This window comes from Phodopus roborovskii, unplaced genomic scaffold (assembly GCF_943737965.1).
Source record: "Phodopus roborovskii unplaced genomic scaffold, PHOROB, whole genome shotgun sequence".
Classification (NCBI taxonomy): Eukaryota; Metazoa; Chordata; class Mammalia; order Rodentia; family Cricetidae; genus Phodopus; species Phodopus roborovskii.
In genome coordinates this window covers 10,663,994-10,736,082 of record NW_026126571.1, presented here as the reverse complement: position 1 = coordinate 10,736,082, position 72,089 = coordinate 10,663,994, and the positions used below count along the sequence as shown (strand labels likewise).

Here is a 72,089-nt window from a genome sequence, read left to right as displayed (position 1 = left end):
TATTTATTTATGTGTACGCATGTCTGTGGAGGGCAATAATGTGCATGTGGGTACAGTTGTCTAGGGATGCCATAAGAGGGTATTAGATCCCTAGAGTTACAGTGGCCAGACATGGGTGCTGGGAACTAAACTCAGGACCTCTTACAATTAAGTGCCCTTAATTGCTGAGCCAGCTTTAACCATGCAGGCACCTGTTTTAGATGACTGTCCCGAGGCCCAGAAATAAGCTACCCAGCTTTTCTCTTCAGTCATTTCTTCATACAAAATACACAAGTCTCTGACTAGCTCAGGTACCAACCAGGCCCAAATCCTAGGTCTTGGATCGGTCTACCCTAACATCTACCCCATCTATGACCTGTTGGATTGTGTGGAGGATGAGAGCTACAGGATCTTCATGACTACGGGTGACAGCAGGTCTCTGAGAAGAATTTCACTAGGGGTCCAGAGGCCGGAGACCTTGAACCAGACCAATGACTCATTGCAGTGAAAATTTGTGGGTGGAGCTGATTGGGTAAAAGGGTATATATGCTATGTGACACACCACAGCTCCCAGTGCCGCGAAGACAGAGGAACAAGCCGGCCTCAAACTCACAAAGATCAGCCTGCCTCTGCCTCCCGAATGCGGGGACTAAAGGTGTGCGCCACCACTGCCCAGCATTAGAGAGGGTTCTTTTGGTGGAGGGGATGCAAGGGTGAGGGGCAAATATGGAGGGGCTGGGAGGTAAGTGGGATTGGAGTACATGATATGAAATTTCCAAAGAATCAATAAAGAATTATGTTATAAAAAAAATACAAGTCTCCATTTTATAGTCAGAAACAAGAATTTCTGATGGATTTTCCACCAAATGGAAGATTACATTCAGCTACTTAGGAAAAGTCTACTTAATTTTACCCCCCCCCCCCCCCGCCATGGCTATTGATGTTAGGAACCAGATTGGCAATTTTCACTGACTGTATTAGTTAGGGTTACTTTGATGTGAGGAGACACCGCCACCAAGGCAGGTTATAGAGAAAACTTTTATTTGGGGGCCTGTGTGCAGCTTTAAAGGGAGCATGGTGACAGGCAAGCAGGCTAAACCGTGGTCAAGAGCTTTCATCCTGATCTGAAAGTTCCAGGCAGAGACAGAAAGCAACTGGGGATGATGTGGGCTTTTACAACCTCAATGCCCACCCCTGCCCAAGTGACACACCTCCTCCAACAAGGCCACGCCTCCTAAAACATTTCCGCTAACCGGGAGCCACGCCTTCAAGGGCCATTCCCATTCAAAGCACCTCACTGACCATGCTACTGGTGACGCCTCCCGAGCTAGTTTTCCCTTGGCACATGAGTGGTGCATGTACGATCTCATGACTCGCTTCACATTAACCCTCTAAGACAGAATGGCTTTAGCAGTATCGCCCTACCTGGAGGTTGATCTATTATTTTTCCCCGAAGAAAAATCTTTTGGGCTTAACTTTTTCTGTTGATTTTCTATTTTTTTTTTTAAATGAGTGCATTTTTGCTTTGATTGTTACCTCCTGCCTTGCTTTAAGTGTAGTCTCCTCCTAGTGCTGTAAGATAGCACCTGACATCACTGACTTCGGAGCCTTTCTTCAGCTCTAAACTGAGTGTTGGCTTTTTAAATTACCCTTGGGCGCTGCTGCTGGGATCACACCCCAGACATTTTGATGATTGTGTTTTCATTCTCTTCCAGTTCAAAAATACTTTGCAATCTCCACTTTGCTTTCTTCTTGACTCATTATTTTGTTCCTGGGTATTTGGGGTCTTTCGAGCAATTTTTTTTTGGGGGGCGGGGTCAGGCAATGGTATGAGACATACTTTGTATGATTTGAGTTCATTTTACTTTATTAACACTTGCTTTATGGGCCAGAATAAGCTATATTTTGACAAATGTTACCATGGACACTTGGAAGAATACATAGTCTCATACTGTTACATGGAGGCATATGTGGCAATCAATGAGGCTGGTTGACTGAGGTGCCAGCTGCGGAATTCTCTGACTACAACTGCAACTTCCAAAGTGGGTACATACATCCTTGAAGGTATACACAATATTTACTGGGTGTGTACAATATATAATTTACTAAAATAACATAAGTATTCATATACCTTAAGATTAAAAAAATCCTTACGTTTAGTAATGCTTACACACTGATAATGTCATTTACACTTTTGGTTGGTTTATCATCTGTCTACATTATAACATTCAGGTCAGCTTCCAAAATGGCTGGCACTGAGAGTGTTTTAGATTTTGCATTGTACGGGTCGGATTTGTGTCCATGGGACAAAATATCTGAGAATAATTAGTTGAGAAGGAAGAAAGCTTTTTGGCTTATGGTTTCTAAGAAATTAGTCTATGGTTTCTTGACCCCATGGCTCTGGACCTGTGGCATCACAGTAGATCATAGCCAAGCATGTGGCAGAGGTTATTGTCCTTGAGATAGCCATGGAGCGAAGAAAAAAACAGGAAGTAGTTACGGTCCCAATAAGCCTCTCAGAGGTACATTTCCAAGCCATGGAGGTAATTTCACATCCAAACCGTAGCAGGTTCTCAAATTTTGGAATATTTAGATGTTTATTTATCTTGGAGATGAAACTCAGATCTAAACACAAGGTTCATTGATAGCTCATACACCTTCTAAACACGAGCTGAAGGTAATTTTATATCTTCATGATTTTGTGTTTGAAACAGTTTGTGTGTTGTATCTTCAGGAGCTGATCCACACGTCCTCCTGGGGTGGAGATGATGAAGAAACGGTGTGGCGTGCTACTGTCTCGAACACAGTCACACAGGGATGTGGAATCTTGTACTTGAAGTATCACTCACGTTAGTGCTTTAAACATTCTGGACTTGGAACATTGGGGATTTTCAGATTAGTGATGCTCAACTTCTCCCACAGTGTGTGTGTACTACAGGATTCATGAACAGGGTGGATTTTATTTTTAGAAGGACATAGCTGGGCATAGTGGTACATGTCTATAATCCTAGCACTTGGGACAGAGAGGCAGGAGGACCAAGAGTTCAAGGTCACCCCCAGCCACACAGTAAGTCTGAGGCACTTAAGACCCTATCTCCAAAACTGAACAAGGGCCTATAAATGACAGATCTTATACACTTAGTCTTGGGGTCAGGTGACACCATGCAACTTTTAGCCCAACAAGGAGGTTCACAAGCATAGTCTTTGTCTGAAGAATCCTCGAAATAATTTCCAAATCTCAGGAAAACTCTATCTGGGAATCATTAAGTTCTAGATGTAACAATCCGATAATAATTGCCAATTTTCTTTTGAGTCGGTAATGATATATTTTTTTCCAAGGATCTTTTATTTTGGTTAACTTCTTAGCTAAATTTTTTGTACAGTTCCTTCTCCCCATCACACTTTTTTTTTTTAACCTTCTGCATATATCCAAACATCATCACAAATCCAGACCAAGGAGGCTCTGATGAGCTTGATCCATGCTACATGTACGCAGCTGTAGTTCTTGTCCTCATTTAAAATTCAAATGTCTACGAGCCATCTGCTATTTAGTTAAAATTAGCTTACCTTTCTTCAAATGAATGTCCTTAGTGCCTTTTCATCAAATGTAAAAATTCTGCCGGGGGGTGGGGCATACATTTTTGTTAAAGTACTCGCTTAAGACAAAATGAGACTTGGCTTTTCTGAAAGTGGAGGACGTAGATTAATTTATGTAGCTCATCAATTGACTTTCATTAGTGTCATTTATGGGATGAAAACTTGCCAGCAATTTTGTTGGAAGGAAAGCTATTAAAATGATAAACAAAATAATATGGTGGATAAAAGCGGATTAGAACTGATATGTTGTGGTTTACTTTTTTGACTATTTTATTTTATATGCATGATTGTTTTTTGCCTGTAAACACGTGTATGTACCACATGTATGCCTGGTGCCCACAGAAGTCAGAAGGGGACATCAGATCTCCTAGAACTAGAGTTACATATGGTTGGGACCAGCAAGGAGGTGCTGGGAACTGAACTCACAACCTCTGCGAGGGCAGTAAGTGCTCTTAACTTCTGAGCTGTGTCTTCAGCCCAAAAACTGTTATTTTAGAACTAAACCTAAAGAAGGAAAGAAATCTCCTCATTGAAGCCTGTGGTTGTGTTTTTGCTGGTCCAACAAACACTTTAAACTAAAAGTAAGGCGATTTCTTCTTTTTATTTTTGCTTTTTTGAGACAAGGTCTCTCTACATAGCCCTGCTGTCCTGGAGCTCACTATGTAGACCAGGCTGGCCTGGAAGTCATAGAGATCCACCTCTGTCTCTGGAATGCTGAGCTTAAACAAAGAAGATTATTTACACACTTAGGAAGGTAAAAATCCTCTGCAAACGTCCATTTCTTTTCCACAAATAGTTTTTTCTTTTTTTTTTTTTCCCCTATGAAGTTCTAGAACTCATAGCGGCAGATCAGTAAAACTCCTCCTTGTGTGTAAGATTAGTTCACATCTTCCCCTGCTCTGTGTCACCTCCTCAGGATGAGTGGACGATTTGATGAATCTTCCCACAGTCCGTCTCTTGTGTTTTCCGTGCACATGTCAAACAGAAACATCCAGAACCTCTTAGCTTCAAACCCAGAAAGGTCCTGATGGACATACATCAAGACTTCCTTTGAATGGGCAGCAGTGGTGGCTGTGCCTTTCACCCCAGCGTTTAGGAGGAAGAGGCAGTTGGAGCTCTGTGAGTTTGAGGGTAGACTGGTCTATGTAGTGAGTTCCAGACCAGCCAAGGACACACAGGGAGACCCTGTCTCAAAAACAAACAAAAACCCTTTGTTCCGGCAATATTACTTTTTGTAAAAATTCTGTTTCATATAAATCTAAGAACCTTGCCACTTGACCCTGGAGTTCAGACTTGGGCTTTTGGCTCTGGGCAGGTGCCTTTACCCACTGAGTCATTTCACCAGCTCCTCATTCAAATTGTAAATGCTGATATCATCTGGCTGTCATCACCGTGCACCACCTCATTTCCTAGATGATGAGAAGGGGAGGAAATGGAATCCAGTATTCAACTGGATTGTTTCCTTGATGAAAAGGATAAAATGTTTGCTATTACTTAAAAATGTTGAAAAACTAGAAATTATCTTTGTGATCCATGGTAAGAGGCTCCAACAATCCAAACTTACTTGGTTGTAAACGCTTCAAAGGCAATCCATGCCACTGACTACATTGTTGCCTCCGAAGACTGAGTTTCTTTCCTCATGCCTTAAGATGGCTTTCTATTCAGCCACCTCTCCATCACTACACACCGTCCTCATGTTCTGCTTTCAACTTCAGAAATCCATTCTACCTGCTCCCTCCCTCTCATACCTGCACAACCTCTAGTTCTTTATGTGGACGTGTTCATATTTCTGTCACTTAAATAAGGAAACAAAATATTGATCTTGTGTGTGTGGGTGGGTGGTGGGATGCGGTGTCCTCATCGGGCAGAGGCCTCAGACACCCTGGAGCTACAGTTATAGGCATATGTGATTCATCTATCCTGGGTTCCAGAAACCAAACTCAGGTTCTCTGCAAGAGCAGCATGTGTGCTCTTAATCGTTGAGCTCTCTCTCCAATCCTTTACTGACAAGTCTTAAAAGCAAAGTCTGATACCTTGCTTCCATTCCCACACCTCTGCAAAGTTGCTTACTTCCCCATCCTGAAATTTTCTCTCCTTGAAGGCCCCCAATGTCCCTGTGTCCCTCTGAGACCTCTTTTCCTTTGTTCTTCTTTGTCTCTCCTTCTCATTAACCCCTCCTCAGCGGGACTCTAACTAATCTTAACCACTTCCTAGGCATTTCCAGCCATATGCCAACAAACTCCCAACTCTCTGCCTCAGTCAGCACCACTTTCCAGAACTCAAGAACTAAGTATCCCGTGGCTGAATAGACTTCTCTACCTGGATTGAGAATTTCCAAGGTGACTCTGTTACCTTTTCTATGATGCTACCTCCTGCTCTCCACTCCTATGCCTTGTGTTCGGCAGTCTATCAGCTTAGCTACCTACATAGCATCTGTCTGGACCAGGAGTTCCCGGGACTCAGAGTTACCCCTTTGTCATCTGTGTTATCACAGAAGTCTTTTACCTAGAAATTTGCCTCTAGACTTCTCAAACCATCTGAGGCAGAGCGAAGGACCCAACCCTCCTTAAGAGTATCTGGGTAGTTGTTAAACCCTGTTAAGTATAATTTTACAGTAGATCTTTGTTATAAACACCCTTAGTGGCTTTCCCTAACCCCCTTTAAAAAAGATTTATTTACTTTTATGTGTATGAGTGTTTTGCTTGCCTGGCTCATACCCGGTGCCCATGGAAGTCAGAAGAGGGCATCAGGTCCCTTGGAACTGGCATCACAGATGGTTGTAAGCCACCATTTGGGTACTGGTAACCAAACCCAGCTCCTCTGCAAAAACAGTCAATGCTTGTAACTGCCAAGCCATCTCTCTAGCCCGCTCTCCTACTTTCTAAGAGATGAAGGCTGTCAGGCATGGCAGTTCGGCCAGTTGAATTGCAGCTCTCAACCCCTTCCCCCATGCCCTGCCACAGCGGCTGCTGCCCTGACCTGTGCAGGTCTAGAGGCCTACTCAGGACCGCCACTGTGGTCTTCATGGTTCCCACGCCTGATGGTGCTGTGAGCAACATTACTACGGCTCTTTACAGTCTAGCCAGCCAAACAACACAAGCGCAGCTTCAGCAAAAGGAGAAGCCAATGAAGTGGTCACTCCCGTCCATTCCATTAGTCCTCATTATTACAGCCACGGCTTTTCTAGACATCTTGCTGCTCAGGAAGATTCTGGTGCGGCCACAGACACCAGAGGAGACTCCAATCAGGCGTGAATGTCCTGAAGCGTGTTCGCTCCTGTCACGGCTGCCACCCCAATGACATTTTCAGGGTGCTTCACTTCAGCCATGCCGGTTTCAGATCATTCTTAGCAGACCCCACCCAGAACCACGTGCAGATACAATCCTCACTCTGATTGGGTGCCTGCCCATGGCAGTTAGTGCGCATACTTGCGATGATTATACAGGCAGCTCTGGCTGCGTGTGCTGCCACACTACGTGCTACAGCTCAGGTCTCAGTAAACCCTGGGCTATTGTTTTTTGTTGTTGTTGTTGTTTGTTTGTTTTACTATTTCTGTCTTTACTATAGTGTGATGCTTACCTGTAATTGTCAACTTGACACAAGTTAGAGTCACCTAGGGGTGGGGGTGGGGGACACAAGAGTCTCAATAGGAACTCTCTGCATTGTGTTGGCCCGAAGGCATGTCTGTGAGAGGGTGTGTTAATGATGTTAACTGATGATGTGAGACAATGTATCCCACAGTGGACAGAGCAGTTCCATGCATAGAGAGTTCTGAACTGTAAGAATGGAAGAACTAAGCTGAGCACAAGCAAGGCAGCAATCGAGAGTGGATGCATGCATACATTTCTCTCTGCTCTTGATTATGTATGTGACGTGACCAGTTGTTTCAAACTCCCAAGACTGTGATGTTCTCCCAGGGAGGGACTGCAATGTTGAATTGCAAGCGGAGTAAACCGTTACTCCCCTAAGATGCTCTTTGTTGGGCTATTCAATGGCAGTAACTGAAGTGACACTAAGACACGTGGATACAGCAGTCTGAACTGGCAACATGAAGAGTAGACATCTTCTGGGGTTGCCAGGCAGTAGCAGCCAGAGTGAAGCCGAAGAATTACAGAGATCAGCCGTGAGTGGAGATTGTAAAGAACCGTGGTGGCAAAGGTCTTCCGAAGGACCGCAGTGACCCGAGGCTACAGAATCCCTGGCCGCTGAAAGAGCTCCCGGGTCTCCCTCTGACTTGGGAAGCCTCCAAGGTCCATTAACAGAGCTGGGAACAGCAGACACTGGATGCTGGGCTGAACTCAAGGCCTAGAACTGTATGCCTCTGGCTTAAAGACCCAGAGAGATGGTGTTCAGGTCAGGGCCTTCCTGTTAAAATTAGACCCAGTGGCTAGAGAGATGGGAGGTTCAATTCCCAGCACCCATGCCACCTGTAACCCCAATTCCAGGGAAATCAACACCCTCCTTTGGCATGTATGTGCAGCTGCACAGACACGATGCATTTAAACACACACAAGTACACACACACACACACACACACAATGAAGTTAAATACAGACAGGTAATTAGCATGATCTCTGTGCAGGAATGACATGTAAATCTGTGAGATGTCCTGTATTAAAAAAAAAAAAAAAAAAAAAAAAAAAATCCCTGACAAGCTTGTCAAAGGCAGACAAGCCAGCGGCACAAGGCTATCTCAAGTGCAAACATTAAATTGGGACTACAGCTTATCGAACATTAAGCATATTTTTATCCTCAGCAGACCTGACTGGACCTTCTCAAGTCTGATATTGAGATGACTCTTCTTTTCCAATCACTCTGGTTCCCTTCCCTTTCCTAAGTCAGCAACATACAACTTAATGTCTTTTTAATTCAGAAATTTTAATGAAAAACTTCATGCCATTTTTTGCATGATAACCACTTATCACTTTGTTCAAATACAAATATTCCACATGCTTTCAAAATACATTTCCTCTTATAATTTTGAAAAAATTATAAAAGCCCAGAGCTGTAAAGCTCCAGCATGCAAAGCTCATAACAGCTAACACGAGGAAGTTGCAGTCTGCTTATTCATGAATAATATCTGAATAGAACAGCAATGGAATCCTTGGCCAATTAATGACACACCCATTCTGTTTCTTGTAACTCATGCTATTCCATTAATTTCATAAGTTCCTCCTCTTGATCAGTGACTCCTCCTTAGTGACTCCTCCTCTGTCCGGGACATAAACTCTAACTTCTTCAGCATGGCTCCTAATGCCTTTCCCCACCTAGTCCCTGCTCATCACTCAATCTCCTCTACCTCTTCCTCAGCAGTACTTGAAAATAATGAAACATCTCTAAGGTACCAGTAGCACATTTGTTCAGATGAGCTTTAAAACATTGCTTAATAGCATCAAAAATACAGAGTACCCAAATCCCCACCGTGAATAAGTAAGTAAATGATGGTATAGTCATTTAGTGGAACAATAGTTATAAAGGGAGAGAGAATATGCAACAGCAACACAGGTGGATTTAACAAATGTAATGATGAGCAAAAGAAGGCAGGCTCATATTTCCAATTCCATGACATCTAAGACTAGACAAAATTATTTGATAGTGAATAGTAACTGGCTACATATGGCCCAGTGGGATTCCTAGAAAAGTACATAAGAGAAGTTCTGTGGAGCTAGGGATGTTCTGGTCTCTGTCACTGTGTCCATCTCTGTCTCTGTCTGTCTGTCTGTCCTCTGTAAGCGCCAGGGTCAAGATTTTCAGCATAAAATAGGGAGGACAAAGGTTCTGCTCACAGAGTGCCCAGACCGCGCAGTGAGCCCGTCTCTAAACCAAAAACTAACAAAATGATCTGGAGTCCATTTTGTTTATTTGTTTGTTTGTTTTGTCTCTCTATTTCCTGACAACACCATGCTGGTTTTCTCAGCCAGCTGTATTGTCTTCTAAAAATCTCTTTCCTTCTTTCCATCCACTTTCCTTCTAATCCCCAAGAGCCCTCGGTTTAGCCTTTTCAGATTTGTCTGATGATAGAGACGCTCATTGCTCTAGTTTGTCTCATGCCTCCTGCTGCCAAATGCATTCTTTGTAAGACAAATCTGACCGATTGCCTGATGGGAAAATGGATCTCCATTTCTCCTCTAGGTTGTAGACAGAGGAACCCCTTCCCTGTCTTTCTATCCTTGACAGCCAGGGCTCTGTGCACTGCAAAGTTGGTAACATTTTGGAAGCCTCAGGAAGATGGGAAGAGGCTGATGTTGCAGTCCAGCTGTACCTGGAGGTCTGGTACAATTCCTTGCTATTCAAAAATGTGCTCTGCAAACCAGCACCACCCTAGAACTACAGAGTCGGGCTCTACATCTTAGCAATACCCTTGTGCGGTTCCCTTTGAGACCTGGGACTATTGGAAGGGATATCTCTCACACGCAACGTTACACACTTCCAGTCATACGTGTCATCTAGTAGGAGTGGCAGCTGCCTGCAAAGGCCATGTCGCTCATGCAGCTACACATTAGAGTCCCCTTCCTCTCCATTGTCCATCTTGTTTCTCATTCCTTTGTCTCCCTGCCAGCACACCACCCAGTGAAACCGAGGGTTTTGCCAGCTCTGGTAAGTGGAGACTGGAGCGAATGTGGCTTATTTTGAAATTCAAACAATTGAAAACTTGTTTTTTTCACTTCAGCGTTGCAGAGAAAAATTCTTCTACCTCCCCTGGAGGTTTTATATCAGTCTGATGTTTACATTGCACAATGGCTTCCTGCGATTGAGAACCCGAGGGGCAACCCGAGGGGCACAGCACTCAAGGCTCCCCATGTCCCAATGCCTCTCCAGTCCCGCTGACCACTGAACCCTTGAACTCCTGCCCGGACTGCCCTCAGCGGTGGAGTTGTAAGCTGATAAACCCTGTCCTCCTCGAATGGCTGTTGGCCATGATGTTTTATCACAACAAGAGAAAACGAACTATGACAGACCCAACTACTCCAAACGGCTAAGCCTGGATATTAATTTATTCTACGCATGCAGAACTTTCTGAACTTTATATGTGTCTCCCTTTGCTTTCTATTGTTGTGATACACACCGTAACCAAAAGCAACTTATGGAGGAAAGGTTTATTTCAGATTACAGCACGGAGAGGAGCCGGGACCAAAGCTAGGAACCTACAGGCAGTAACTGAAGCAGAGGCCAGGCAGGAATGGTGCCGACTGACTTGCTCCTCCTGGCTTGCTCAACCTGCTCTCTTATACAACCCATGGCCACCTGCCCAGGGATGGTACCAACCATAGTGGGCTGGGCTCTTCTCCATCAACCATTAATCAAGAAAATTGCCAATCTGAAGGAGACATTTTCTCAGTTGAGAGTCCCTCCTCCCAGATACATGCAGGCTTGTGTCAAGTTGACAGAAACCAGCCAGCACAACAGATGTTTGACAGGCAGTGCATTCATTCCCCTTCCTAGTGGGAATAGTCTCACCTGGATTCGTTCTCCGCTCTTCTGTGATTTCCATCCTGTGGCTGCACCCTTGACGGGATATTTTTCTATCCTTATCACTAATTCTATACTTCCATCAGTAATTCCCAGTCTTCTACGCTCATTGCAAATATCTCTCTCTGAAGCATTTCTAATGTAGTTAAAGAATACCTTTGTAATTGATCATTTAACAGCTTTTTAAAAAATGTCTCACTCTCCTTTGGCATAGCATAGTCCAGATAGAAGGGAGAAGCAAGGGAAAAATGCTCTTAAATATAAGCAAGCAATATAACGACGTAACATGTTTGGAGGCAGGAAAACAATGCTGTGGTTAAGGGCACTTCCCTAAGCAAGCATGAGGACACAAGTCCAAATCCCCAGTATCCACACAAAAAGCAAGGCATGGCTGAAGATGCCTGTAACCCTAGCACTGGGGATGGAGACAAGCAGATTCTGAGAGCCTGGTCAGCCAGCCTAACCAAAAAGGCAAGCTTCCAATTCAGTGAGAGACTCTGAAAGGGTAAAGACACCTGATGTCTACATGCAGGGGAATGGACCTATGTACCCTTATACGCACATGTATGCACCACCCACACATCACACACACAATACACACACACACACACACACACACACACACACACACACTAGTTTTTTATGGATAACAGAATAAAAAAATTCAAGAGAAGAAGGATTTGTTTGGGTCCACATCCAGCCTCTGGTAGGCTGGGTCCATGTTTCTGGCCCCATGAGCTGAATTTATATTTTCCAACATGCTGTGTCATTTTATAGTAACCCAGACTGAGCCCGTCTACTGGATTTCTAATTGTTTTCCATCTCTGCATTACAAGTGGCTCACAAGTGATGGCTTCATCACCATGGACACATGCCGATGGCCCGCATTACTCAGAGCTTTGGGAAACAAAGCATGCATCTGGGTCTGCTTTGCTTTCTCTATTTCCTGCTCTATTAGCTGGCGCAGGGTGTGCTGATAACAACAGCAATTGGCATATCACACAGATCGCATTCTCTTACTAATCAATAACCAATTCCTGTGATGAAAACGTTTGCTCCCTATGTAGCAGGGAGCATGCCTTCAAAACCTGTGGCCCACAGTGAAAGCATCCAATGGCCAGCAGGGAAGAAGAGGCCCTCCAGTGAGGCCATGTTCAGGTAAGAGGCCCGATTGTTTTAGCTATTATTACACATTCACCCCTGGTCTAGTCCATGTGGCCGAAGAGATGGAACAACATCACTGACTAAACCTAGGTCCTGGCTCATCTTCTAAGCAAGAACCAGGTTATCAATAGAAGGATCTGTGGAGACACAGGCATCCGAATAGACAAAAACACCAATTAAGTACATGAATCAAACATCACATTATATCTCACAAAATATGTTTAATTATCATGTCAATTAAATAAGTATTTGTGACATTTCCTGTCCTAAGCTCCCAGTCCCAAACTGACTCAGAGACTGGATATGAATATAAATGCTCAACCAATAGCTCAGACTTATTACTAACTAGCTCTTACACTTTAAGTTAACCCATATTCCTCATTTTTTTTTTTTTTTTTTGGTGGTACCTTCATTAACATGGCACGTTCATCTCCTGCTCCCTCGGTATCTATCTGGTGACTCGTGACTCCACCCTTCTCCTTCCCATCATCCTTAGTTTGGTGGCCCCACCTGTATTTCCTGCCTGGCTACTGTCCAATCAGCTTTTTATTAAGACTAGCAAATCTTTACAGTGTACAAGAGGATTCCACAGCATTTATGTGCAATATGTATGCGTGTAAATATACATACATGCTTACATATGTGGTGTCTAGAGGTTGCTGTTGGTTATCTTTATCACTCTCAAAATGTAGCCTTGACTGGCCTGAAACCTACTATGTGGGTCCAGGTTGGTCCTCCTGGGTGCTGGGATTAAAGGCGTGCCTCCATGCCCAGAGCTGGGTCTCATCAGTTGACTGGCCTGACTTACCAGTGAGCCCCCGGATTCTCAGCCTCAGCCTCCCACACCCAGATCACACACACAAATGCCTCCACACCTGCTTTTAATAACATGGTCCAAACTCAGGTCGTCATGCTCGAGGAGAGAACGCTTTACCCAATGAGCCTTCTCCCAAGCTCCTGAAAATAAATCTTAAAAATTAATGCCTTTAAAATAAATAAAAAGGTTTGAGGCCAGCCTGGTCTACAAAGTGAGTTCTAGGACAGACAGGACTGTTAGGCAGAGAAACCCTGTCTTGGATGGGGCGGGGAGAAGAAAAAAATAATAAATAAGCAAATAAATAAATAAATAAATAACATGACAACTCTACATTGAATTGAAATCTGTCCCTTTACATCATGCTTCGCCTATGTGTTTTGTTCTACCTCTTGTAGAAATATCTGATACATCCTTGTTATATTAATCAAACTTGATGCCTTTTCCATATGAAAACTTCAAATACGTTTAAAAATATTTTATTGTATGTGTACGCACGCGCATGCCCGTGCGCGTGCATGATGAGAGAGACTGTGTACCATGTGCACATGCCTGTGTATGGAAGTAGGAACATCCTCGCACATGCAGAGGACAGAGGAGGAGGAGGATGGGTGTCTAGCTCTGCCATTCTGCACCTTATTCCTTTGAGACAGGGTCTCTCCCTAGACCTGGAGCTAGGTGGTCAGCAAGCCCCCGTGACCCTCCCTCCTCTCTCTGCCCACAACAGTCTGCGCCTGAGTTTTCGTGTGCATGTTGGGAATGTGGTCTTCATGATTCATGGAAAGCACGCTTACCTGCTCATCTCTGTAGCCTGACTTCAAGGGTCTGTGATCACCGTAGGTGGCTGGCCTCCTTGTCCCTCCCCTTCCTTGGCCTATGAAGCACTACTGGTTTCTTCCAGGGTAGCATGCCATTCTCTCTCTCTCTCTCTCTCTCTCTCTCTCTCTCTCTCTCTCTCTCTCTCTCTCTGTGTGTGTGTGTGTGTGTGTTTCTTTCCTTCTCTGTCTCCCTTTCTCTCTCCCTGCCCCCCACCTTTCTCTCCGTGGAATATTAATTTAAGTCGTTTTACATTTGTTGATGCTGTGGGACATTTATTTGTTTTAATGATGCAAAGATATGTTGCATTCTTTTATGTTGCTTTTGTGTAACTCTGAGGGTGTGTTACTGTGCCTGTCTAAAACACCTGATTGGTCTAATAAAGAGCTGAACGGCCAATAACAAGGCAGGAGAAAGGAGTGGTGGGCCTGGCGGGCAGAGAGAATAAATAAGAGGAGAAATCCGGGAGGAAGAGATCAAGGAGCAAGAGATGAAGGAGAGGACACCAGGAGCCAGACACCCAGCTACACGGCCAGCCACGGAATAAGAAGAAAGGTATATAGAGTAGAAAAAGATAAAAGCCCAGAGGCAAAATGTAGATGGGATAATTTAAGAAAAGCTGGCTAGAAATAAGCCAAGCTAAGGCCAGGCGTTCATAAGAAAGAATATGCCTCTGTGTGATTATTCGGGAGCTGGGTGGCAGGCCCCCAAAAGAGAAAAAGAATAAAACAACAACATCAACATCTCTCTTTCTCTCCCCTCCCTTCCCCCACCTCCCTTATTCTTCCCCAGCCCCGTCAGCTCTCTCCGTTCTTCCCCAGCCCTGTCAGCTCTATCCGTTCTTCCCCAGCCCTGTCAGCTCTATCCGTTCTTCCCCAGCCCCGTCAGCTCTATCCGTTCTTCCCCAGCCCCGTCAGCTCTATCCGTTCTTCCCCAGCCCCGTCAGCTCTATCCGGTCCTCTGCTTGAATTTTTGCCTTGGCTCTTTCCTCTTCTTTGATGTTTAGATTCCCCCTGGGCGGTTCCCACTGCCTGCTACTTCATCACTCCAGATGTCAACCTTTCCATGCTTTCTAACTCCGAGCTTTTCCTGAGGGGTTAATCTGTTCTAGTTCCATAATATTCAGCAATGCCCTTCTCTCGGGAATCTTAGACTCTTTCATACTTTGTATAAATTAGGCCCATAATTAACTGATTGTAAAAGACAACGCATTACACTGGTTAAAAACGGTGAGTGCAGCTGGGTGACGGTGGTGCCCCACTTTAATCATAGTGCTTGGGAGGAAGAGGCAGGTGGAGCTCTGTGGGTTCGAGGCCAGCCTGCTCTACAGAGCTAGTTCCAGGGCAGCCTGAACTACACGTAGAGTAACTGTGTCTCCAAAAATCAAATCAACCTGTAAGAATGCAGGCATTACGCTGGCCCGCCCAGGGTTCCGTGAGTACTAGTCTGCAGGCAGGTGTAAAGGACCCTTTAAAAGTCAGACCCCGCCCACTTACGCTCTCTTGCTTTCTCTCTCTCTCCCTCTCTCTCTCTCTACCTCTCTCCCCCTTTCCGTTGACCACCAGCTTTCCCCTCTTTTTCTCCCCCCCCTCCCCTTCTCTCCTCTTCTGTCCTGGGTGCCTCTGTCTCTTCCCCTCTCCCACACTCCCCTTTCTAAATAAACTCCTCATTTAAGCTCTATCTGCCTCGGTCACCCTCGCCTGCTATGGAACCTGCTATGCTCTCCCACGTGGTCCCTTACCTCAGGACCGCTCACCCCCCTTCTCCCCAGCCTTTATTCTTATAACTGTAAGGAAAGAACAACACAACAAACCAAACAACCCCTCCCCCCCAAAAAAACAAATGCAGAAACAAAGCGAAAGTGGTAAGTCCAAGAGTCAGGTGGATCTCTGTGAGTTCAAGGCCAGCCTGATGTACAAAGCAAGCTCCAGGCTAGCCAGGGATGCAAAGTGAGACTCTGTCTTAACAAAAAAAAAAAAAAAAAAAAAAAAAACAAAACAAAAAAACAAAAAAAACCAGAGTTCTCGGAGTCACAGGACGTTCAGAGATGGTGGGTACAATGGCAGTGTGGAAGCCCCATTCCACCTTTCACCAGACTCCTACTATGTCCCTTCATACCGTAAAAAACGGGGTAAATTGTAAAGGGCTATATAAGCCATGATGTGCATTACACTGGTAAATTTTCCTATGCTGATTTAATTTGTTGAAAGCAAACTCTGGGAGAAGGAGGCCCCGCCCCCATTGTCTCCAAAACTCCTTGCCCCGGGACAGGGTGAACTCTAACTCCTCAGCAAGAAGAAAGGCAAGCAAGCAATTGTGGGGACCTAAAACACCGAGGTTACTAAGTTTATCCCAGCCTGTGAAAACGCCAACAGTGGGGACATAAAGCTCACGGGAAGCTCACCCATGAAGAGGACAGAAAGGACCCTCTGCCCAAGCCGCCGTCCATCGGGGCGGCAGGGATGCCAGTCAGCTTCTGCGGGATGCTTCTGAGCCCAGATTTGACCTTGTTGCCATCTGTCCTGCAGTCTCTGGAGGATGCTGGGAGCCCGCGAACTAATGATGTTTCACTGCGCGTCTGCTGCTTCTCTCTATTGATGATCAGTATTTATTCTCTTACCTTTTGCTTGTTATGTACTTAATATAAACTTGCTCATCCAAAACGAAAAGTACAGCTGTCACAGGTCATTCCCTGGATCTCACAGAACAGTTGTTTACCTTCTATTTTTAGACATTTCCTTCAGACCTCCCAGAGCCTTCTTTTCCACTGACTTTGACCCTTCAAGTCACCTCCTGGGATGGTCGTCCTCCATCTTTGGAACGACTCTTTGCTCTTTTTCAAAACAAAATATGTTGAGCAAAGCAATTTTAGGAGATGACAAAAATGGCTACACTATTGATTGTCTCCTATTTCCTTGAGAAGGCCTTTTGTTTCTTCTATTTTTGTACAGAGGTGAATGCCTTCTGCTCCCCAGTTCCATGGAAATCCACCCGCTGCACCCTGATCACCGTGAGCTGTGTCCCTAACTCCAATTTAGAATGAACACTGCAACCCCGTTTGCGTTGCATTTGATTACTCCCAGATAGAAAGTGGGCACAGGACACACGTGTTCTTCATGCTCTCCCCTTATGGAGTATGCTTTGAAGAATGCACTGATAGTGAGGTCTGTATTAACTTCCTCGATGGGTAATAGGAGACCATACCAAACTTATTAAAATGTCCCTACCCTGTGGTTAAAAAATACCTTTTAGAGAATTTCTCCTAAGAAAATGATCAGTTTCGATAACTTGTGGGATCCTGTAGTTGAATCAAAGATGGTTGGCAACACCCATTAGAATTCCAAATATTGAAAATGTCCATCTAAAAAATTAGGGGTTTCGATGCATAGATTATAGTACTGCTGTACACAGGTGAATGGTGTTCCAGAAATGAAAAAATAGAATATACTTCCAAGTGAAAAACATCAATTTATAAGACTGTATGTGCTATTGTCCCATATGTGCTTCTGTTTATTTTCGTGTTCATATATTCATTTATTGAGTTAGTGTGTGTGCATGTCTATGTGCGTTTCCATGTGTGTGGCTGGGTACATGTGTGACTCAGAATATCCATACAATGATGCACGTGTAGAGGTTAGACAACAACCTTGGGTGTGGTTCTTGCCTTCTACATCCTTTGAGACAGGTCTCTTTGCTGTTTTCCAGAGCATGGCAGACCCACCGGCTTCTGGGATCCTCCTACCTCAGCCTCCTGTCTTGTTTTAGGAGGGCAGGGATTTCAGACACTTGCTGTTATGCTGAGCTTTACATGAGTTCTGGAGATTCAAATGCAGGTCCTCATGCTTATCTGTCAAATGCTTCACCCACCAAGTCATCTCCCAGTGCTTGTCATCACATAGTTTTTTTTTTTTTTTTACAATAAATCTGATGTTGTTCTTATAACTATGTATAATGTGCTTCTTTCTTCTGACCGCTGTCAATACTTTTTTCTTCAATGACTGCCTTTCCAGCGCTAAGACTGGAGGAGTATCTTCCAAAGCCTATGATAAGGGCTTGGTCCCAGAGTGATGTTACCGGAGATGGTGGGTCCTTTAATGGACAGGCCCAGTGGGGCCTGGGGTTCACTAGGGATGTCACAGAACTACCTCATCACAGGCTCAGAGTCAACCCATCCCTGATGAAACCCTCCCAAACCTTGAGCCGAGTAGCTTTTATCTCTTTGCAAGGTTATGTCAGAAGTGCATTATGGTGATAAAAGGCTAATGAACACAGCATGCTATGCTCTAGCAAGCTCTGCTCTTGGGTGCAACTGTTCTCTGGAAACAGCATGATATTTTGGATCTTGCTTTCATGATCTGTCAGGTGAGACCAGACCAGTGCAGACTTTAGAGCTAGTTGTTCATCCATTGAAGGGACATCTTGTATGTTGGCCAAGGTCTGATAAATCATAAACTTTTTCACTCTAGCCTATGGGGGAAAGCCGTATTCTCAGTTCTGCATGAACTGTTACCTCTATTCTCTTTAGTGGCTCTGCACCTGGCTTTGGGAAACTCAGGTGCACACATTGATTGATATGTGACCAAGTACTCAAGGGAGACCCTTTGGACATTCTCTGGAAGAGTGTCACTATAAAACGTTCTCTTGTGGGGGCTGGAGAGGTGGCTCAGCAGTTAAGCGCACTTACTGCTCTCCCAGAGGCCCATTCCGTTCCCAGCAGCCATGTCTGGTGGCTCACAGTGGCCTACAACTCCATCTCTAGGACTTTCAGTGCCACACTGGCTTCCATGGACATTTTCACACACTGGACACACACACACACACACACACTTAAAAAGGATAGATGAATGGAAGGGGGGGGGTTGTCAAGTGCGGGAGACCTTTCCAGGGAAGGTTCCCTGGAACGCAGTGCTGCATTTGATGTGGCCTTGGAGGAGAACTGAGAACCAGTGTCAATTTGATACTCAGAAGTCTGTCTTTTCTAGAGAAGCTTTTGCAACAATCCCAGGGGTGATGGGTCCCTGTGGTACATGGTAATCAATTAAATTGTTCAGGAAAAGTGAAGTCTGGCCTGGCTGGCTGGCTTCTCCCTTCTTAGACCTTTTAGCTCATCAGTGCCCACAGATTATTGAGTGGTGCCTCCTACATTCAGGCTGGATCATCCCACCAGTTACTCTACCAACAGTCTCTAGAAATACCCCAGTGACACACCACAAGTGAATTTTACTAATATAGGCACCTCTCCATCCAAACAAGCTGACAACTGAGTTAATCATCACACTATGAGATGTCCAACCCAACCTTGGAAATAGACACAAGTATTTCCTGTTTTACAGATAATGGCCTAATGCCCAGATTAAATAATTTCTGTATTCCTGAAAACAAAGTCTGAGACAAATACTTCTATGTAGGGTGCTTATTTTTATTTTGACTTTTTTTTTTTTTTTTGAGACAGGGTATCACTACATAACCTGGCTAGCCTAGTCCATAGTGGCCTTGAACTCACACAGACTTCCCTGCCTCTGTCTCCCTGGTGTTAGGATTAAAGATTTACATGCCTGACTTGAGTAAGGTTTTTAATTGAAAATAATAATCTCAGGGGGAGAGAGGGGACAGAGTTGGAGGAAGACACATAGGGAGCAAATGGAAAAGAAACAATACTACCAGGAGGCTGTGCATTGAGCTGCACAGCACCATAGAAGACTGGTTACTTCATCCCATGCAACCTTCTGAACATAACTCATATGTCTTAAGGTTTCTATTGCTGCAAAGAGACATCCTGACCACGGCAACTCTTACAAAGAAAGGCATTTAATTGGAGCTGACTTACAGTTTCAGAGGCTCGGTCCATTATCATTATTGCAGGAAGCAAAGCATGGCTATATGCAGGCAGATATGGTGCTTGGAAAAGAGCTGAGAGGTCTACATTTTGATCTGCAAATAACAGGAAGTAAACTGAGACACTGGGTGTAGCTTGAGCATAGGAGACCTCATAACTCACCTCCTCAGTGACACACTTCTGCTCCAACAAAGCCACACTTCCTAATAGTGCCATTTCTTATGAGCTTATGGGGGCCAGTTACACTCAAACTACCAAGGATGGTAAAAGATATATTTATCCATCCTCGACCCCAGGCCATACCCCATGGGTAAACGTTGACTGAATAGTGTGCTAAAACACCATACTTCCATGCTGCAGGTGACAGCTGAGTGGAGTCCGACAGACAGCACAAAGCATATCAAAAAAATGAAAACAGAAAGAAAGGAAGGGAGGAAGGAAGGAAAAAAGGAAGGAAGGAAGAAAGGAAGGAAGGAAGAAAGGAAGGAAGGAAGGAAGAAAGGAAGAAAGAAAGGAAGGAAGAAAGAAAGGAAGGAAGGAAGGAAGGAAGGAAGAAAAGAAGGAAGGAAGGAAGGAAGAAGAAAAAAGGTCCCAGGCACAAAGCAAGGAGCTAGTTCATATGCTGTCAGAATATCCCACACAAAAGTATAGAACTGGTTTCTACTTAGGTCACCATAACAACAGACAATGCTGTGAGCTTTTGAGGTGCTTAGGATGACATCACAAATTGGTATATGAACAGAAAGCTTGTGGGAACCTGGGAAGGAATGCACATCCTTGTTAGGCTTTAATTTTTTTGTTGTTTGTTTTGTTTTAATAAAGTTGCTTTTAATAGTTTGAGATATGCCCTGGAGAAATACTAAACACAATGGTGTATTAGGGTACTCTGGAGGAACAGAACTGACAGATTATGTGTATATTAAAAGAGGGTTATGAGATTGCATACATGATATAGTCTAGAGAGTCCAACAGCGGTTGCCTCACACTGGAGAGTCTGGGAACCTAGTAGCTTTTCAATGAGGCCAAGATGTCTCAGTAGTCCCAGCCTGGTGCCAGGGGCCTGGAGGCCTCCTGGGTAGCCACTGAGCTTTAGTTCATAAAGTGACGGAGTTCTGATGTCTGTGAACAGTGGCATCAGTCGCAACCGAATAGATGAACTTGCCAGCATGACAAGAAGGCAAGTATGCAAGGAACAAGTTTTCCTTTCTCTGACTTCTCTGTATATGGGCAATACGGGGGAGATGGACATTATTGCCAGTATTTAGGGTAGGCCTTCCCTCTCCCTTGAAAGCAACCAAGCAAGTCCCTTACTGGCATGCTGAAAGATTCTTGGTTGACTCCAGATCCAGTCAAGTTGACAACCAAGATAACCATCACAAAAGGGTAGATCCCTCAGCCCCAGAGATGGTCCGGGGAGGGTGGGGAGGAGCTGCCCGAGGAAAGAGTCACAAGAGAGCAGATCCGGACCAAAGGGACTGCCATGGGGCTGGGCCCCTGGAACAATACGCGTGGACACACAGGACAAGAAGGTTGACACCAAGCCACGCACCTCCTTGGATCCCTCCTTCTTGTCTACCTTTCTCTGCTTGTGCTGCCTTGTTGGGAATCCCTCTGTGGTAGCAGCAGAAAGTCTGTCTCCATGTCCAATGCAGGGGCTCTACCCTTTCCTTCCCCAGGGAAGCAAGCTCAGGCTGGTTACTGGGGTCGTGGTAGTAGCATCAGATCTCATCTGCCTCTTTGTGTCTAGGTATCTGTACTCTTAAGGAGACTGTACTGTTAAGGAGACTGAGTAGTAGGGGCAAGCTGGGCATCAGTTGTGGGATAACTTTAAGTGTGCTCCATTTTGCAGCCCCCGGGCATTAACTCCTCCTCCTCCTTTAGGATCTTGTACATAGGCAAGCACCCTACCACCAAGCAACACTGGATATTTTGAGGTAGCAACCGTAATAGCTCAGACTGGCCTTTAGCTCACAATCCTCCTGCCTGCCACATACAAAGTGTTGGAGTTACAGACGTGCACCACCACACATTACATCTTAAGTCAGGGCATCGGGACCTGCAAGACTCAGGGAAACCTGCTGCAGAGCCCACAGCCCCATGGGAGAGGATCAGATGCCTGCAACCACAACGCTACTCGGGGGAGGGGGTTGGAAGATACATCAACATAGCTGGTTCTTTTGTTAACACCTTTAATCTTTACAGTTTGGCACATTTATAGGGCGTCTTGTGTGCATATTCACTCCACATTAACGTTTCCTCATCATCAGGTCCCACAGGAACTCAGGACACATGGCTAACTGTGATGCCTATTAACGTGCCAAAGTGGCCAGGCTGCCTGCCTGCCTGCCAGGCTCAGCCAGTGTCCGTGGCTCCTCCCAGCGCTTCTCACCCCAGCACCCTAACCCTAAACCTCTCCAAACCAGGGGCTTCCCTCCCTCCCTCCAGCTCCGGACCCCTGTGAAAACCTGTCACTCCTGACTTGCTTTCTTTGTCCTCTTGGTTTCCTTGGCTCTCTCTGGTCCCCAACCCTTCGGTCTCTCTATCCTCTCCTCCTCTCTCTCCTCTCAGCCAGTTCAGTGTGCTGGCCAAGTTCAGCCTGTTTTTCTCTCCCAGCTCTGGACTCTCTCTGGCTGTACTCTCCCTTGTGTTTACAATGAAAACCGTCTCCTCAGCCATACCTTGGAGCAGTCATACCCTCATCTTCACTCACGTATCCATCTCCCACCCCTCTGATGCCCTTCTTTTTCCCAACAACCCCCTCCTACCTTTGTGCTTAAAAACTATTTGGTATTATTATTATGTATGTGTGGTGTGTGGGAGTCGGGGAAAGCATGCCACAGTTCGCAGGTGAAGGCCAGAGGACAATTTTCACAGAGTTGTTTCTCTTCTTGGACCTTTGTATTGGTTCCAGGGATTCAGCTCTGGTCACCAGGCCTTCATGGCAAGCCCCTTACCTGTTGAGCCATCGTGTGTGTGTGTGTGTGTGTGTGTGAGCATGCATACATGTATGTGTATGTGTGTGTGCGCACATGCATGTGTGTGTGTGAATGAGCGTGCTTGCATGTACGTGTGTGTGTGTGCGTGTGTGTCTGTGTGTAGAATACCCGCAGACTTTGTGCAGGTATTCTAGCTGCCGTGTTTTCACGATTGTCGTGGCTGTGCCTAGAAGACAGCTTTTCACAACACTCCTGTCCGTCCTCCAGGGATAATAATCTTCCCCCTCCGTCCTCCTGAGCGTTGGCTGGCCCTTGGGGCTGGTGATAGGGATGTGGAGGGCTGAACAGCCACCACCATGTATTCCCAGCACCCTGGCCAGTCAGCAGTCTCTTTGTTAATTGATTACTCAAAAGGGAGCTTTTCCAATCACTTTCCAATCACTTGCTTTCCCCACACCCAGGACTAGCCAATGGCAATGAACACCAATATTTAGAAAGCAGTCTGACTCCACGTCCATTTAGTAAGACATCAGCAGCACTTTCTTCCCTAAGGACCTTCTCCTGCCAACACCCACTTGGGCCTGCTCTAAGCAGCCCAAGGCCCCATGGCCCTTCTATTTTCCACAGACTACCCATCATTTTCCTCTTCCTTCCCCCGGCTCCTTGATGACAGCCTCTTGCCTAATATGTTGTTTTAAAACTTTTATTGTTTCTGAAAACATGAGTTTTGAACACAGACAGATCATGTTTCAATCCTGCTTGGGCTACTTACCGCTCTGGGTCTCTAGCAGGTCACTGTGTGAAAGTTGGCCTTGTTCTCAAGCTTACAAATAGCCCCAGGACATTTTGGCTGTCACAGCTCCTAGCAAAACGCAGCTTGTTCATGGTTTGTGAAAGTGGTTTCACAGAGCACCAGGACATTTCTGGGTGAATAATTCACAACCATCAAGCCGTTGATCCAGGTGTTATTCAAGATCAGTGAAGAGGTCATGTGACAGCCATACTTGTTAGGGGTTGACACTCTAGCTACATGCTATCAGACAATTCCCACAAGATAAGTGAATTAATGAAAGTTGATAAGTTCTATGAAAAAAAAAATGGGACGTTGTATTAGAAAATGGCCTGGGAAATAGGCAGCACAAGAAAAAAGAAATTGCCTTACGCCAGAGAGAGGGAAAAGGTTTCTAGGGGAGGTGACAGAGCTGAACATGGAGGGTGAACACGAGCCGCTGTGTGTACCAGTTCCCTACTGACACATAACAGTTACCCCGCAATGTGCGGGGTTAAAATAGCAAACATCCATGAGCTCTGTGTTCTAGTTTCATCTCTGCTGCTGTAACACATACCCTGCCAAAAAGAGTCTAGGGAGAAAGGCTTTCTGCCTTTCCCCTCTCTTCCATGGCTCAGGACACCAATGAATTCAATCACCAGCTCCTAGGTCAATCACCAACTAAGACAGCCCCTCAAGGGCATGCCCACAGACAAGATGTAGACACTTTCTCTTGAAGATACCCTCCTAGGAGGCTCTAGGTTGTGCCACATTGACTACAAAAACCAACGAGTGCCCTTGCAGTTTCTGGGAGGCTGTGATTGGGCAGGGTGGAGTTGGGTGATCCCACGTAGTCTCCCAAGAGTCTCCCAAGACCCTGACTTCCAGGCTTCCGCTAAATGCGTGGTCAACACGAGGAGCAAGGAGGGATGAAGGAGGAGGAGGCTGCTTGTTAGAGCTCAACTCCTTGCCACGTGGACTGCTGGCCCTTCTCAAAGTAAGCTAGCAAGAGAGTGGCCATAGTGGCACATGCCTGTAACCCCACCTCAGGAGGCTGAAGCAGGGGGCCAGACAGGCTATCCAATGAGACCGTGTTTCAAAATGGAAATGCTGGTGAGGACGTGAGGGGCAGCAGGAAGGAACCCTTACACAGTGTTGGTGGGGATGTAAACTAGTGCAGCTGCTATGGAAAACATAGAAGTCCCTTTAAAACCACACAAAACACCCTTTAAAAACACCCTTTAAAACCCAACAAAAAATAAAAAATAAACAACAAAAACCCCAAAGCTAAAGCTGGACCCAGCTGCACCTTTCCTGGAATCTACTGAAGGAAATCAAAGCACACACACAATAGAGATAGCTACACATCTGCAGCGTTATTCACAGTAGCCAAGCTATGGAATCACCTAGGCCTCCTTTAGTGGATGAATGGATAAATATATACATATATGATGTTTTCATGTACAAAATGAAGAATTATTCAGCCATAAAGAAAAATGAATTCAGCTAAGCAGTGGCGGCACATGCCTTTAATTTCAATACTCAGCACTCAGGAGGCAGAGACAGGTGGATCTCTGTGAGTTTGAGGCCAGCCTGGTCTATAGAGAGAGTTCCAGGACAGCCAGGGCTACACAGTGAAAGCCTAGCTCAGAAAAAGAAGAGGAAGAAGAAAGGAAGGAAGGAAAGGAAGGGAGGGAGGAGGAAGAAAGAAGGAAGGAAGGAAGGAAAGGGAGGGAGGGAGGAGGAAGAAAGAAGGAAGGAAGGAAGGAAAGGGAGGGAGGGAGGAGGAAGGAAAGAAGGAAGGAAGGAAAGGGAGGGAGGGAGGAGGAAGGAAGGAAGGAGGAAAGGGAGGGAGGGAGGAGGAAGAAGGAAGGAAGGAAGGAAGGAAGGAAGGAAGGAAGGAAGGAAGGAAGGAAGGAAGATGAAAATAAAGAACTTTCCTTTACAGGAAAACAGCTGGGTTTGGGCATCACCACCTTAAACCAGACCCCCTAGACACAGAAAGACAAGTCTCCCCTGATTATTTGCTCCCATGTGTGAAAGTTTGGAGGGAAAAGATGCCTGAGGAAAGGGTGGGAACCCAAACTGGATGCAAATGTCAACCAATCAGCCTGATAGCTCAATGGCATTGACGGAAACCAGGAAGAAAAGAGAGAGTTTGATTGACTGTTGCAAGACTAACAGCAAAGAGTGGAACGAGATACTGGCATGGGCTTCCTGGTGACGTTTCAGTTAGCATGGGTCACATGAGATTAACCACATCGTACATCATAGCTGCCTTAGTGTATGTGAGCACAGGCTGCAAAGTTTGCCCAACAAGGAAGGAAACTGCCGATTAATGCGTTCCTTAGAACGTAACGTCCATAGTCAACCACTGTGTGACTAGTCAGCATTCTAAATACTAAATTTGTTTTCAAGGGGAGATATGAGTCATTAATTCTAAAAACAACTTTATGAGTATTCTGGGTTTCAATGTTAAAAACCAGCATGTTAGCCAGGGTTGGTGGTTCACGCTTTTAATCCCAGCACTCAGGAGGCAGAGTCAGGTGGATCTCTATGAGTTCGAGGCCAGCCTGGTCTAAAAAGTGAGTTCCAGGACAGCTAAAGATACACATAGAAACTCATCTCAAAAAACAAAAACAAAACAAAATAACATACTATGGATAATGGCATCCAGGTTTCTCCTTATCAGGCAAGACACAAAGAGGGAAATGGGAATGTGGAATGAACAGTTGAGACGGCATTGGAGGCTTCAGAATGGACCTTTGTTATTCTATTTTTATTTCTATTTATTTGTTTATTCACTTATTTGGTTTTTCAAAACAGGGTCTCTCTTTGTAGCCCTGGCTGCAACTGCCAGCTCCCAAATCATGACATGGAGACTTCTTATTAATTATGAAAACTCAGCCAATAGCTCAGGCTTGTTTTTAGCTAGCTCTCATAACGTAAAGTAACCTGTTTCTATTAATTTACTTTCTGCCTCCTGGATTTGTCACGTCCATCCTGCTCGCTCTGCTCATGGCATCTTTCCTTCTTCTTCCCAGTATCCTCTCTGCCCTGAAAATCCTGCCTCGCTATTGGCCATTCAGCTTTGTATTAAACCAATTTGAGAGACACATGTTCACAGTGGACAAAAAGATTTTTCCACAACACCTGGCTGTCCTGGAACTCACTCTGTAGACTAGGATGGCCTCAGACTCAGAGATCTGCCTGATTCTGCTGGGATTAAAGGTGTGTGCCAACACCACCCAGACATTTTTCTATTTTCAGCACATATGTAAATGAATAAATATAGAAATAAATTTACATGTCTGAATATGTATTTTCAAATATACTTATATGTTTTAGTTCTATTTATGTCTGCATATGTATTTCCAAACATACTTAGATATCTTAGTTCCATTTATTGAGAAAAAAAAGTAAGAGCCAATGTGAACATGTTTCCAAAGTCAAGTCTGAGACTACTTGGTCTCAAAAATAAGAATAGCTGTGAGTAATAGTCCATAGAATAAAAAATGAATATCTTTGGGTATGATATTATAAAAGCAGAATAAGTAAGCAAGTAGAGAAAATGGACAGCTCTTATTTGAAGCAAAATTCTATTTACTAAGTATAGATAGGAAAGATTTCATTTGTTAAACACCAAAGTAATAACTATTGGAGGCAAGAAACATTAAAGAACACTAAAATAAATTATGATGGAAACAGGACATTTGTTTAGCTATTAGGTTTCTCCTCACAAAAAAACTTATTAATTATCCAGGAAACAATATCAAGTCTCATTAGATATACACTAATATGTATATGTGTATATACATGCATACATACATATATATCAGTCTTTTTATTTCAAAATAGTATTCCATTTATGGGTATGCTGCAGTTTATTCAGTTACCTGGTAATGAGTAATGAAATTGTTTCTATTTTCCAGCTATTACAGTAAAGTTTGTACATAAGTCTTCACGTAATTATAAATTAATATGAATAAATGTACAGAAATGGATTGGTGGCTCATATGGCTCATTCGTGGTTCATTCATTGCATGTTTAAACTGCCCTGTTATTTTGCAAGTTGGTTGGGCCATCTATGTTGTCAAAGAGGCTCACAGGCACTCTGTTTCCTCTGTGTCCTCACCACATTAGGGTGGCTGATCCTTCAAATTTCCTTTTCATTAGATATGTCATGTTCTCTCATCCAGGGTTAAAGGTATGATTCATGGCTGTGAGCAGTTTGGGCATGTTTACTTGTTATCCGTGTATTTAAAGTAGTTTAAATCTTTTTAAGATTTTTAGTATTTGAAATTCTGTATGCATGTCTGTGTATAGGTATGTGACCACAGATCTTAAAGGAGTTGGATCCCCCTGGAGCTAGAGTTAGAGATGGCTGTGAGCTACTCAAAATGGGTGCTGGGAATCAAACTCCAATTCTCTGGAAGAGCAGTTTGTAACCACTGAGCCATCTTTCAAGCCCCTGTTTTAAATGTTGATAAAATAAAAACTAATCCATTTATTCTTTTAAAGATTGTGCTTTGGTGCCGTCTAAGAGATATTTGCCTAAGGAACACCAGGTTTTGACTGTGCTGCTGTCTAAAGATTTTCTAGATAGGTGTCTTCCAAGGTTCTGGGATTTTTATAATGTAAATGATTAGTTCTAAGCTGCCTGTGGTTCCAGTACTTGAGAAGCAGAGGCAGGGAGAAAGTAGGCTACACAGTGAGTTCCAGGCCACCCAAGGCTACACGGTGAGACTATCTCAGCATTTATATGTAGATGATGCTGTCACCCAGAAATGGGAACCCTTCTCCCTCTCTCTCTCTCTTTCATGTTAGCATACTCTTATTTAATCTCTTTGGTATTTCCCTCCACAATTTAATTTTCTCTCTGAAATTGCATTCATCAGGCTGTCTGGCTATTTACCTTTTTCTGTGTGCTTGCTTAAAACGAAGGTATGTTTTAAATGACTCCAGATGAACAGCCTTGAGAGTTTTTAAAAAGACTGTTATAGGTTCTTTTTCAACAATACAGAAAACAAATTTCACCTAAATGGTTTTCAACCTGTGGGTCATGACCCCATTGGGGTCGAGACACAGACATTTACATTTTGATTCTTAACAGCAGCAAAAGTATAGTTATGAAGTAACAACAAGAATGGGTTTATGGTTGGGGGTCGCCACACATGAGTGTAGTGAGCTGTCCACCCCACCCACACCTGTTGCACTGACCACGCCCATTGGGGGTGGGGACAGGTGGGGGCGTGACTGGGGGGGGAACTTGTTCTGGGGCCTCAAACCCCTGCACTCTCTTTTGATCCCGGTCAGAGACAGAGAGCATCCGGAGGCATCTTTGGGACGGGAGTAAGTGATTTCTTCCCGAATAAACATCCATCAGCCTATTCGTTTCCCCAGATTCTTATTTATCCACAATACAGGAGGAACTGTATTAACGGGTGGCAGCATTAGGAAGGTTGAAAACCACTAACGCAAGCATCTGTTAGCTAGACTGACACTTGAGAGGAAAGGCAAGCTGGCTGGAGGCCTCAGCCAGAGGAAGGCGTTGCCTTTCCCATGGGCGCGATGGCGTGTACCTACCATATAACAACCCTGAACTTCAGTGTGTTTATGCTGTACAGCAGAGACAGGATGACTTGGCTGTCTAGGTAGGGGGCCTCTATAGCAGAGCAGTCTTAGGTTGTAACCATCCTAGATGAGGAAGCTGCAGTTGTTAGTTTTTGCACAAACTGGTCAATCCTTGGTAAACACTAGTATTTGCACACACTGCCAGCATTCACGCTCTGACCAGAGGAAGGCTTGGCCATCCCTCTGAACCTCACCCAAAGGAAGGCTTTGCCTCTTCCAGGGGCCTGAGAAATTGGTCCTTAACATGTCCCTGCCCATAACCACAATGCATGTCACTCAGGACTTCTGTTCTTTACACATTCACTCATGGCTTTCCCAGCTACCCACACTGTTCCTGCTGGTCTCAACGCTTTACTAGAAAGCAACTTGCTACCGGTATCATGACATTAGAGAGTCAGTGAGGTCATGGCTACATGGCAAGGACAGGACCGGCACTTCTCGTGGTCACAGAAGAATCTGTGCCTGGAGGAGGCATGCTGAGGCAGCTTGGTTGTTTCTCACAGTTACAATAAGGAGTAATAGGTAGCTACTTACCTAAGGACTCAATCTAAACTCTCCTTTTTTCACGACTATAAATATGACATTGAAATCAACTGTACATACAATTACAGTGTCTAATGGTAAGCTTTCAAATACAAATCAGCTAGTTAGGGCAGCACAAGCTTGAAATCTCAGCACATGGGAGGTAGAGGCAAGAAGATTGTCAAGTCAGAGGCCAGTCCAGGCTGCATAGTGAGAGACCTCCTATCAAAAACAGAAAGTATGTTTTAACTCCTGGAGAGCTGCCCTCAGGAAGTGGGCTGATGGGAGAATCCAGGTGAGCGGGTACAGGGGTTGATGTGTATCTTTTGCCTGCTACCACTCCATGGCAGAGGTTTTCTTGGCAACGATCTCTTAGGGCAAACTGTTGAAAGGGAGTTTCTCTACATGAAGGGCTCCCATCCTGCTATCTTTAGTATTTGTTATTAAATTAACATTCATGACCGTCCTAGTTGTTTTTCCTGTCGCGGTTAAGCACCACGACAAAAAGTACGGCGTGGAGTGTGGGGCTGGAAACCAGAGGTTTGCTCAAAGTTTCATGAATTGAATGTATTGCTTACTTTTCTCATTACTGGGCAAAATGCCTGACAACAATTTAGAGAAGGGTAAAGGTACTGTGGCTCACGGTTTGGAGGTACAGTCCGTCACGGCATACCTCATGGCCAGGAAGCAGAGAGATGTGAATGATGAGCTCAGCTCACTCTGCTCTTCTCATCCTACCTAGGACCCCAGCCCAATGGTATTTGGAATGAGTTATCCTACATCAACTAACCTAATCTAGCAAGCTGCCCCCAACACACACACTCAGAGTCTCTTAGGTGATTTCAAACTTGTCAAATTGACAGTATTAACTGCTTTGGGCTTTGTGCAGCCAGGCACTTGCCTTCTTCAACCAAAAAGGAAGGTGCAGTGTTTATCCTCTGATGTGAACAGACTGGCTCTGGACTTGGAAACACCAGTCTGTCTCATAGCTGATAACTCAAAGCTAAAACCCCGGGGGGGGTATATCCTGTGCTGATAGTTTACTGTCAATTTGACTAAGCTAAAGTTGTCTCAAGGGGAGGGAACCTCAAGAAAATGCCTCCATGTAGATTTGTGGGAGTTTCTTTTGTATCAGGTTTCTACCTGACCCCGAAATGCCCCCCCATCAAAACAGCTCTTTCTTTACTCTCTTTCTCTAACCCACCCCCAACCTGCCCAACCCGATCCCTCATGTTTCCATCCCACCCATCCCCGGTTTACCCAGGAGATCTGTTTCCTCTTCCCAAGGAAACCCACGAGTCCCTCTTTGGATCCTCCTTACTACCTAGACTCTGGGGCTGTGGACTGTAGTCTGGTTATCCCCTGCCTTACAGCTAATACCCACTCATGAGTGAGTATGCACCGTGTTTGTTTTTCTGGGTCTGGGTTACCTCACTCGGGATGATTTTTTCCCTAGCTTCATCCATTTGCCTTCAAATTTCCTGACGTCATCATTTTTAACAGCTGAGTGATATTCCATTGTGGAAATTACCACATTTTCTTTATCCATTCTTCGGTTGAGGGGAATCTAGGTTGTTACCAGGTTCTGGTTATTATGAATAATTGTGCTATGAACATAGTTGAGCTAGTGTCTTTGTGATATGGTGGGAACATCCTTTGGGTATATGCCCAAGATTGGTATAGCTGGGTTTTGAGGTGGATTGATTCCCACAATTCTTAGAAATGGACTCCTAGCAATAATGGATAGGTAGTCTGAACTAGCCCATCAGATTGGTGACTACCCTAATTGTCCTCAGAGAACCTTTGTCCAATAACTGATGGAAGCAGATGCAGAAATCTACAGTCAAGCACTGGACTGAGCTCTGGGAATCCTATTGAAGAGAGGAAGAAAGGATTACAGAGTCAGAAGGGTCAAAGTCATCACCAGGGAACCCAGAGAGACAACTAACCTGGGCTCATAGGAGCTCACAGACACGTGACCCCACATGGGACCAACCTGGGCTTGTGCATATGTGTGACAATTGTATATGCAGTGGGAGCAGGGCCTGCCCCTGATGCTTTGGAAGGCTTTTGGGTAAGCTACTGCTCATACTGGGTTGCCTTCCCAAGCCTTAATACAAGGGGAGGAGCTTAGCCCCACCCCAGGATATGCCTGCTTTGTTGACATTCATAGGAGGCCTGCCCCTTCCTGAATACAAACAGAAGAGGGGTAGATGCAGGGGCAGAAGGGGAGTGGGGGGTGGGAGGGGAGGAGGGAAGAGAATCTGTGGTCAGGATGTAAATAAGTGAATAAACTTCATTTTTAAAGGATAAAAAAAGAGGAAGAAAAGAAAGGAGAAGAGAATGCCTCCAAATGATCTGGCTGTAGGCAAGCCTCTAGAGTATTTTCATAATTAGTGATTGGTGGGAGGGGGCCAGCCCATTGTGGGTGGTGCTGTCTCCTGGTTGGTGGTTTTGGGTTCTATAAGCAGTCTGAGAAAACCATTTGGAGCAAGCCAGTAAGCGGTTTTCTTGCATGGCCTGCCTCTGCATCAGCTGCTGCCTCCTGGTCCGTGCCCTGCTTAAGTTTCCTTGGATGGCAAACTGTGATGCCGAAGTGTGAGCCTAATAAACCCGTTCCTCCCCAACTTGCTTTTTGGTCTTTGTGTTTCACTCGGCAATAGAAACCCTACGACACATCCTGTAGGAATTCACACTACTAAGTACAAGCTGAGATCACTGTGTCCTGCCCTTCCTCTCTGTCCTAGGCTGCTGGTGACCATAGCTGAAACCCTACGTAGGATACTTCTTTGAAGAAAGCAAAGTGATTGGAGCAAGTGAGGTGGCTTAGCTCACTTCTCACCCTTCAGGGGCCCCACCCACTGTCAGGCAACTAACTCACTGCCTATGAGTTGTTTGGCATCTCACATTTATGAACATCTGAACAGAGAGCCAAGACTCTCTAATTAAATAAAGCATCTCTCTAATGGGAGAGACAAAACCCAAAATAAACAAATAGATAATGATTACAAGTAGCGTAACACCATCTCAACACTTGGGAGTCAAGACTCTTTGGCAGGAAGAACCCCACAAATCCAAGATCACATAGCAAGCTCCAGGTCAGCCGGGGTGCAGAGTGAGATCCATTCTCACAAAAACAAGATGGAACAAACAAGTCCACATGGAAATGAAACCAGGTCAAAGAGACAGCGCAAATGGTCAAAGAAACTTTGGGGGAAAACAGCTATAATTAACATCTTCAGAGTGATCACACAAAAACATCGGGAGAAAAGACATGTCCTGTACTAGTTCGTGGGGGTGAAAGCAGAAGAAGTTTGAGGCCATCCACACAGTAAGTGGGAGGCCAGCCTGGACTACAAGAGATCCATGTCACCTTTAAAGGGCAGAACTCAAAATGGTGCCAGCCTTCCAATAGAAATAATAGCAGATCAATGCTTTAAATGATTGCCAAGTTAGGATTCTATACTTAGTAATAACAATAGCATCACTTAAACATGAGAGGAGCCTCAGCTAACTCTCAAATGGTTCAAGTAAAAATGTGCGTGTATATACTCTATAGAAAAGACGTGTTTCCTTCTGCTTGTTGGCTCCAGTGAAGTGTGAACAAAAGATGTGATATCGAAGAGAAAATAGATTGTGTAGGCCTGGCTGTCCTGGAACCCACTCTAGACCAGACTGACCTTGAGTGCAGAGATCTGCCCACCTCTACTTCCCAGGGGCTAGGATTAAAGATGTGTGCGAGCAGGCCCAGGGGAAGTAAATAATTACACGAGAAAGGAAATAGACACTTTGTAGTTCAACCATGAATAAGATTTATATGATTATTAAAATGAATATATAATGTAATGTAATATATAATATTACATATATTATAATGTAATGTAATATAATAATATAATGTAATGTTGGGAATGAAGGAAGGGAAATTATGTAAGGACAGAAGATATGAAAGAGTTCACTCTACAGTAAAAAAATTTATAAAATACAAGAAAATCAATAGAAAATTATTCTTTGAAAATATAGAGGTAGACATAAAAAAGAAATGCTAAAAATAGGAGTGGGGAAGATGGCTCAACGAATAAAGTGCTTGCTGGTCAAGAAAGAGGAGTTGAGTTCGATCCTGAGCACCCAAGTCAAAAAAGCTGGTGTGGCACCTGTAATCCTGCAGAGAGGCTGCAGATCTTGTTACCCAAGCCTAGCCCTGGTGGTGAGTTCCTGCTACCGTGAGAGACTCCACCTCAACAAATAAGGTAGTGATTGAGATACACATCAGAATCAACCTCTGACCTCCACATGAACACATGGATACCCACGCATGCACGCACGAACGCGCGCACACGCAAAGATGGAAGCAAGCAAGGAAATGAGGGAAGAAGGCAGGCAGGCTGGCTGACAGACTAGATTGAAGGGAGAAACGGGATAAGCAGAGATGTGTTTTTCACATTTGTCTTCGAAAATTCTGCTTTAGATTTGTCAACTTGGGGCAATTTTATTAGCATTCCTTTCGCTCTCAAAATTGTCCCAGTTTGAATAAAATGGTGACTTGCTCCCTGCCTAACTCTGTGTGTGTGTGTGTGTGTGTGTGATGCCTCTGTGAAAGGAAAATCAAAACAGAATCTTTGGACTCTAAATAGAATCACCCTCTCTTTTTCAGACAAGGTCTCATTCCAGATCCCAGATGACCTCTAACTCAAAGTCCTCAGACCTTAGCTTGCCCAGTGCTGGAGCCACAGATGTGGGTCAGTGCACTTGGCTACTTCTGAGTTTTTCCCCTTAAACTTAGTTCGATTAGCATAACTAATGTGTCAGAAATAGAAGCAACGTCTGCCTCTGAACATTGTTTCCTTCACTCTCTCACTTAATCTTTTTGTTTCTTTCATTTTTTTCAAGACAGGGTTTCTCTGTGTAGCCCTAGCCAGGAACTACTCCTGGAACTCACTCTGTAGACCGGACCTCTGTCCTTGAACTCAGAGATCCACCTGCCTGCCTCTCGTCCAGTGCTGAGACACTGCCCAGCACTGTCATTTAATCTTTTCAACAACTTCAATGGTGGCCATCTATTCACTTTTATGGATCGTGGGATGAGGTCAGAAGGGTTCTTCTGACTGACAAGGTGATATGGGTAGTAGATATTAATCCTCATGGGACAGGATTCTAATTAGGGTCCCCGTGCTCTGTGACAGTATCAAATCATGAGGCATTTAAGCTATCCCGCACATGAGCAGGATTTAAGATGGAAAACCCTGAACCTGGATTAATAGCCTAGCTATTAGAAAAAGAGATTATGCAAAAATAGTGACTCACTCAAGCAGCGTTTTGTAAGCCTGCTCTTTGAAGGAGGTTCTCATCAGTTTATAGCTATGGATTGGATGTGTGCCCAAACTTCATGTGCAGAAAAGTTAAGCACCACTGTGCTGAAAGGTGAACTTCTCATTGTTCTTTTGTTTTAGTGATAGAGTCTGATTGTATAACCCAGGCTGGCCTGGGAGTCACTATGTAGCCCAGGCTGGCCTAGTGCTGGATCCTAACCACACGTGGCTAATGACGTGAACACTTTTAATAGTGTTTGTTGTGTGAAGGAGTTCACCTCTCCACCTTCATCTTCATCAAGGAATGCTGCATGCAGCAGGGAGGCTCCCGCCCAGTTGTGGGTCTCCTAGGCTCCAGTATTTCGATCAAGACAAACTTCTGTTCATCACACGTTACTCAGTCTGTGACACTCTGCTATACTGACATCACAGGGGCTGCAGCTATGGCAGAGACTAAAATCCGCCCTTGAGTGAGAACAACCCTCCTATCCCACCCCGTAACCCTTGGAGTCCAAAAACCAAATTGTTCCTGCTAAATCTCCAAACAGAGACATTCTGGTAGCTATTCTCCAAAATCACACTGAAAGACTGGAAAAGTGGGGTGTCACACGCCTTTAATCCCAGCACTCAGGAGGCAGAGGCGGGCAGATCTCTGAGTTCAAGGCCAGCCTGGTCTGCAGAGTGAGTACCAGGACAGCTGGGGCTACTCCTAGAAACCAACCAACCAACCAAACAAATAACAAATTAATAAATAAAATTTACAAAAGAAAAGTATACATAATTTACATACATAACAAAGTAAAATCAGAGCTCTAGCTTCAAAACAGTGGGTTTAACTCTACAGAGGCCCCTGGGGAATATAGACTTTGGATCCAGTTAATTTTGCTACATGATGCTTTTTATTTGCAAGTCCTTTATAAGAAAGTATAAATAAATTAAGAAAAAAAAGGGACAACAGGAAAAAAAAATCTGAATGCCAGTATCACATAAACTATAAATGTAATTGACTCTTTAGGGAATGCCGTGTGTGTGTGTGTGTGTGTGTGTGTGTGTGTGTGTGTGTGTGTTTATGTGTGTGTTGTGGTGTGTATGCATGCGGAGACCAAAGGCCAACTTAGGGTGTTCCCCTCTTTCTCTCTTTATCTTATTTACTGTTGTTGTTTTTTTAGGCACGATCACCTGATGTAGCCCTGGCCAGCCTAAAATTTGCTATGTCCACCAGGCTGGCTGTAAACTTAAGAGACTCACCTGCTTCTGCCTCCCAAGTTCTGGAATTAAGTGCAGCCTTGTCTGGCTCTGCTTTATTTTTGAGACAGGGTTGCTCACTGAACCTGGAGCTCACTGATTGGATAGACTGACTTGTCATAGATTCAGGGCTCCCATCTCAACCCTTCAGCACTAGAGTCATAGGCACATACTTTTACACGGATTATGGGGATCCAAACTCAGGTTCTCATGCCTGTCCAGCAAGCACATTGCCCACTGAGCCACTGTGCCCATGTATCTTTCTAATACAAATCTAACACAGGACATGCATCCATTTGTCCTTATTCAGCCAATATGTCTACCTTCATTGGCCTGACTGTCTTTCCTAAGGGTTAAACCATTGAGAGAATAAGGCAGAGGGCTGGGAATTGAGGCAATGGGAACAAATAAATGAAGTAAAAACTGGTCTTTAATCTCTTCTTTTCTCTAGCCCCTCCCACATGATTTACTTTTTCATTTTTCAAACTTTGTCCTTGGCTCATCCTCCCAACTTTCCATCTCTTTCCTATTATCGACTCTATGTCAACCTATTATTACTAAAATGCATTCCTTTGAGGCAAGGGTTATCATTTATGTGTTTAGATTTGAATTACAATGCCCCCATATAACAGTGCTACCATGAAATCAAGGATGCAGAAATTACAGACTCAAGCCTGTTAAAATGAACTGTTTAATACAATCTCCTTCATGGTCTGCTGACCTGGAAACAAAACCACATTGAAGCTAGCTAAGACAGAAGAGTGAAGCTGGACATTCCTACACCTCCTGCTCCTGTTTCTCCTAACTCCTCCACTATCTGGACACTGAAAAGCCTTTGTTAATTGCATTTTAAAGGTGTACATGGTCCATTCTTTGCTTTCCATGGCTCATTTGCTCTTGAATTGAGGGTCATACTCTGTCCCCAAAATTTCCACCCCCAGTTTAGGGTTGTTTATGTTTTTTGCATGTTGGCTAACATTTCCCCTAAAATTTAAATTTCAGCTTGTTTTCCCGACCTAGGTGTTCATGGAAGCCTTGCTCAGTTCGTGAATCCAAACATGGTTTCCCTCAAGACTAACACTCTGCTAGACTTAAATAAACACGGAACCAGGTACCTTGTGCTTGTCTGTCAAACCCGTTTTATATAAGCTCCCGGGGCTGACTAAAACACACAGACCTTTGCACCCGGACCTATCCGCACCTAACAACTTTCAGCTGGGTCTTACACTAACATTCTTTTTGGCTACACCTCCTCCAACGCACGTATGAAAACCACAGTCTAAAGCAAAGGTCGACAAAGAACTGTGTTTGGAATTTCACCCCAAGCACCTCAAGCCAGTTGTGCCCCCCTCCAGCCCCCACACCACACACACACACACACACACCAAAAAGTCTCCAGTTCATGGGGACTCGACTTAAAACACGGGGTCCGATTTGTACAGCTCTTGACGTTTTGGGGTGGGCGTGGCGGTGCACGCCTTCAGGCCCAGCCCTCCAGCCTAGGCCGGCGGCGATCAATCTCTGTGAGTTCTGAGGCCAGCTTGGTCTGCAAAGCGGTTCCAGGCCAGCCAGGACTTACAAAATGAGACTGTGTGGGAAAACAAAAACCACAAACGAAAACCAAGATCCTTAGCTGTTTTTATTTTTCACACACAGCGCAAACTTGCACAATGCCGCAGGGTCCAATGTTCAACCGAAATCATCGACGACGACTAAAGGTCTGCGGACGGGAGGGGTGGGGACGATTGAGGCACACTAACCCCGCAGGCGTCCGGCAGCCCCAGCGGCCGCGGCAGCCGCTCTCCCTTTCCCCCGCCCCGGCACCCCGCAGCGCCTGGCCCCGCCCCTCCGAGGCCCCGCCCCTCCGATGCCCCGCCCCTGCCGACGTCAGTTGTTATGTCTTGACTGGGGCCCGGGCTGCAGCGGGTCCGGTGCTCCGGGGGCGGCGGCTGCGGCCTGTGGGGACGGCGGGACCGCGGCCGCGGTTGGCGCGGCGTATCCGCACGGGGCTGGGCGCCGCGCAGCCAGCGACGCCGCTGACTCGGGAAGCCGCCCGGGAGAGCCGCGCCCGGGCCTAGCGTTATTTGCTTTTTTTTTCCTCCCCCCCCTCCGCCTCACGACAGTCGCCGCGCGCTCTCGATCGTCCTCTGCCGGAGCCGCCGCCGCCGCCGCGACGCCCCCCCGCGGGCCGCGGGCCTCAGAGGCGCCGCCTGGGAACCTGGAGCCCCTGCCGGGCCTGGGCGGCCGCCGGGCCCTGAAGCCTGGGCGCTCAGCGCGGCACTGCGGCGGCGGCCGCTCCTCCCCGCTCCGGGCGCGCCGGGCCCCGGGGCCTGGCCCAGCCGAGCGCCGGGCCTCTGCGGCCGCGGCCACGCAGCCCGGCCTCAACCGCTCTGCGTCCGCCCGCCGTCTCTCGGCGCCGCCGCCGGCTCGGGCCCCGCGGTCACCCCGGGCTGGCGCCCGCCCGCTCCCGGCCGGCCGCTGCTCGATGGGTGGGGTGCTGGTGAGCGCCCCTCCTCCTCCCTTTCCCGGCTCTTGACCGCCGGGGCAGCGCCCGTGCCCCGCCGGTCCCCTCCGCCGCACGCACGCACGCACGCACGCACCCCGCCATCCACCTGCCTCCCCGCGGCGATGGCCCGCCGGTGACCGCCGCCGCCGCGCGCCCGAGCTGCCCTCGCCCAGGCTGCGCTGCGTCGCCCTGCACTCGGCTCCCTCCCCGGTCCACGGCGTCCCGGCTCCCGGCCCGACGCCAAGAGGGCGAAGATGTGGCTGAAGCTGTTTTTCTTGCTCCTGTATTTCCTGGTCCTGTTTGTCCTGGCCAGGTTTTTCGAGGCCATTGTGTGGTATGAGACTGGCATCTTTGCTACCCAGCTGGTGGATCCGGTGGCATTGAGCTTCAAGAAGCTGAAGACCATTCTGGAGTGTCGAGGTTTGGGCTACTCCGGATTGCCCGAGAAGAAAGATGTTCGAGAGCTGGTGGAGAAGTCAGGCAAGTGCCGGCCTCCCCCGAGGTCGCCCTCGCTGACCTGGCTCTGTCCACCGAAATGAGGCGGTCCCCGGAAGGGTCAAGCAGACTGTCCCCTGAGAGCTGCCCAGGTCTTTTCTGACCACGTTTTCTACGAATATTGTAAACTCGGGTTTTGAAAAGGCTGTTAGGTGTATTGGTGTGTTTCTAAGGTTCTTTGGAAATGACAGTTTGAAAAGGTAGCTTTAAAAAAAAATGTTAAATTGAATGATTTATTTCAGGATTCAGGAACAGGAAATTGATTAGAATGTAGGGAAAGGAAAAACTCCAAAATGTAGCTGTAAATAGCAACATCTGTCTCATATATAGTAAAAACAAGCCACCTGGAGGGTAAAGCATCATTAAAATAATAACAAAGAGGCACGTGGACCCAAGATTTACATGTAAATGATGTGTTTAAGTATGGGTAAGGTGTACAAGGTGCAAATTTTCTCCTTTTGCTTTAAATGCAGTGAGCATTTTGTGTGACTGTCGGCCTTGGAGTTCATATTTTCCTGCAGAATTACAATTTTTATTTTTGAATTTTGAATGTATACCATTCTTGCAATGTGTCACAGGCATCCCTGCGTCACTTCATGGGTTAAGGAAGAGACTCAAGATAGTGCTGAAAGAATACTGAATGCCTTAAATAATATATTTCCAGTAGGCGTTAATTTGGGGTTTAGGATTGGGTAGGGAAATACAGTTAATTTGTTTCACTGCTATACAAAGGAAAATGTCTCTGTTTAGATAGTATTCCTGATAGAGGAATGTAAGTTGAGAAAGGCATTCTGAATTGCTGTAGGAAGCATTTGAAACTGCCGATTATCTTCTTGTTTCAAGTATATCTGTCAGTTGGGCCTTTTACAAGATAATGTTTTTCCTTACGTAGTGCTGTCTAGACCTGTACTACAATAGGTAAGAACACAAGCGATAGCAGTCCAACACTTGTGTATTTATAGCACAAGGGTTATAGAACTCATCTCACCAGTTGGGTAGAGGGAAGGACTCCTGTGCATAAGGGCTCCATTTTTCATCTTGTGTATTGTTGTTGCCCTTGTTTGCTGCCTGGTTGACGGTGCCATTGGTCGTTGAGGGAGGGAAGTGGGTTGATGAAAGTAAAGGTTGCTATCTCACACAGTTATTTGATCACACTTTTACCCCTTTGAGGTTCATGTTAGGTGTTCTGCTGCCTTTAGAGCCTATAATTGTTGCCATGTGGAATGTACAAAGGAATCAACATGTAGCCTGAAGAGCTTACAATTGAAGTAGGATTCTGGTCACACATTTTACAGCATAACAACAACAACAACAAACAGCCTTGATGTGGCAATTTAGCAGTAAAACTTAAATGTTTGTTGTGGATGGTTTTGCTGTTTGGAGTAGAACAGCATTATTGACTTTAAGGCAAGAGTTAAATAATGTGGTATGAATGGTTTGGTTTTTATATTTTACCATACAAGAACCAAGCTTACACTGTAAATTGTGAATGAATGTGGGTTCGTTCTGATAGATAAACATTCTCTTTCCCACTCATAAAAACCTTGTTGCTATTTTAAGCAGGCTGATGGCAAGTTCTGTGAACCCACTTCTAAATCTTTTGAGTCAGAACACTGTTGAAAAATGTGAAACCTACACAGGCTTTATGTAAAGTTAAATGATTCCTAGTTTGATTTTCTTTTTGGACTGGTATAATGTGGTAATTTACTAACAAGCTATGATGACCCCAGTAGGATATAAGCTGTACTGTAAGAGATAGATTTTTGTCTCTTCACTGTTTGTGAATCTTGCATTCAAATGCTGTTCTTTTTTCCATAGAATGAGATATAATAATGTGGTTATTTGTGGTATAAAATGGAATTAACTGTTGAAGTTGGGAACATGGGATTTTTGGTTGTGAGCCTAGCCTTTAACGGCTAAGCCAACCCTCCAGCCCGGAACATGGGAATTTTGAAATCTTACAAAAGTTTTTTGTTTGTTTCCTTCAGGTGACTTGATGGAGGGTGAACTCTATTCTGCTCTCAAAGAAGAAGAGGCATCTGAGTCTGTTTCTAGCACCAATTTCAGTGGTGAAATGCACTTCTATGAGCTTGTGGAAGACACAAAAGATGGCATCTGGCTTGTTCAGGTGGAAAGAGCGATAATGCTTGAGAACGGTTTTTATGCCAAAATAGTATTTACCACCAACTAACCCTTCATTGTGTCATGCTTCCTAGGCAAAACTCAGTTCTCATGGGCTTTCAAACCAATAATAATGAAAATCAGGGCAGGAGATGCAGCTCAATTGGTAGCATACTACTATGCTTGATGCCCTTGCCTTCAGTTCCTAGCACTACTTAAACCAGGCATGGTGGTACACACCTTAAACCCCAGCACTAAGGAGGTAGAAGCCGGAGCCTCAGAAGTTCAAGGTCTTCCTCAGCTGCTTAGTGAGTTCAAAGCCAGCCTAGGATACATGAGACCCTGTCTTTGAAGAAAAGTGAAAATTCTAGAGTGGAATAGGAAAGCCTGGAGAAAGGAAGTTGTTTTGAGAATCAGCAATAAGAAATGTATAGGAACACACATGTGTTCCTTTTATTTAGCAATGTGCACTATTTTTATGGGTTTTTAAACTCTAGTTTTGAGTTCATTAGTCTACATCATTTTAGTATGTAAGGGAAGAACACTAAAGTAAGAGTAAAGAAATCTTTGCCTTAGCACAATCGTCCACCTTGAATGGCAGCTCTGCTAACCAGCACAGAATCAGCAACTCAGCTATACTTAGCTGTATTGGGGAGCTGAGGAGCATATACTAGTTTGTTTATGGTGATGAGATAGTTTTTATGATACTAAAACTGTGATATTTAATTAGTATATTAGAAATTAAAAATTATCTTTTATGCTTTTCATAGCATGGTTTAGGGTAAGTGGATGCACATTAACACCATGTAAGTTAGAATAATTATGTGATATTGAGCATGTAATGTCATCTTAAATATTGCTTAGGAGAAAGCTCAGTTTAATTTTTAAAATCTGTATTCACTTGCACTAACACAACAAGTAAACTAGAAGCCTGAATGTGGCCAAAATTAAGACTGTAATGTGAATGGCTAAACTTAGAAGACCTGTCAGACTAACCCTTTCTGAAGCACTAAGATGTGAAGTGGTTTTTTTCAAGGTCCTGGGACTTGAACTAGGATAGGATCTCAGGTCCCCTGATTTTCTTTCTTTTTTAGACTGTATTTTATTTAACTATTGACAGTTCTTACAGATACCCTCCCATTTCCTCAGTGATTTTGACCTTTCCCTTTGCTGTTGACACATTTTGATTGAGGGTATGAAAAGTAAAATAGCTTCTTCACATTACTTTCTAAGAACAAAGACTGTAAGATTTGGTTTTAAAATAACCTTTTGAATTCAGAAACCTTAATTAGAGGTTCAATGTCAACACTGACTTTCAATATGATTTGAAATAGGTAGGTTTTCTCTGTGTCTGGCCTCAAGTACATATGCATTTAAAGAGGGTAGAATGGCACTGCCATCCACTGTGCTGAAAGGGTGAGCTTGGCAATTGTTGTGGAGATTTTGTGGGATACCCCTGGCCTTCCCTTTATAGTTCATTCCTGCTGCACTGACTTTTTACCTGTGATAATCAGCAGAGGTAGAACCTGAGAGGGTTTAGCTGTACACTGTCCAGTCAATTCTAGTTTATTTCTGTCTTAGTTCATTAGTTTAAGAAATACAGTGAGATAATTGAGAGTATAGCTCAGTGGTAGAATGTTTGCTTAGCATGCATGAAACCCTGGGTACCCATGATACCCAGTACTGAAAGGAAAAAAGTCAGTCATCTTTTTAAAGCTTTAAGAAGTTGTTACTCTATTGCTTTCCCCCAGTACTTATTTCTAATAGTCTGGACAAGGACAGTTTATTGGCTTTTATAATTTTAGATCTATTAACAAGATAGAACTGAATAGCCAGTCCCATCACATGAATCAATTCTGCAAATGAATGGTGAAGAAGGCAGTGTGCACCCACCTCTGAAACTCAGAACAATGACAAAGCCTGTTAGTAACTCACCCATCTTTCCAGTCCCAGTCACCTTATTAAGGCTATGAATGGACTAAACCCCTTAGTATATGATAAATCAACCCATGTATTCAGAGTAAATGGCTATGCCAGGCCCTGGTCTAGGACCTGACGATATAGTAGGAAGATACCAAGGGATATGTTTAGATAGCTCACATGCCAGCTGTGAGAATCAGACACCAAATAAATTAATATTTAATGCAGTACCAATAAGTTGAAAGTTATAAGAAGAAAAAGAAGCAGACTAAAGAGATAGGATAATGAGGAGCAGAGTGAGTAATAAGTGATGGTGTAAATGTGACATTATAGCCATTATAGTTCCTAGTCTCTTAACCTTCTCGTGAAGTATTCACAGTTGAAAAGTGCCTCCTAAGAAAAATAGGATGTGTTTCTATGGGTTTCTTCATAAGGAAACAGTGCGGTAGGACACACCTCGTTTTTCCAGTAATGTTCAGTTTGCACTGGTTTCCAGTGTTCTTCGTGGACAGTGACTGACATCTGTCAAATGTCTGGTCTGGTCTGTTAAGACAGCTGAGAAAAGTAAGCCCAAGACCCTGCCCTTGGCACTGTGAGCTGACCAGCTAAGCTTATTGGTGGGGCACCTCCTTTAAGCTTCAGAGTTATTTTTGGGTTTTGATGTGTTTAGTTAGTGTTTTAAGCTATACTTAAAATTAAAAATATCTGCTAGAAACAGAAGGGAGTGTGCTCTTGCTGGTTGTCATTCTCCCACCAGATCATATTAATCCAATCTTTTGTGAAGGATAACTTTCCGTAAGACATTTTCTACAGTTCTTTTCTACTTCTGTTTTTGTTGTCTGTTTTGAGGCAGGTTCTCACTTGGTAGTCTAGGCATTAGCAGTCTTGCTGCCTCATATTTCTGGGCTGTAGGCGTATTTTGAAAGAAGCTGACTAGTTTGTTTGCTCTTCCATTTTTATATGAAGAATATTTTCATAGACTTCACTGTATTGATTCTGGCCTCTTCTGTCTTCTGTCCCAAGCTTGTGTTTCCTGTATATATGAGCACATGTGGTGAATAGAACTGTGTTACTTTTCTTGTTGCTGTGACAGAATACCTGATGATAGAAGTTAAGGAAGGAAGAATTTGCTGGGTGGTGGTGGCGGCGGCGCACACCTTTAGTCCCAGCACTTAGAAGGCAGAGGCAGGTGGATCTGTGAGTTTGAGGCCAGCCTGGTCTACAGAGTGAGTTCCAAGACAGCCAAGACAGAGAAACCCTGTCTTGTAAAACAAAAAATAAAAACAAAATATTCTAAAAACAAACAAACGAAAAACAACAACAACAACAACAAAGGAAGGGTTTATTCTGGCTCCGAATGTGAGGACAGAGTCCATGGAGGGAGAGCATGGTGGCAGCAGTGAGTGGGGTGGCTAGTTCCCTCTCAGCCAGTCAGGGAGCAGACAGGCATGAATGCTGGTGCTCCACTCATCTGCTTTTAAAATATACAGTCACCATCATCATTGTATGTGTGCACATATGTGTGTGGGAAGGGTTGCCCACTGTGGTACATGTGTGACCACCAACTCTGTGGAGTTGGCTTTCTCCTACCTTTATGTAGATTCTGGGAATCAAAATCAGATCACACTAGGCTTGCCAGACAAATCCTTTACCCACTGAGCTATCTCATTCCCTGCCTTTTTAAAATTACATCTATATTTGTAGTGACAAGTACATACTGAGAAGAGTTGGTCCTCTTCCTTCCATCAATCATCACAAGAACTAATTTTCATTCTTAAAGGTAGCGAAATCCACGTGACATCTTTACCAATAATATGCACTATGCAATGCACACAGAACCAAGTCCCTTCTTCGTAGCAGAATTGCTAGAGTTACAATTTCTTGCATTGTCCTTAAGTGCCTGTCTCTCATTAGCCATTTATTTCCCAGTTTTGTGGATTCTTTGATTCTGCCACTACCCAGTCTCTTTGGCACCAAAAATAGAAGATGATTATTTTGTTTCAAAATATTGCTGGTCAGAGAGACAAATGGCTAAGTGGATAGGCTTTTGAAATGGAAAAGTTACATAGGAATGGTTTTTATGGATTTGTCCTCTAGGACTTCTATTTCTTTGTTTTGGCTTTTGTCATGATTCACAAAGGGATATAGCTGTTTGTTTCCTACTAGATGATCCACTTAATGAATTTAAAGTTGCTGGAGTTGCACAGCAGTAAAAAAATACTTTATGACTTGGGAAAGTGCTGGAAAGCTTTGGACACTGTTTACTGAAGTATTATGTTAATGCATTTCCTGTTTGTCTGAGAGCATTAACAGCTGGTTTTAAACTGGTTTATCTTTTCTCTTAGATAAGAGTTTTGTTTAGGGCCATTCTAATTTATTTATCTCTTCAATGGGCTACTACAGAGCAAAATATAAGCATAATACAAGCAAGCCACTTGTGTTTTCTGTTAGTAAAAAGGTTTTGGGTTTACCCATAAAGTAAGCCAGTGAGAATAGAATACTTGATTTTAGCCAGAAGTTATAGAAATGATAACACGGTGAATACTTAAAATTAGTTAAATTAATACTTAAAATAAATACTTAAATTAATTAATTTTTGTACATTACTGACCCTCATTTTTGATTTTATACAGGTGACATACATATTTTACAATTTTGAAACTAGACCCCTGCTAAAATATTGAGAAATGTAGAAAATATCAACACACTACTCTTATTCCAAGGAATTGTTATTTTTTAAATTATGACTTTCTGGGGATTAACAAGGATGTACCAGATGTTCTGATCAGAAATAAACTCTTTTCTTAAAAAACAGCCAAAAGTATATTTGTAAATACACTGAATTAGGCATCTTTTTATTTAAGTGATTGAGAGGGCTAATGAGCAGTTATATAGCAAGATGCCATTTACATTGCTTGTTCAGAAAACATTCAGGACGACAGGTTGCTGGGGAAGGAGCTTTTGGGATAAATTCCTGTAGAGACTTTATAATAAGAAGCTAACATAGTTAGTTCAGCTCAGATGTTTAGCCTAGCTCATGTAGGTACTACAATGAATGGAAGATTGCCTCACCATAGCCTGGGAGGCCAGGGCTCTTTCAGGCTTGGAATTTAAACTGTACTTTGGTCCAGATTTTTCTTGTATCTGGAAATGTTCTCCATAGAGAATGCAGTTGCTTTCTTGGATTTCTGAAAACTACTTATTCACATATAATGAGACCAGCAGCGTGGATGCCACTCCAGATTGTACAACTTATGGGACACAAGCTGTAAGTCAGAGAGGCGCCTACTAATGTGGCACATAGTAACAGGCTCAGAAGATTTTGGTTTTGCCATTAACTGAGCCAGATGAGTTATTTTGTGAAAATAGAACCATTTTTATAGTGCTCATTTAATTTAACCTCCTTCAAAGTTAATTATGCAAACCTTTCAGTTGGTCAACATAAAGGATTTTAACAAAGTAATTTCTAATTGTGTAGCTCTAGGGACAGAGTCATATAAAATGATTTCATGAAAAGCTTAGATGACTTTACATTTTTGTACAGCTCTCAGTCGGGATCCTTAAACTCTTCCAGAGCAGATGCTAGAACAGATTGCTGAGTAAATAAGGCCCCAGGGTTGAACACTATCGTGTAGCTAGTCAACTGTGTTCTCGACTCTCCCCACTCACTTCTTCCTCTGCCAGAACCCGGGTGTGCCTGGAAGCAGCCCTCTCTCATTCCTGACGCAGGGATGTTTGTCATGAGTCTGCCTAACCCTAACCCTATCCACAGTGAACAAGTAGGTCTCCACTCAAAGATGCCCTGAGACTTAGAGCTGTGTGTACATGGACAGAGGCAACCTCTTAGCTCCTTGAAATGTTATTGCCAACACAGGCTTAAAGTGCCAGGGTTACTTTATAGCTTTAGTCAAGAATGGAAAAATGCTGGGAAAGAGAGTTATTTTAAAAAGAGAACGGAGAAACGGAGAGAAAGGAGAGTGTAGAGAGCAGAAAGTAAGAGCGCACAAAAGGTCATGCGAGTAGACTATGTTTTACAGAGCCTTACCTTCTGAGAAGTCTAAGAGTTACATTCAGGCTCCTTGGCTCCATGATCAAAAGAGAAGTAACAGGAAGGAAAATAACACTTTTTTTGTGGCTGGGCATGTAACTGAGTGGTGAAGCACTTGCCTAGTGTGCCCTTAGTGCCCCGTGTTCCTGAAGCACCACCACAAAAAGAGGAGGTCATGAAGCAGGAAGCATGCATTGCTTGACTGCCCTGAGTCTCCTGGTAACCTGTGCAGTATATTTTCTGATCAGAGAAAAAGGTAAATAGCATCTTGAGTAATGTGATTAACATGGTCCTCCTTAAAACGCCTGTATCTAAAACCATGTCCTTGGTTATATCAGCAAGACCATGTATTTTCATTAAAAGCATATATTGAGTATCAAATGTATGTCACAGTGTTACAAACATGTCCATGTATGTACATGTTTTACAACAGCAGTATTGGTAACATTGTAGGAGTTACTGGTGTGGTCTTATAGCACAAAAAAGAAACCTCATTTTCAGTTCCTGTGATGTCCCTGACATTTGTTAGACTTCCCAGGAGAAAGGCCACCCTTGCCTCTCTTCCTGGAGGATTTTTGAATGTGAAAATGGTTCTTCCAGGCATAAAGATTAGAGGCCCCAGAGTATTGTGCTGTAATTTTAAATTGAATAGTGTTGGTAAAGAGGACATTTATGAAAATAGCTTAGGCCTATGTAAGCAGAGGCAGAGCTTTTCTTTTGTCCTGGCAACCCAATCTCAAATAATCACATAAAAGCTTATATTAGTTACAAAATGTTTGGCCTGTAGTCTATTAACTAGTTCTTACAACTTAAATTAACCCATTTCTGTTCATCTACATTTTGCCATGTGCCTCGGTGGCTTTACCTGGTCTCTAGCATGTCTTGTTCCTCTGATGACTAGCTTGCATCTCTCAAGATTCCACCCTTCTTTCTCCCTGTATCTCTGTTTAGCTACCCCGCCTAGCCTTATTCTGCCTGGCTATAGGCCAGTTCAGCTTTATTATTAACCAATGAGAGGAATGCATATTCACAGTATACAGGATTATCCAACAACAGTCCTATATATGCTAGACTAAAATTTAGATAGTTTCATGAAAACTTTAGGCATTTTTTTGGCTTTCCAATGAATTGTATTTTATTACTTCCATATTTTAAATTTTTTTACTGGTATCTTCAGTGAAACTTGGCATCCATTAAGTCAGGAAGATTGGGGGATAAAGAGAAGATATATTTAACTACTAAACTGCCATAAATAGAGACGCTATTAATATTCTGAAAGTCAATTTAGAATTTTCCCCTTCCTTTTAAAAATAATCTGTTTCTCTCAGACCTAACTCACTTGAGAACTGTTTGTACAGTTGATGTAGAAATTAGACTGTCAAATTCATTATGGCTATTCCTCAGAGTTGCTGAGGGAAAAGTCCTATGAGTAGCATTGATTTAGTCAAGGCACAGTTTAATAGAAAACTGTGTTTGATTCTTGGCTATAACACTGAACGTTGAAAAATGTGAAATTTGAACTTCTTAAGTCCACATGTAATATTTTAGTTTTGATTTTTCAAGACAGTGTTTTTCAGTATAGTCCTGGCTGTCCTGGAACTGGGCCTCAAACTCACAGAGATCCATCTGCCTCTGCCTCTGCCTCTGCCTCTGCCTCCCAAGTGCTGGGATTAAAGGAGTGTGCTGCTACCACCTGGCATGTTGTCATTTTTATAAGCTTTATTTTGACTTTTTAAAAATTATTTTCAAGGAGAAATTGACTTCAGGGTCATGCCATTTTCTGTCTGTATAACAATTGTAGAGAATAGGTCACATGGTAAAAGAATATGGCTAGATTTTTCATAGGCTTTTGACTGCTATTACTGCTAGAGCATAGGACTTAACATAGCGCACTTGTGTTTCTTTTCTTTTGGACAGTTTTAATTTCTGTAAGTGAGGGCCAGTAAGGTGGCTCAGCCCGTTAAGGTGCTTGCTGACAAGCCTACTGACCTGAGTCAGTCCCCAGGATACACACAGTAGGAGAGAACTGACTGCCATGAGCTGTCCTCTGGTCTTCACACTTAATAATAATCAATTACGATTTAAAGAGAATAGCTGTAGTAATGAGATGATTTGTTAAATCAGAACTGAAAAGAGAAGGTCTTTATCAAAAGAGGATTTATGCTATAGATATGAATAGTTGGGTTTAGCTAATTGAAGTTCCCCCTTTCTCTCTCTCTTGGGAATTAGGTCATAGCAAATGACAGAAGTCCTTTGGTGGGTAAAATCCACTGGGAGAAAATGGTAAGAAAGGTGTCAAGATTTGGAATACGGACAGGCACTTTCAACTGTTCCAGTGATCCCAGGTAAGTGGACTAGGAAATTCGGAGTTTGAACCCTGACCGGAATCTTTCTTGCTTAATAAAGGCAATAATAACAGAAATCTGCCTGCACTGAAAGCTAATTATATGTTTAGTGTACTGCTAGTTACCAAGGTATTTGTAGTTTTGCATAAACTGGTGTTTGTTGACTTTGAGAGATCCCTTAAAATTGTCTGTAGTCCTTCTGTTTCAGTATTCTCTTTGAGATGGCTGTGGGTGACGTCACTGTATAGCTCAGCCTGGCTTTGAGCTCAGTAGAGTCTTCCCTCAGTCAGGGGCCAGGATGACAGACATACACTACCACTCTCTTACTTCTGACCTTCAGTTTGCATCTGCTCTACAACTATCCCTAGGCATACTCTTCTCCTGCTGTCAAAGTCAGATGTATCATTTCATATAGTCAGACATGCCCTTTCTACTCTGTACTGTTTTGTTTTTCTTCACATTTCTTAGATGAGGTGGTTTGGTTTGTCACTGTCATCAGTATTCAGTCTGTTACATTAATTTTTGTCATTACTCCCATGTTTTTTAATTTAAAGAATTTGGATTGTTTATATGTGTGTAGAGGAGTACATACGCATATATGAGTGCAGGTGCCATTGGAGTTCAGAAGATGGTTAGGATCTGGAGTCATAGGCAGCTGTGAGCCAAGCCACCCAGTATGGGCGCTGGTTAAAAAAAAAAATCATTTTTTATATAACCAAAATAATTGACTATTAATAAGCTGGGCAAAGTATTTCCTATAGGAGGTAGAAACAGGAGGATCTCAAGTTCTAAGCCAATCTATGTAGTAAAATACTGTTAGAAAACCAAAAAACAAAACCAAAAAAAAAAAAAAAAACTGAAGAATATTTCTTGATAGTATCATTGGGCTTATTCTGACCTTTTAAAAGTTCTTTTTGAATTGGATGTAAAAGGTTTTATGCTGCTACATGGTAATATAAAATTCTTAAAAGCAATATATGCTTTGGATATCTTTAGAATTAGTATTTCGGGAATCATATATTAGTAACTGACTGTTTATAAGTGTTAGAGATTATTATCCAAACTTGGAAAGCATGAATAAATTTGAAAGCTATAACATAGGGAATTTTCTTTTGTTGGATAGTCTTAAGTTCTCTTTAGAATTACAAAACTTAAAAATACCAGTTCTGAACTGAAAAGAAAACAAGGAAGACATGAATGCACTAAACCTTGCCTTTTTTACAAAGAAAGATTTTCTGTTGTATTGTCATTTGATTTATGACACAGATCAGAAACAAGTGTAGTGATAAGAGAGAAAATAAAAACAGCGACAAAGAGGAGGGATGTGGGGCTGGGGGAGGGGATGTTTCAGCAATTAACAACATTTTTCTTGCAGAGGAGCCTGGGTTCAGTTCCCAACACCTAGATGGCTTACAACTGCCTAGCACCAGGGGATCTGATAGATTCTACTCTGAGAGCACCTGCACACATGTGATGTACATAAACTCCACGAGCATACACACACATCAAAATAAATACAAATTGTAATGAGTAGAAATGTGTCATCACAAGTCTCTTGCAATTAAGCCATTACAGCTCCTTAGATAAAATCTGAAGGAGGCGGTCATCTACATTCATTTTACCTACTGTGTGTTTTTTTTTTTTTTTTTTTTCCTAGAATAAAAACAGGATTCTTTTGAATTATTTTGCTTTGGATAAATACATTGTTAAAAGGTAGAAATACTTAATTTTTAAGGCATTTTCTTTTTCAGACCATTTCATGTTAATGGAATCTGCATTGTTAAGGGAATGAATCAAGGCAGTAAGAAGCTGAGAGTCAAGATCTATGATTCAGAGTTACTGAGGTAGCTTCCCAGAGTCCTCACCAGCCTGCTCTTTGAAAAGACCACATACCATTTTTATGTATCTCAAATCAAACCACAGTGTTCCTGAGATACATTAGTATGCTATTATTATAAAACAGAGGCCACATAACTAGACTTTTCCTCTCTGCTCCTATGAATGTGTTACATACTCATTTAAGCCTAATAAAATAGCAATGCGTGCTTAGTAAATAAAATGTAATAGCTATGACTTTTTGGTATTCTAAGTAGCAACATAAGAGACCAGGTGGAGCCTATTTTCAAGTCTGTAACAAAACATAGCCTTATGGTAGTTTTTTTTTTTTTTTTTTAAACCCTTTATCAAGATAATTCTTGTGTGTCATAAAATTCCACATGGCAGGTTTGGGGCAAAGAGTTATTTTAAAAAGTCTCTGGTTATCATCTTTCCATAGTAATGCAACAGCTATATTCCTTTTTAGTATTTCTCATCACCTAGTTTTTCAGAAGGGACACGTGTCATAACAAGAACTTGCTGGGTACCAAAAGGAGTAGGCTCACCTGTGTCTTCAGGAAACAAACAAACGGTGTTGAACCTTCTTTCACAGTCTTCATTAAAGAGAAGAAGGTCACCTGAGGAACTGGGGGTAGCTCTCTTTTGGACGGGCTCGTGTAAAGATCACTTTGTATGTAAAGATGCACTGTGGGCATCAGGCCTTGTGGTGGTGCTTAGGTGAGAAACGGTAAGGCCGGGCTTCTTTCAGAGTCTCTGTCACCTCAGACACTCAGCATGTCTGAGTCCTCATCCTTCTCTGTCTCTGCCTAATTTCTAACCATCTTTCGAGGCCTAGTTCGTCTCCCATACCCTTCCTGAGACCTTCCCCTGCCCCTGGTGACATCCCCTTTCTTTGATCTTTCATAATGGTTTTGCGTCCTTTGCAGTGTTTATTGATTCCACATGAACAGAAATTACTTGCTGTTATCTTTGGTTCTTAGCAGTGTGTAATGTGTAATGCAGTGCCACATAAGAGATGCTAAAATATTTGCTGATTCCTTGGCTCAGAAATGCTTTTAGGTATACTGTATACAACCTTTTCTTTTCCTAGAAACAGAAATTCAGAACAGACTACAGTCAGCTTGCTGTACAGTTGCCAAGTTTTGGCCTTCCCCTGGTTATTTGAAGGTTTTCTGAGAAGAGGGTAAAAGGGAACCTTTCAGGCCCAAAGGAAAACTATTAGGATGTAAGTTGTGCAGTAGCCTAGCTGTTGACTACAGTTTACTCTCTTAACAGGTACTGCAGGAGAAGAGGCTGGGTTCGCTCCACACTCATTATGTCTGTCCCACAAACAAGCACTTCTAAAGGGAAAGTCATGCTTAAAGAGTATAGTGGACGCAAGATTGAAGTAGAACACATTTTTAAATGGATAACTGCCCATGCAGCTTCTCGGATCAAAACTATATATAATGTTGCGCATTTGAAAGAAGAATGGAATAAAAGTGATCAGTACTGGGTAAAAATATACCTATTTGCAAAGCTTGACCAGCCGCCAGCTTTCTTCTCTGCATTAAGTATAAAATTTACTGGAAGAGTTGAATTTATTTTTGTTAATGTGGAAAATTGGGACAACAAGAGTTATATGACAGATATTGGTGTTTATAACATGCCATCATACATACTTAGAACTCCTGAAGGAATTTACAGATACGGAAACCACACGGGTGAATTTATATCCCTTCGGGCCATGGATTCATTTTTGCGCTCATTACAACCTGAAGTAAATGATCTGTTTGTTTTGAGTTTGGTTCTAGTTAATCTCATGGCTTGGATGGACTTGTTTATCACACAAGGAGCAACCATCAAGCGATTTGTGGTTCTCATAAGCACTTTAGGGACATACAATTCCCTATTAATTATTTCCTGGCTACCTGTGCTGGGCTTTCTACAGCTCCCTTACTTAGACAGCTTTTATGAATACAGCTTAAGATTGTTGCGATATTCTAATACAACCACACTGGCTTCATGGGTAAGGGCAGACTGGATGTTTTACTCTTCACACCCAGCCCTGTTTCTCAGTACATACCTGGGACATGGCCTGCTAATTGATTACTTTGAGAAGAAGAGACGGCGCAGCAACAATGATGAAGTTAATGCGAATAATTTGGAATGGTTATCAAGTCTGTGGGACTGGTACACCAGCTACCTCTTCCACCCGATTGCTTCTCTTCAGAACCTCCCTGTAGAGTCTGCCTGGGACGAAGACCCTGACTTATTCTTGGAAAGGTTAGCTTTCCCTGACCTTTGGCTTCACCCTCTGATACCAACTGATTATATTAAAAACTTACCAATGTGGCAGTTTAAATGTCTTGGAGTGCAGTCTGAAGAAGAAATGTCAGAGAGTTCTCAAGACACTGAAAATGACTCAGATAGTGACAACATGGACACTTTTAGTAGTAAGGCTGTATTTGAAGATAAACAAAGCATAGTTCACAGTTCTCCAGGAAGAGCAAGCCACTGTGATGCTGGGGCTTGTTCATGTGCCAATAAATATTGCCAGCCCAGCCCATGTGAACGGAAGGGGAGGTCATATGGATCACATAACACTAGTGAAGTTATGGAACCGGACTGGTTAACGTGGCCTGCTGGCACACTGCACTGTACTGAATGTGTTGTTTGCCTCGAGAATTTTGAAAATGGTTGTTTGCTAATGGGGCTACCTTGTGGTCATGTGTTTCACCAGAATTGCATTGTTATGTGGTTGGCTGGGGGCCGACACTGTTGCCCTGTTTGCCGTTGGCCTTCCTATAAGAAGAAGCAGCCATATGCACAACAACAGCTGTTGTCAGATGACGTCCCATCTTAACCATGTGCAATTTGTCTTTAATAAGCTTTGAGTATCTTACAGCTTGCCTTTCTAATGTTAGTCACAATGTTTTTGTGGTTTGAAGTTTAGTTTTATGTTAGTGCAGTGACAGGAAATACCCATTATGCTGATGTTGATGACAGAATTTATTGGTTGCCTTGTGTGTCAATTGAATGCATACTAAACTGTAAAAAAAAAATATTTACAGCATTGGAAATTCAGAAGTTAATGTTTTTTGTAAGCACAAAAGAAAAATAGTGGACATTTATTCTAGCAAGACTCTACAAGGCAAGGTCAAACCTAGTGGGGCTGAGCTGGTTTCCTTTCCTAGATGTTTTCTCCCTTTTTACAATCTCTGTCCAGCACCTCTTGGTTAAATAATGTATGCTCTGAGACATGAAATTAAAACAGATCTATCAATAAATTATTTTAAAACCAGAAGGTTATAGGTTTTCCAATGTTAAGCTGTGACAAGGCGACTGCTTTTTGTAGGTGTTTTGCTGGTTTGTTAATTTTGCGGGTAATTGCAACAATTTCAAAGGAAAAGGATAAGAATCCTATTGCTGACACTGGCCGTGAGTAATGGAGGTCCACCTCAGCTTGATAGCTTCGATAGGAAAGAGTTTCAGAGGGGGATTTTTAAAGTAAGTGTTACAGTTTATTATTTAGTATAGTCATCTAAGTAAAAGCAACTATGGCATATTAGTCATACAAGGATTACCTTGTATATTTAACTAGCTTTTTATTCTGAAATTCTTTCAGTGCTAGAGGAAAGCTGAGCATATAGATAATAGAATAAATATCCACTCCTCTTTAATGCACCATATCTGTGTTTTATTACATCTGCTTTACCACCTTTTATTACAATTTTAATAGTTTTCCTTTTTTCCCCTGAGCATGTTGAAAATAAACTTGAATCATCAGGATGCTTTAGCACCAAGCCATCTCCACATGTTTCCTGTGGATAAGGGCGTTCTCTTACACAGCCACCACACCATTAGCATTCCCTTGAACTGTAGTTTGATTCAGTAATATCTAATACATACTCCTTGTTCCCTATGCACCCTTATGTCTTTAGGTTTCTTTTTTATTGTGACTATAGAGAAGACTTCATCTATTAGTTTAACTCTCCTTCCTTTCATCCTGTCCAATAGAGAAATTTCTGTTTTTTGTTTTTGTTTTGTTTTTGTGTGTGTGGTGCTAAGGCTTGACCTCAGGGCCTCAGCGTAATAGGCAAATACTCTGAGCTACACTTCAGCCCTCTATTTTTAAATTTGAGATAAGGTCTCACTAAGTTGCCTGGGCTAGTCTTGAACTCAATCTTCCTGCCCCAGCCTCTGGAGTAGCTAAGATTACAGGCCTGTTCCACAGGCTTGGTGCCCTTTCTGATACTAATATTCTGTAACGGGCTTGTACGGTGTACCTCATTCTCTTTCATGATTAGATTTGAGTGCTGCCCATTTATACATTATCAGGGTGCATGTGGTGTAGTTTTGTTGGTGGTGATGTTAAATGTGTTTAAAGTGGTATCTTTCAAGTCTTCTTTGTGGGATACTTTTTCACTTTATAATTTAAGAAGCAACCTGTGAGTCTGTGTGACCCTTTCTGTCATCAGTTGTATAAACAGCCAGTGGTGATTCTTTGAATCCATTATCAGCCAGTTGCAATGTGAACATTTTCTAATCTCAGCTTAATTATACATTTATTAGTTCTCCCTCCCTCCCTCCCTCCCTCTCTCTCTCTCTCTCTCTCTCTCTCTCTCTCTCTCTCTCTCTCTCTGTGTGTGTGTGTGTATGTTGTGTGTTGTGTGTTGGGGGAGGGGAGGAGAGAGAAAGACTTCCCATTTTTCTTCCATGTTTGGAATATCACTGAACTCAGGGCTTTTTTTTTTTTTTTTTGTTTTGTTTCCAATATATTAAAGACTCAGGTGCTAGAAAGAATGCTCAATGGTTAAGAGCACTGGCTGTTCTTTCAGGGGACCTGGGTTCAATTCCCAGCATCCATGTGGCAGCTAGCCATCATCTGACTCCAGTTTCAGGGGATTCAACACCTTCTTGCCTCTACAGTCATTGAATGTACATGGTAAAGCACCCACACACACAGAACAAAAATTACTAAATCTTTTAAAAAACATTTTTGGTGCTCAAACAATGCCATGTCTGGCTAGTAGAAGCCTCTCTACACTAGCTTTTATGTCTTAATAATGATGTCTCTTAACATGGAATCACTTCATTGCTTTCTGACTCAGCCTTTTTATCATCCATGTCTTCAAGTTTCCCAGGTTTTATGATGGAAACCTGTAGCAAGCTTTCTTGTCAAACTACCTTTGGACCACCAGCCTGCAAATAATGACCTGGAGACTTAAATATTAGTTATGAAAGCTTGGCCTAAAACCTTAGGCTTTTTTACCAGCTAGTTCTTATAACTTAAATTAGCCTCCCCCCTTTGTTTTCGAGACAGGTTTTCTCTGTATTGCTTTGGAGCCTTTTTTGGAACTAGCTCTGTAGACCAGGTTGGACTCAAACTCACAGAAATCCACCTGTTTCTGCCTCCCAAGTGGTGGGAATAAAGGCATTGGCCACCAATGCCCAGCTAGCCTGTCTCTATTTATCTACATTCTGCCAGGTGGCTCAGTTACCTCTTTCTGTGCTGTGTCTGACTTCTTCAGAGTTTCACGGGTGTCACCATGTGCCCAGATTCCTCTTCCCAGTTTCGCCTATACCCCCTGCCTAGCTGTTGGTCAGTCACCCTTTTTATTACACCAACCAACAATAACAACATCTTCACACAGTGTACAAATATCCCACAACAGACACCTCTAAGAGCCATAGTTTAACTGTACTCCAAATGGTAAGGAAAAAACAAAAAAACCTCATGCTAAACTGCTCCCAGAGCACTAACATTTTTTTCATGAAAAATGGTGATTACTTTAAAATACTACTGGGAAATAGATGCCTCCATACTTTGAGTGTGTCATGATAAAGCAATCATAAATGGAAAACATCACAAGTAAATCTTGCATTTATAAGTCTAAACTACCAACATAGAACACTGTACAAGAATGTCAGTTTTTCCCTCAAAATCCTGTGGCTGGCAGTTCCAGCTCAATGCCCCTATCCAGACTACTTTACTTTTCTAGGCTAGGAAGTGCTCAAAATTTCAACTTCCTCTAGAGAGAGAGACTTTTTTTTATCATCATAAAAACTGAGAAATCATCAGACATCACAAGTATGGATTTGGGGACATAGCTCAGGAGAGTGCTTCCCTACATAGGATTCATGAAGCCCTGGGTTGATCCCAGGCATCATATTAAGTGGGGTGGTGGTACTTATATTCTCAGCAGTCTGAGGTGAGCCAGGAGCTCAGTGGCATCCTCGGCTACATAGCGAGTTCACGCTTGAGCAACATAGCGAGTTCACGCTTGAGCAACATGAGATCTTGTCTTTAAGCAAATGGAAAAAATAGGCAACTACCAGTAGTGAGGCATAGTAGCTATGGAATTTGTGTTTCATAAATTTGAGAAAAAAATAGTAACAGCCAGCATTGCCTACGCTTCTGAAGAGAGGCTGAAGTCTGTCCGTGTAGACGGGTCACTCCATTGCTGGCCTCTCTTTGCTCATACTTTCAGCAGATGGCTCCCAATCTACTGTTCTCCAGAAGCCCTCCCCACATTACCAACTTTATAGACAGCTGTGTGCTAGACAGCCCCTCCTGGGTGTTTACTGAACGCAGGTCCCAGGCATGCCAGGCAAACCCTCTACCACTCAACTCCATCCTCAGCCCTTGATTTTTCGGGGGATGAGGGCAGGGTTTCATAGAGCTCTGGATGGCCCTGAATTCATAATCATCCTGTGTTCAACTCTGCCATGCCCTGGCTTTAAAGAAATGGAAGTGTAGAAATGTTTAGACAAAATTAGCCCAGTTTTCAGAGCACAACATATGTTGGATGCCATGGACCTAGAACAGGCCTTTAAATCTTTTCCATTTATGATCCTTTTCACCCAAGAAAATGACCTTGAACATATAGGTATATATAATAGCTATACAAGTCAGAACTTTACTGGCAAGAAAATCATAAACTCATTTAGAAACAAATCTTTCATACAGCTTTACTGTTCACTGAAGAGGAGGACAATTGTTCACACTAGTGAGATAGGTGTGCTTATTTTTACATAATTAGATCTTGGCTAAATATTTTATGTTGATTTAGCTTATCATATCTTCATTATTTAGACCTGACCAACATTTTTACTTATGTTTGTCAGTGCAGAAGATGCCACTTTGCATAAATGAATAATATAAAATGAAAAGAGCAGAAATATGTTTAGAGCCATTTCAGAAATTATTGGAAATTCTGTCTAATCCCATATCAAGATTCAGTCAACAAATTTTAATGAAATTAGGTCAGCAACTAGCCGTTCTTAAAATCAAACAATCTGACACAATCCAACCAAAAGATACTTGCTAATTTCATTAGTATACTGATGAAGGTGGTTGCATGCCGAGAAATGGCAATAAGGAAAATATCTAGTCTTTGTTTTCTATTATTAAACCATTATGTTCCTGTAAGAGCAGAAAACTGTGTGTACTAGAAACACTGCAGTGCATCACACACAATGACCTTGAGTCTGAGCCAGGATGCTTCAGGCGGTATGCGTTGGCACTCTGTAGAATCACTGAACATACAATGCAGCACGTTATGTTGTGTGTCCAGAAATAAGGCTGCAGGGAAGCCACACAGCTCAACACAGATGAGTGTCAGAAACACCTTAGATTCATCATTTGACCTTTTGCAAATCCAGGAGCTTTTTACTGCTACCAAATTTACCCAGATGCCCAGATTCACTTACTGAACCCCAAATGTTTTAAGAAGCTAAGACCTAGACAACAAAGAAGTCTTGGCATTGGCCACCCAAGCCCCTTGTCTTACTTTCCTGGTCACTCTCATAAGCATTGTGCATCTTACCACCCAGGCTGTAATTGTTCTCCAGTGGGCGCTTTGCGATCATCCCCTCTACCGGTGATGCTGCTGTTTTTACTATTCTTTGGCTCGCTTAACTATATTTTCTCCCTAAATTCTGCCCCTCACCTTCCCATCTTCTGATTCATCACAAGAGGGCAAAGATATCCACATATAGTGACAACCAGGTCATCAACAGCCGAGCAGACAGATATGTGCAGCCCTGTGTCCTGGGTACCTTGGACATTTCCTGGCAGATGCATGAAACTAAATCTGCAGGTGTCTTTTATGGGAGGGCTTGCGGGTTACACATCTAAGTACCCACACACAACATAGCACAAAATGGACAAAATGCTTTTTCCAGTGTTACGAATGCAATAAAAATACCACAATGAAAAACAAAGCAATAATAAATGCTACAATGAGGTTATGAGGTCTTGCCAGGGCTTCGGGTCCTGGTAAGCGTGACTCACCCCTCAATCGTTAAGCAGAGTAACCCTTCACTTAACAGATTTTCCCTGAGGCAGGAAACTGAAGGAAGTATTGGTAGACTTTATTTCACCTTGTTTTAAAAGGAAGTTCTGCGTCTTCTGTCAGTCCCTTATATTTAAGGAACTCCGAGCATGTGGTCTTTGCAGTCGCAGGGTTCCCTAATTCAAAAACAAAACAAGAAAAGCGACCTCACCAAAAGGACACGGGGGCTGCAAAATGTTGGGCTCTGCTTGCTATTGGTCTGATTTAAAATTAAGACAAATACTGAAAATAACTTGTTAAAATGGTGCTTTAAAATCCTTCGTGGGCTTTCTGATTGTAAAAACTGCATTTATATAATTCCTGGAGAGGGGCAGGATGCTTGCCATGGCACTTGTCGTTGGTCAGAGGACAGCTTGCAGGAGTCAGCCCCCCCCACCCCACCCCACCCCCGCCGCCGCCCACGGTCCCTAAGGTACAACTCGGGTTCTCGGGCTTCATGGTGAGTCTCCTCACCAGAACACCACGTGTGTTTTATTCCTTCTTTTCCTGTTCTCTGTTGTCAGTAATTATGTGTTGGCCCTGGCAATCACTTTAAGTGCTTTAGTTTCTTCTCATCAAAAGTTTGCATTTCATATATACCAGATCACTTCAGGCTAGGTGTGTAACTCGGTGATCGAATGCTTGCCTAGCATGCCCCAGGCCCTGGATGCCATCTGGAGTGGGGAGCATTTTGTTTTATGTTCCTCTGTAGCATTGGAATAGACAAAATTCTGACTTAATAGATGATCCACAGTCCCCTATAATTCCAGTTCCAAGGGATCTGATTCCTCTGGGCTCTTCAGGCACCTGCATGCAGGTCTCTCTCTCTCTCTCTCTCTCTCTCTCTCTCTCTCTCTCTCTCACACACACACACACACACACACACTCACTCATGGCTAGCGCAGTCAGTAATGTGTGTGCTTTGCAAGCACAAGGACCTTTGCTTGTATCCAGAATCCATGTAAAACACGCTGGATGAGGAGTTTTGCACTTGTTCTTGCAGAGACAGACAAGTAGATCCCTGGAACTGACAGGCCAGCCAGTCTAGCCTGCTTGTGGAGTTCCAAGCCAGGGAGGGACCCTGGCTCAGAAGAGAAAAAATTAAAAAATGGGATGTACAAATTACACCTACGTTTGTCCAGCGACCTCTGCTGCACACACACACACACACAAACACACACACACACACACCACTAATGCCCTGCACTCTCCAGTTTGGCTATAAGCCAGATGACATAAAATCCATAAATTTCATAGACAGTGTCTGTAGCATATCTGCATCCTTGCTATTGTGAGCTCTTTCATTTGGGGGCATATTTTTCAGAAAGCCTTTTCTTTGTTGACTGGTGACATTTCTACATGGGCGGCAGTCGGAACACTGGTATTTTCAGGAGCTCATATTTGTCTTCCTCATGCCATGGTTTGTTTTCACTTAATTCCTGAGCCAAGTGGCCAAACAGTCGGGTTCTGAAACAAAGCCCAGCAAGCCGATTCCTGCCTTTGTTGCCAGATACTTGCGTAGGAGTAACCTCTCAAATACCAAGCAAGCAATATCCTGGGCTTTTTAAACTGCCATTCAAATCATTTCTTAGTGCTGAATATGGCGCCCTTGACCCATCTCGATGGATATTGCTTTATTTTGAACCCACCTGGTATTGTTTGATGAGGAGTAAAAAAGGATGTTTGCCAATTTAACACCATAGAACCTGAGTGTTATAATCATGTGTGACAGCGACTCAGCCCGATCTTCTGCCTTAATTTACAATACCGATGGCCTTGTTATATCTAGCACACCCATCACTTGACAAGACACGACACTGTACAAAATCTGTAACCATTCCACCTGCCAGGACTCACGGAGAAGCATGGGTTAGCCGGCAGCGCCGCAGCCTCGGTGCTGAGGGTGAGCACCTCGGGTACTTCCCCACGCCACTGTCTTTGGGAAGAAAGGTGAGTCAGAGTTCATCTTTTGAAAAGTCCAGGCCAGATATAATCTACTCTCTTATCAAAACAGCACCTATTTCACCAGACTCTTTGTTTCAAGAAAGCCCCATGAGCATCCCTATGCTTTCAGCATCAAATTCATTCTTCAGCCCGAACGACTCCAAAAAGGGGTGGAGCCACAGGATTGGCATCTCACTACAAGCAAGCAGCTTCCTGCTGTTCGCTGCCTGAGAGCAGGTTTAGAGTCTCTGCTCTGTTTGCAGAGAACGGAGGGTAATATGCCAAAACAAAAGGCAATTCGTAGCACAATGTGCACCAGATGGAGCAGCACAGAAACCAGAGAGGGGACACTATGGTTTCTAAGGACTGAAAAGCCCACAGGCACTGCTGACTTGCACCCCTTTCCTAAGTGGAGTTGGAGCACATCAACACATCCAGACACTTGGTGTCTGTTCACATAGCTTGTAGTTTTCTAGCAGAGGAGGTCATATTAAGTATAAATTACATTGTTTATCTGAGAATGATTCCACAGTCTGAATGCAACACTAGTGTTTCCTGAAATAATATTCCTAGAGGAAGAATTACAAGTAAATGGTTTTTGATGCTTTGTACTGTACATTCATCAGCTGACAAGAGGGATTGGACACAGAAAGCATGGAACAGATACACACTATTCTCCCTGCCTTTTTATTGAGCCGCCTCCAGACATCAAAAGGAAATACAGGGCCAGGGGAATGACTTGGTGTGTAAAAGCATGGTAAGCATGACAACCTGGGTTTGGATTCAGAGAACCCACACAAAAAGCCAACTGCAGTAGCATACATCTGGGACCCCAACATTCCTATAGAAGCTCATGGGCCAGCAGACTAGATACATTATGCAGCAGCAAAAACAAAGAGACCCTGCCCCAGATAAGGGTGAGAATAAAAACTGACTTCTGACTATGTCCTGCCCCCAACATGTACTATGGTACGTGTCTGAGTTACTGCTCCATTGCGGTGAAGGGACGCCACGACGAAGGCAACATATAGAAGAAAACAGTGAATTGAGGGCTTGCTTACAGTGTTACCCAGTCAGGGCAGAGAGCATGGAGGCGGGCAGGCGGGCGGGCAGGGCGGGCAGGGAGGGAGGGAGGCGGGCGGGCAGGCAGGCAGGGAGCAAGACTGGACCCAGTGTGGGCTTTTGAAACCCACCCCCAGTGAAACACCTCCTCCAACAAGGCCACACCTCCTCATCCTTCCTAAACAGTCTACCAAATCCAAGGATCACTGATTTTCTTCCCATACATACTTATGATAAATACCAGTTTACAAATTAGGTGCAGCAAGTGATTGATAGTAAATAATAAAATGACTGACTATAAATTATGTTCACATTCTTTCTTGATGTCTTGTTTTCACATTTGTAGGAGACCTTTTATGAGAATATCTTTTACTTGTTCTCTGGCAACCCCACATATGTAAGCAATACACCCAGCTCATATGCACCCCAAATCTCCTCCTCCTACTCCCCTCTAGTCACCTCCAACACAGCCCCGTCCCCATTTTACACCCCCACTTTTGTAAACAACCCATTGGGCCTCATTAGTGCTGGCTGATAGAACAGTGACTGATCTTGGGGACGAGATTCTGCGCAGGTCATCAGCTACAGTGAGTTCGTGGGTACAGTGGTCCTGTCAGGTCCGCACGACGGCCTTTCACGGCGCTCTGCTCCACCCTCCGATTCTTCCTTCTATCTGTACAACTTCTAGCATGTTCTTGAGCCTTGCTAGCGGGGTTGTTACACATGTTCCATTTAGGGTATCACCTGTGTGCCTCCACACAGTCTCTCAATGGGCACTCGTCCTCGCTACTTGTCCCAGTTAGGAGGCTTCGCATTAACTGTTGACAGCTGCAGAGTCCTCTGAAGCTAAGCTTAGGGCAGCCCCAATCCATGCCCTACCCCGAGGGCCATTGCTCCATAGGCAAGTGTGACTGGGAACTGATAGGACAAGCTGCAGTGCGGACACACCGGACAAAAGGACAACTCCTGTCCTAGGCAGGGTGGTACAAGACCTCATCGCTGCATCTGAACAATGAACGGTTTATTTCTAGAATATTCCATTTTGTGTTTTCAGATTGCCGTTGTCACTGTGTAGAAGGTGAAGCCACAGACAAAGGAAGGTGAGTGTATAGGTTATAAAGCAGCACATGTAGTGTTTGTCCCATCCAGTTTCAGCTCCTACCAGGGGCTGGGGCACCCACCCCTGTGGGCAAGTGTGGAGCTGCAGTAGTTTGGAAACAGGTTCTTTCATTTCCATTGTTTTCGATTTGTAATCACTGGTTTCTTTGGGTAGGGGAAGGGTGTTTGTTTTGTTTAAACAGTCTCTCTTCAGGTCAGGATCCTCCTGCCTCAGCCTCCCAAGTGCTGGGATGGCATGGCAGGAATGAGCCACAATGTCTGGCTCTTCATTGATTGCTCTTTTTTGACTTATTTTTGTTTTTTAATTGAGGCTGGTCTCTACATCATTCTGTAATGAAGGGTAATCTTCAGATTAGGCGTGCACCACTGTCCTGTGTTGCTGATTTCTAGGTCTGTTGAAATGTAGCCATCTAATGTGATGTGTACATGGTTAACTTGTGTTTCATGTGGGACAACTTCCTATCTGCTGTGTACAGGATAAGACAGATCAGTAGGTATCATATCCTTTATCAAATATGTGTCTTCCTGATCCATCAAGTATCAGAAGAAAGCTCTTAGCTTTTCCATCTGTGATAATGGTGTTGCCCATTTACTCGCTGGAGCATGGTCAAACCCCCAATGGCCAGCCTCTTAAAGAAAACCAAGTCCTTTCCCACCTGCACCCTCGACAGAACCCATCAAATGTGGAGAGCTACATTTCAGCATCCTTATCACAAGTTGTAAGAGTTCTCTTTGATGACTTCCTGTCTAGACTGTTAACATTTGGGGGGGGGCTGTCTTAGAAGCCGTCTATGACTCTCTTTCTCAACTATGAATCTGCAGTCATTGACACCACTGCAAAAGTAACATTTTTTTGCCATTCACAGCCAGCGGAAGTATGGATCATGGGTTTCTACATGGTTTCTGGAGACAGCAGACCACAAACATACACATGGCCTCCAGTATCAGCGCGTGCTGTGGATGTCATCATGGTCCCCAGGGGTAGTACAGACCACAGGCATCAATATGGCCCTCTGCTGAAGCATTGTGATGGCCCTTGGTGGCAGCTCAGCCACGGGACATTGACATGGCTTCAGGCTGCAGCACAGACCATGGATGTCCGCCTGACCTTAGGTAGTAAGACAGGCCACAGACAACAACACGGCCTCAGGTTACAGTAGGACTACAGACCCCAGTGTGTCTTCAGGTGGCAGTACGGGCTACTCACCAGCGTGGCATCTAGCAGCTGCCATGCCCACTAACATCGACTCAGCCCCAGGCTGCCGTGGGACCCCGGACCCCCACATGGCCATCCACACGGCCTCGGGTGGCTGCATCATTGTTACTATCTTTGAAGAATGTGCTTTGGGATTTCATTTAGTGTTGATCTGTGGTTTGTGGGGCTCTTTTGGTATGTTGTTAGGTTTTCTCTCTTGAATATATCTTCATTTTCATCATCATTCATTTGGAGAGAGTTTTCCAGAATGACTCAATGACAGTGTCAGAACCAGCCCAGGGTGTTAAGACAAGCAGACAGGTCTAGGATTTCACAGAGAGCAATGTATTGGTCTCTTGGTAACGGAGACACAACCCTCATGACAACAGGGGCAGAGGCATTCCTGAGCTTACTGTGGTCTAGAAAAAAGTAGCTTCCTCCAAGCAGGAATATACCTGTTTCTTCTTGAAGAAGAAGGTGCACTCCAAGGCCAGAGCCGCGCTCGATCTCCACAGATTGCTCTGCTAGTTGTATGTGTTTACATCACACTTAGAGATAACACGGGGAGAAACTGGCCAGGGTTACTCACATCGGCAGTCTCAGTGTTTGGCACTGCAGTCCCACAGGTGGCCATTTGGCAGGGTGTGGCCGTGAATTAGCCATTCTCCGGTTCCCACAGCACTTTGATGGCGCCCTTTCCTTTCTTTCGGTTTCCAGGTTGTTTTTCCTTCTGATTGTTGTCCTATGTATGCAACCATCTTTTCTCTCTGGCTATTTTTAAGATTGTCACTATGTACTCTCTGAGAAAGAAATTAGGAACAGGCAGGATGTTGGTGGCACACACCTTTAGTCCCAGCACTCAGGAGGCAGAGGCAGGCGGATCTCTATGAATTCGAGGCCAGCCTGGTCTACAGAGTGAGTGCCAGGACAGGCTCCAAAGCAACACAGAGAAACCCTGTCTCAAAAAACAAACAAACAAACAAACAAAAACAGAAGGAAAAGGAAAAGAAAGAAAGGAAGAAAGAAATTAAGAACAATATCCTGTTCAGAATAACTCCAAAAATGTTAAGTATTTAGGCTACATCTAACCAAAGAGAAAGATATTGACAATGAAAACATCAACACATCGAAGAAGGAAGCCACAGAAGATAGTAGGTGACAGGAAGACTTTTCCCACAATCTTGGATTGGCAGAACTAATGCTGTGAAAATGAGTACTAAAATTAATTTATAGATCTAATGCAGTAGCTATCAAAATTCCAATGGTGTATTTCACAGGCTTAGAATATATATATACATATGTATATATGTATATATGTATATATGTATATATGTATATATGTATATATGTATATATGTATATATGTATATATGTAAAGTCAAAAGATCACAAACAGCCAAAACAAACTGCTGGAGATATTATAATATCCAACCTCAAATCACACTGCAGAGGTCTCACCGTAAAGACAGCCTAGAACTGCCATAAAAATAGGTAGACCAATGGAACAGAATAAATAACAGCAATAAAACAAAAAACGCTATGGACACTTAATATCTGACAACAGAGGCAGAAACATACCTTGGAAAGAAAGCCCATTCAACAAGTGGTATTCACGTCTTCTCTGAGGGAAGAAATTCTTACAACACCCTATTCAATCATGGAACCCCCACACCAAGGACCTTACTTAATCCTAATCATCTTCCAAAGTACTTCATAATACTTCACAATAGGACCCAAATGCCAACATGAGTTTTATTGTCACTGAAAAAAAGAAATTAAAGAAGATACCAGATGGCAGACTTTCTAAAGATTGGCAGAATTAATATTTTGCAAGTGGATATATTACCAAAAGTCATCTGCAGAGTTAATGAAACTCTCATCAAAATTCCAATGACATCATTCACAAAGCTAGAAAAAGAAATCCAGAAATTCATATGGAAACATGAAAGACCATACACGGTCAAAGCAATCCTTAGCAGAAATAGCACTATTGGAGGCATTGCAGTGTTTGACCCTAAATTATATAAAAGAGTTGAAGTGACAAAGACGGCATGACACTTGTGTTGGACAGTTTTAAGTCAACTTGACACAAACTGAAGTCATCTCAGAGGAGGGAGCCTCAATTAAGAAAATGCTTCCATGAGATCAGCCTGTAGGCAAGCCAGTAAGGCATTTTCTTAATTGCTGATTAATGGGGAGATTCCAGCCTATTTGTGGGTGGTGACATCCCTTGGCAGGATGAGCAAGCCATGGGGAGCAAGCCAGTAAGCAGCACCCTCCATGGCCTCTGTATCAACTTTGCCTCGAGGTCCCTGCCCTGTTTGAGTTCCTGTGGTTTTCTTGTCCAAGGCATTTCATTAACAGTCTACCGCATAAAGCAGGATGAATGTGGGTAAAAGGCAGCTAAGATGGGCATCTTACAAAATGAGCAAAGCCAAATTGGGAAGTGTTGGGGAATATTATTTTAAGGTGTGTTACTTTTATTTATGTTGCATTTGTTTAACTCTGTGAAGCTGTGTTACTGTGCCTGTCTAAAACACCTGATGGTCTCATAAAGAGCTGACTGTCCAACATTGAGGCAGGAAAGAGAATTATGTGGGGCTGGCAGGCAAGAGAGGACAAATGAGAAGAAATCTGGGGGACAGAGGATCTGGGAATGAGAGATGAAGGAGGAGGGCTTCAGGGGCCAGCCACTCAGCCACCCAGCCATGCAGCCAGCCATGGAGGAAGGAGGAAAGAAAAGGTATACAGGAACAGAGAAAGATAAAAGCCCCAAGGCCAAAGATGGATGGGATAATTTAAGAAAATCTGGCAAGAAACAAGCCAAGCTAAGGCTGGGCGTTCATAACTAAGAATAAGCCTCCATGAGTGATTTATTTTGGAGCTGGGTGGTGGGCCCCACCAAAAGACTAAAAAGCCAAAAGAGTAAAATGTCACCCAGCTAAGGAAAAGTGTTGTTTTTTTAACTTTGCATTTTCTCCATTTCCATGTTAAATTCAGAGAAGGATTAAAAGCATAGGCCTTGAAGTATCCTTTGAGTCAGGGATACTCATCTATTTATATTTTTCAAGGCTCAAGAGGAAAGTGCAGATAAAACCTTTGAAAATGTGTGTGACAAAATGTCTATGTGAACATATGTGATCCCATTACACTCCCTGCTGTGCTTGGCAAGAGGAAAGAACTAGAATGTCTGCTCACTTAGTTCTTCCCACCCTCTCAGAAGTGTGAGTCTTAGTAGGAAGGAGGCATGCAATTAGGACCAACTACGGCCACAGCAGTAGCTGAGAATGGGGACAATATCAGGGTATGAGTAGAGGATGTGTGTTACTGATGGTGGACCCCTTGACATGCATGGAAAGAAGCTACGTGTTCTCCTTCCAGCTGCCAAGGGACAGCTGTGCCGATGTGCTCATGGCTCCGTTAGTCTTTGTGGCCTTTCCATTCCATTGAGAGACAAGTGCCAGATTCAGCCTTCTTCCTCGTCCTCTGCTTTTGGTGACCAACAGGGGTGTGGCTTTAGAATTGGAGGTGTCAGAATCTGGGAGGGCTATTCTTTTGCTGGAATGCCCTTCGTCTCTCTGCTAGCTCAGCTGATGTGCCAACTGCTCAGGGAAGAGTCGCTGCTTTCCTTTGTCCCCTATTTATGTATATTTAGTGTGTGTATAGACACATGCATTACGATGTAGGTGTGGGAGTTGGAGGACCACTTGCAGGAACTGGACCTCTTCTGGCATGTAGATTGAACTCAGGTCATCAGATTTGACCGCAGTGCTACTGAACTATCTTGTTGGCCCTAAGGTTCTTATTGTTAAAAAAAAAAAAAAAAAAAAAAAAAGCCTAGAACTTTGCACATTCTTTATTTATTGTGGCTCTATGTTATGAACCTAGAGCCCTAGACTACATTATGGTCCCAGAGCTGCGCCAGCCCCAAATAATAGAGGGGCTGTATAGATATAACGCTGTTAGCCTGTTACTAGAGTTTCTTATCGGCTAGCTCTGGCTTGAATATTAACCCATTTCTACCAATCTAAGTATTTCCATGTGGTCTTATCTTTCCAGAAAGAGGGCCCGGAGTTCTACCCTGTTGGTCTTACATCTTGAATCTCCTCACTACTCCTTCCCGAATCCTCCTTATCTCCTAGTCCCACCTATCTTGCTTTCCTATTGGCCACCAGTGCTTCATTCATTAACCAGTAAGAGAAACATATTTGCAGAATGACATCTCCCATCAGTTCTGTCCCTTACTGCTGAGTTACTGGCTATTGATAGATTCGGGGAGGGGAGATCATTGTGTTTGCTATGTATTCACTGCTGAGCCCATCAGGCTCCAACAGAGAGCTCCAACCCTGTGGTCATGCAATGGCTCTGCTTAAGCTCATTGAGTAAAAAAGAATGAATGTGCGAGGCCTGTGGAGAAAGGTGGGTCGTAGATAGGGGGTACTGGGAAGATGGGAGAGGGCTGCTCTAGTGCATGTGTGAAATTGATGGCAAGCTAATAAAGAACGCAATTATGCTTTAGTGTATGCTGCTGAGATAAACTAAATTCTTTACAAAAACGAAGAAGAACCCACAACCTCAGTGAGCCATCAATGGCTCCTGGCACACAAGAAGGGGGCTTCTGAAAAGAGTGGCGGTCCCGATGGGAAGCTGACCCCTCGCTGATCAAGCAAGCCCAGCGGATACTGAGACAGACAGACTCTAACCTCAACTGACACCTTCCATTGGCCAGATACCATACTAGAGGACTCTGCACGATCCAACGCTTCATCACTGAAAAGAAAAACAAAAATTTCTTGCCCCCCCCACACTATTTCTAGGTTTGGTTTTACTACTTATTTCTTTTCTTTTGACGGGTCTTGTGTAGCCCAGGTTGCCCTTAGCTCCTGGCCCTTCTGCCTCTACCTCCAGACTGCTGGATTGCAGGTCCAAACATGCCACCAGACCTGGCTTACTTTAATATTTAAGAGCTCTTACATGTTTTCCATTCACCTGGTTTTATTTATATATTTTTATTGAATAATCAGATGTTTATGTTTTCTTTCACTTTCCCTAAAATCCATTTCTCCGCCCCTCCCCCCGCCCCCCCCCCACAGGATTTTTCATTACTTAAACCCTGAGATGGTTTAAATGAGCGATAAATCCCCCAGCCCCATAGGCTCATGTGTTTGTTTGAACACTCGCTCTCCAGCTGGTGGCGCTGTTTGGGGGTGGCTGCTGCAGGAAGTGTGTCACTGCCGGGTGGGTTGAAGTTTTATGGCCTGGCACCAGTTCTAGTTTTCTCTGCTTCCTTTGTGTGGAGGAAACCGTGATCCGCTAGCCTCCTGCTCTTGCCGCCACACTCTCTCTGCTTCTTGCCAGCTTTCTCTACTTTCATGGGTTCCATTTCTCTGGAACACTGGGCCAAATAAGCTCTTTCTCCTCTAGGTAGTCTTGGTCATGGGAACCAGTGCAGCCTTGCCCCTTCCTTTGTTATATTCCTTGATTGCTCTTTTCTTGGTTACACTTTAATGTCAGCGCTCACTCTACATTACTTCTGACCCCCCCGCCCCCCCCCCCGTCATTGGTGATACATGGGAGATGGCTTTGGGGGGTTTAGTTGGGTTTCTATTCCCATTTTTGTTGGCTGGTGTTGCCATTGCATCAGTTTCTTTTCTCCTCTCTGGTTCATTTTTAGGACTGAATCCTCAAGAGAAAGCCTGTCCCCTAAGAAGACTCAAATAACAACAGAAGAGGCCACATGAGATCCTGTCTCAAAAATAAAAATTCTGTTAGCTGAAATTATAGCAGAAAATTGCCCCAATCTAGGAAAAGGTGTGGACATTCAAGCAGAAGATGCTTTTAGAACCACAGATAGACACAACCAGGAAAGAACCTCTCTACAACACACTATAGCTAAATGCTAAGAATGCTGTGTAGTACAAGTTCTAATAGGTCTTATTAATATAAACCCAGAGTCAGACATTGGGGGGGGGCTGAAAGATCAGAAAAGCAAAGTAGCCAGCCACTAGCGCTTACCTGTACCTCACACTGCATCCTCACTGCATCCTCACACTGCATCCTCACACTGCATCCTCACTGCATCCTCACACTGCATCCTCACACTGCATCCTCACACTGCTTCCTCACTGCATCCTCACTGCATCCTCACACTGCATCCTCACACTGCATCCTCACACTGCATCCTCACACTGCATCCTCACACTGCATCCTCACACTGCATCCTCACACTGCATCCCCACACTGCTTCCTCACTGCATCCTCACTGCATCCTCACTGCATCCTCACACTGCATCCTCACTGCATCCTCACACTGCATCCTCACACTGCATCCTCACACTGCATCCTCACACTGCATCCTCACACTGCATCCCCACACTGCTTCCTCACTGCATCCTCACTGCATCCTCACACTGCATCCTCACACTGCATCCTCACACTGCATCCTCACACTGCATCCTCACACTGCATCCTCACTGCATCCTCACACTGCATCCTCACACTGCATCCTCACTGCATCCTCACACTGCATCCCCACACTGCATCCCCACACTGCATCCTCACTGCATCCTCACTGCATCCTCACACTGCATCCTCACACTGCATCCTCACACTGCATCCTCACACTGCATCCTCACACTGCATCCTCACACTGCATCCTCACTGCATCCTCACACTGCATCCTCACACTGCATCCTCACTGCATCCTCACACTGCATCCTCACACTGCATCCTCACTGCATCCTCACTGCATCCTCACACTGCATCCTCACACTGCATCCTCACTGCATCCTCACACTGCATCCTCACACTGCATCCTCACTGCATCCTCACACTGCATCCTCACTGCATCCTCACACTGCATCCTCACACTGCATCCTCAGACTGCATCCTCACACTGCATCCTCACACTGCATCCTCACTGCATCCTCACACTGCATCCTCACTGCATCCTCACACTGCATCCTCACACTGCATCCTCACTGCATCCTCACTGCATCCTCACACTGCATCCTCACACTGCATCCTCACTGCATCCTCACACTGCATCCTCTCACTGCATCCTCACTGCATCCTCAGACTACATCCTCA

The 72,089-nt window shown here is 43.8% G+C and overlaps 1 protein-coding gene across 1 annotated transcript; it reads left to right on the top strand.

The window, feature by feature from the left end:
* Positions 1-38,705: 38,705 nt before the first annotated feature.
* On the top strand, positions 38,706-55,028 carry Rnf103 (ring finger protein 103). The gene is made up of 4 exons (XM_051203139.1): positions 38,706-39,077; positions 41,081-41,220; positions 49,411-49,526; positions 52,638-55,028. Exons 1-4 carry the CDS (start codon positions 38,852-38,854, stop codon positions 54,205-54,207), a joined length of 2,052 nt encoding a protein of 683 aa, XP_051059096.1. The 5' UTR covers positions 38,706-38,851; the 3' UTR covers positions 54,208-55,028.
* The last annotated feature ends 17,061 nt before the right edge of the window (positions 55,029-72,089 follow it).

Coding starts and splice junctions, on each gene's coding strand:
- Rnf103 (XM_051203139.1), top strand. CDS start 38,852: ATGTGGCTGAAGCTGTTTTTCTTGCTCCTGTATTTCCTGGTCCTGTTT. Junction 41,221..49,410: donor ATGGCATCTGGCTTGTTCAG/GTGGAAAGAGCG, acceptor CTTGGGAATTAG/GTCATAGCAAATGACAGAAG. Junction 49,527..52,637: donor AACTGTTCCAGTGATCCCAG/GTAAGTGGACTA, acceptor CTCTCTTAACAG/GTACTGCAGGAGAAGAGGCT.